Here is a 72,089-nt window from a genome sequence, read left to right as displayed (position 1 = left end):
TGTGCTTTAGTGTAGAGACATCTAAGATCTTCCCCACTTGCTGCCTGTTTTTTTAAGGGTTTTTTTTTTTTTTTGCCTCTCAGTGTTGGATCCTTGTACTATTTGCCTTGTTCCCTCTATAACAATTTGACTATTATCCCCAGCCCTTGATGAACTCCTGTCTTCCAAAATACTGTCTCTTTCCCCCATATAACTCAGTTTGAAGCCCTCCTGATCAAAATCTTGAGACTATTGGCAAAAACGATTCTGCCAACTGGCGTGAAGTGCAAACCATCCCTTTCCAGAAGTCCCCCCTCATGGAATTGCAACCCATGATTCAAGAATCCAAATTGTTCTTGATGGCACCATCTGCGGAGCTAGTTGTTTACATATGCTATTTTCCTCTCCTATCCTGGACAATGCCTTTTAACTGGGAGAAGAGATGAGATAACAACCTGTGCATCCAGCTCTTTCAGCTTCCTACCCAGAGCTCTTTGTCCTGTTTCCATATCATTTGTTCTCTGGGACTGACCTTCTTAGAACAAAGTGGTTGTTTTGTTGCCTTGCTGAACTTCACTGATTCAAAAAGCTCTAGGTCTTTACTTGGTTGCTAGCCAAATTTTCTTCTTCAGAGAAACAGCTTCTCTTTCTTGTTGGGTTAAAAGCATCAGTTTAATAAATGCTCCATTAAAATTGATTAAATGATACAACATTTTATGGCAATCTGTAAAGCTTACAAACAGTAATTAAACCTATGTATAGATTTCCTCAACAATATCTACCTCTTTGAGAACAACAGTAAGTGATAACATCTAATACACTGTTTTAATCAGAGATAAATTATAGCAGTAAGAAGCAGTCACCAAAACTATCATTCTGTATACCAGTATCAGTGAATCCATTCTCATTAGTAGTTTCATTGGCTCATATTTCAAAGCTCAAGATTGGATATATGTAAATATTTGAAGTTTGCAGTGTAAAGGCCAGATGAAGTTGGTGATAAGGAAATATAAACAAATTCAAAAATATTGTAAATGAATTTGTACAGTCACACAAACCTATGTATTACATGTTAATTCATGGGAGACCTTCTACAAGACTATGTACAGATGGTATTAAACATCTGTCAAAATATCTGTAATGTTACTCTGTGTCTCTAAAGTTCTTTTGGCACTACAGAAATGGAAATTGTACATTTGGTGGTATTATTTTCTAGTAAAACAGTATTAGACCATGATTGAAACAGCCATCATGAAAATTGCCAGTCTGGATCTATTTTAAAAATTCATGCACTATATTCTTAAGCAATATAATGGCATCCTACATATTGATTGCTGCATGTATTCTATTAGCTAAAACATGGCAGACAACACACACACACATGCAAGGATACACATATGCCTAAAATCTCAGGATTTTAATTTCTTATGACGTGACTGCTCAAATGTTATTTAATTCTCTCAAGAGTCTTCTTATTCATTGCTGGAATAGACAAAGGCAGCCTGGCTTTGTTCTTTTAGCTATCACAAATATGAACTGACCAGTTGATGAGGCACATTTTAGTTTCACTGTAGACAATGAGGGAATTGAAATTAACTATATTTGGCATACTTTGCATCAAACATTGATAAGAAAGGAGACTGCAGTCAAGAAATAAAAAGACTAGGAATGGGAAGGGCAGACACGAAAGAACTAGACAAGATCCTAAAGAGTAAAGATTGGCTTTGCCACCGGGCGGTATAGAAATAAATATTATTATTAAAGATATGCAACTGAGTACTAAATCATCCAATCCATTGTATTCCCCCTCACCATGTATGGATGTGAGAGGTGAATAGTGAAGAAAGCTGACAGAAAGAAAATCAACTCATTTGAGATGTGGTGCTGGAGAAAGGTACAGAGGATACCATGGACAGCCAAAAAGACAAATCAACAAATCAAATGAACAGATCAAGTCTGAACTTTTCCTGGAAACCAAGATGATAAAATTGAGGCTATCGTACTTTGGCCACATCATGAGAAGTCATGACACATTTTAAAAGATCATAATACTAGGAAAGGTAGAAACATAGAAAGAAAGGAAGACTACACACCAGATGTCTGGATTTAGTTAGGACTCCATGGACCATAATTAACAAGACCTAAGCAGAATAGTGGGAGATGTCTCATCCACAGAGTCACCATGAGTTGAACTTGACTTGAAGGCAGCTAAAAACAACATGGAGTCCATTCAGACTGCTTTTTTTTTCTGTATAATGAAATTGTATATTTGTTTATTTGGTTACTTTGTTTGGTTTGAATGTAATTTTTAAAGGGGGAAAAAGAAATGTAATTAAATTCATTGTGGTTTGCAGTATATGTGGTGCCTGATCAAGGTGCAGAGTTGAAGGAGGAGTAAAAAAATTAATATCTGCCAGAAATCAATTGATCAGGCTATCCCCTCCCCCCAAAAATATACCTAATTGCTTTCAACTTTAAATGTGTGTGTGTGTGTGTGTGTGTATACTGAGTATTCCTATTTTCCAAGTTACCATTTTTATCCAGCTAAAGTAGAGAGACATTAGGACTGGGTTTTTGTGGGTAAGACCTGTTTTAATTGATTGGGACTTATCCTGAGAAGACATGCTTAGAGTGTTGCTGCTAGACTGTAGTTCTAAGTATAATTGTCAGGGCATGGGTGAAACTGAATGCAGTGAAATTTATTTCTGAGAAAATATCTTTAAGCATTGGCAGTCCTTGGTACCTGAAGGCAGAAGCCCAAGCCAAGAAAGAATCTGGAATTTCTGGACTCTACTTATAGACTCTTGCATCTGGCTAGCAATGTTTAAGGGTAGAAGTAAAAAAAAAAGATAGATAAGATGGTGCATCTTTAGGAAATAGACAGTTTCCAGGAAGACTACTTGTACCAAAGCAAAGCAAAACAAAACAAAACAAGAAACAAAACAAAAAACAAAAAAACCCCACAGTATTATGCTTCATTGCAAGCCATGGCTCCTTAGAAAATAATAAATCTCTTATAAAGATGTCGCATGCTGACTTTGTATTTAGCATACTTTGAGCATGCAGTAAAATTTCTGGCCATATCAGATAAGGTGAATCTGCTATCTTTGGCAAAAACACACTCTTTCCCTTTTGTTGGCCAACAGAGTTAATGACATGGTTTCCGGAGCCTACCTTATGCTTGGGTTCTGATGTTCAATGCAGCTCTTGCTTTTATTAGTTTTCAGTATTGGTCCTCATTAGGTATCTAAGTGCCTGTGCAGACCAGCCATTAAGGCTGGCCTGGAGTCGGAGTCGGGATGTGGCGTCCATACGATGCATGCCCTGACTCTGCCCCTATGGCAGCATGATGCTGCACACTGCACTACATGGTGTGTGGCATCACAGCACTCCTCTGGCATTGCATTTAGATGATGCAGTGCCAAAGGAGCATCATAAAGCCATGGCACAGAGGCTACGATACCCTTTCCAGGGTGCAAAAAGGAGTTGCTTTTTGCAGCTCCTTTTTGCACTGCAGAAAGGCCAGATCTGCATTCTGCACTTACACATTTGAATATTTATAAGTATTACATCACTAAATCACTACTATGATACTATGAAATCACTAACAAGAACACACCATGCCAGGAAGTGAAGAAGTTTTGATTGGTTTGGATCTGTTGGGGATAAATCATCTATACCAGATCTGGTAAGTGTGATGCCATGTTGATGTACAGCAACTTCAATCATGCCTCATAATTGACAATGCTAGATACAGCAGATGGAACTTGTAGTCCAAAAGATGTTTAGACTTTCCCCATCCCTGATCGACATGTCCTGAGCTAAAGAGAGAAAAACTTAAAAAGGCAGAATTGCATAAATTATTACAGCCTGATTAAAATGAATGCTATATCCAATAACAGTATAAAATTTTTGAAACAAGAATCCTTTAAATTAGGAGATTAAATGGTTAAGAAATAAACATGAAGGAATGCAAACAAGAACAGCAGATGGGGAGGATGTGAAGCCAATCATATTTAAGTAGCTGAGACCAATTAGAAAGGTATCAGTGAAAGTATAAAACTGCATTCTAAAACAGAAAGCAAAAATTCTAATAAAATGTCATGGTTGACAGCATCTAAGGCCTATGGAATGTCAAGAAGCAGCAAGAGTGTAATGTTACATCCTTAATAAGCAATTTATTAGCAATTCAGGCCAGGAGTATTCTGGTTTGGAAACCAGATTGAAATCTATGTGGAATGGAAAACAGTTGGACATTCCCATTAATTTCTGCAGATACCACATGCTCAGGTAGCTTCTGCACAAATAATAATTGGCAACAGACTACAAACGATGCATCATTACATCCTTAGATTTTAGAAACATAAAGTGGCATTGTGCACTTAAAGTCAAATGATACCTGGAGGGCACAGGATATTCAAATCAGTTCAGAGACTAACTATATCACCATGGTTTAAAAGTGAACATCAGATTGTAGACAAATCATATAGAATTATTCCTTATAATATTTTTTGTAATGTATGATGAACTTGAGAAAGGAGCAAATGTTAAATCAACAAGTCATTTTTAGCAATCAGAAGCGTAGAACAATAATAATCACAATAATTATATGTGATGGTAGTGACAAAACAGGACAAAACAGCAATGAAAATAATAAGCTTAGAGACTGGAGGAATAAGCTTCGCCTTATTAAAAATGTACCAAAATATATATTTAGGATAAATACATAATTTGGGTGAAAATATATTTTATGCTTTCTGAGAAATATGTTTAAAATGTGATTTATGTTTGGATGTGATTTTTTGAGATTTTTTGGAAATAGATTGATATAGAAATGGAACTGAGTAAATTTACCAGTTTACCAATGAATATCTATGAAAGTGACATGGAATGGAAATAAGACTGATCAGTTCACCTTTAGGTACAAAGAGATCTAGAGAAATTGAAACAGAGAAATTTGGAGTGTCTGCTAGAATCTGTTTCACTGTTATACTAACATTCCACGTGAATAAATTGTTATTTTTTATTAGCATGATCAAACAGTCAGACTCACCAGATCATATCTGGCATCTGACTATACAGTGCAGGAAAGACTTTATAATGTGAGGTCTGGATGATCAGCTCCAAGTTGCCAGCCATTATTGCACTACGTCATGTTACTGTGCTTCTAGAATGTGGATGTACATCAAGGAAAATACTGTATTCTCAGAATAGCTCTGAAAAAAATAGGTGATTTTTTAAAAAATATATTATTATTTTCCAAGCTCTGGAGGGGGGGGGGGGGGAGACAGAAATTATAATAAAAAAAAAACCATTAACAACACGTCCATGATATTAACTTTTCCCCAGCATCCACTGTGTAAAGGATGCTTTAGCAAGCAAACTATCATAAAGGCAAAAGCTTGTGGTAATTAAAATATATTTGTTTACCATTAGAAGGACATCAAAGCTAGTTTTGTATCCCTTGGCAAGGAGTTCTAAAAGAAGGAAGCAGATGCTAGAAAGGTCTTTAGTCCAACTTTCTACTTATCATTCAGATATTGGAACAAATACTGTACCTCTCATCATTTTTCCCCCTCATGGCAGTAGCCTCTTCGTGTCTTTGGTCACTATTATTCCTCATCTAACAAAGACCATTTTTCTTCATGATATATCTCTGTTCCTGAAAGGATAAGTCTTCAGAATAAGGTAGATGAAGAGACAGAACCATTCAATTGTCACTAGTGTCAATTCTCAATGGCTGGGGTTGTTAGGAGCATAGAACTGCTTCTCCAGAGATTATGACATGAACCTATGGATTCAAATTATTAGAAAAGTGATTCTACCTAACCTTTAGGAAGAACATCTTTATTGGAAGCTGTTTGACAATGGAATAGACTGTCTCAGAGAGTCACGAAGGGCCTCGACAGACCAGCACTAAAGGCTGGCATTGGGGCAGAGTGGGGTGTGGTGACTGCACGCTGCATGCTCAAATCTGCTCCCATGCCAGCATGACGCTGTGCACTCTACCGTATGGTGGGAGGCATCACAGCACTCCCTTGGCACAGAGGGTATATGCATTGCACCAAAGGAGCACTGAAAAGCTGTGGCACCAGAGGCTCCTTTTTTGTGCCACAGAAAGGCCAGATCAGGGCTGCGGCATGCAGTTGCTGTGGCCTCGATCTTTCTAGGAAAGGGGTGGTGGGATGCAGTTTGTGCAGCCCTGAACTCTCCTTTTCTGGAGAGTCTAAAAGAGGTTGTACAGCCAACTTCCAGGAGTATTTCAGTGGTATATTCCTGTAAGGCAGGGGATTGGAGAAGATGACTCTTGCAGTCCTTTCCAACTCTTTGGTTCCATGAACTGATCAAGCCTCAACCCCAGTAGAGGGATTCATTCATTTTCACCTTTTACCTCTTGCTATGGAAATATGTGATTCTAATTCACTGGGGAAAAGTAAGAGAAAAACACTCATAAGGGACCCTGTTGCAATGAAGAAAAAGTTCTACCCACCCCTGCAATCTGGGGGAGGAGACATTACTTGTTTCCCCATATACAGAAGCTGAGTGCATCTCCCAAGAGTCTTTACAAGCTTCCTTTATTCAATACTCCTTTCTCTAGAATTATGCATCTCTCCCCAGTAATTAATAAAACCTATGTGAACCTGAAAGGTAATGGCCTGACATACTTTTGTCATTTGCGAGTAAAGTGAATTGCTCCTGAAAGTACATAAGCTCTAAAAAAAAAAAAAAAAAAAAAAAGCTTTACAAAGTTATAAAAATTGTTAGCTCAAGATGACCTTGTATTCAAAAAGCCTTTCAGAATATTAAGCACAGGGACCCAAATGGTTTGAGAAATAATGAGCCAGACATTGCTCTTACATTACTTTAAAGGTGATTAGTGCAAGTGGGTATGTTTCAAACTAATGGATAAGGCTAGGCCTGTAATACCAGCAGTGATGGACTGCTTAGCATTGTGCTCAGGTATGTAAATAGCAGTTAAATCATTCAAGAGTAGCTGGCTGGTATCCAGCAAATGGCAAAGACATATCCTGAGACCTTGATTAGAATTCTAATTTCATTACAGGTGCTTCTTTTTGATATATCAGATGTGCTTACTGAATAGTGTCCTGTGTTGAGTATTACTATTAAAAAATTAGACACATTGTTTTACATGATAATATATATATTTGGTGAATACTTTTGGAAATACTATGATATATCTTATTCACTTTATCAGATTAGAAGAGAACAGACTGGTACAACTGGTGACCTATAAGCTTTTATCCCTCCAGCCACTCCTGATGGATGCATGACAGTCCTTTTTTTCTTAGTCCAAATATGGTTTGCTGATTATTTTTAACAAGAATAATTTCTGCTTTTCCTTCTATTTCTCAGTTCTGAATAGTTCCTCCCATCTGTAATAGTGCTTATCATCAGCAAACAAATTAAAACTGAGGGGTGAAACAGGCGGGCAGGAAAAAATGGCATGAAGCTGCCATTCCCCAAGCTGCATTGAAACCTCACCAACTACACTCAAGGCAGCTGGAGTGCATGTGTCATGACCACATGGCCTGGGTAGTGTATAAAACCAAATTTGATCACTTTGGCATGATTGTGTAGGAATTTCAGAATTTTGTGGTGATTGGTGGGCACCCTATTGGTGCCTTTGAGGTGAACGGGATTTCCTTAATTTGGGGTTTGGATGTTGGAAGAGGAATGACCTTTGGATCTGATCTGCACCTGGCCCTTCTCAAATTCCAATTTGTGGGTCTTGGTAGGAGGGGTTTGCCCAGCAGGATTTTTTCCAACTAAATTGACTGACTAGGATTCTGGAAGGGTATCAGGTTCTGTGTACTCATTTCTGCACAGTTGAGATGGTGCATGGAAAGGACCACTGGTTACAACAAAGTATGTATGTATGTATGTATGTATGTATTTTTTTATTTTTTTATTTGGTAAAAGAACCAAACTATTGCCATTCCTTCCAGATGTCTGTTCTCTCTCTCTCTCTCTCTCTCTCTCTCTCTCTCTGTGTTTATCAGGTGAGATGTGGGCCATCTCAGTATCCATGTGGTTCAGAGTTACCACACTGGATGCCTAAATATAATAAAGAGACCAGATTGTGTTTGATCTTAGAAACTAAGCTGGGTCAGCACTGGTTAGCACTTGGGTGGGAGATTGCCAATGAATAGCAGATGCTGAAAGCTATATTCCAGAGAAAGAAACTGACAAAACCATTTCTGTTGATTCCTTGCCAAAGAAATTCCAACAAAATTCATGGAATTGATGAGAGTAACCTGAAGGCACATACACACATCAAGAGCTGGGTGTTCACCCCTGTACAGTTGAGAAGGTGGATGGGAAGGACACTGGCTGCAACAGGGGTTTTTTTTTGGGGGGGGGGTAGCAAAGCATTGCCACTCCTTTTAAATGTATACATCCTATGTCAGAAAAACTGTTTATCTGGTGATATGTGGACCATAGTAGCCACATGGTTCAGAGTTATCACAATAGATGTAAATGTTCTACTACCCTTGCTACTACCCCATCCTATGTGTCCCCCTGAATTATCTGGATTTAATAATTACTAATGTAGGATCTGTTCTCATGGTGTTGTTCTTGTTGGTCTTGTTTACCACACTGCAGTACAAATGTGACAGTCGGACCTATGTAACAAGGGAAAACAAAAACTAGAAAACAACTCTAGGCTTGCATATTCATTGTGCTTGCTCCTGTGGTTTCTAGGCATAATATGTAGGGAACTGAACTGTGGGACGTACTGAAGCAAAATGTTTGCTTATCAGGGTGGAAATGATCTTTGGAGAAATGTGTGCTTCTCCTGGTTGGTTCTCCCTGAGTAATGTCTATTCAAAGATATATCAAGTATAAGGAATTTTTATGATTATCCTGAATATCATTTAGACTTCATCCTAGTGTAATTTTGAAACACTCCAAGGACATTTGAAGGAGAAAGTTGAGGGAAAGTATAGGATTATAGACAAAGTATTTTGTTAGGGAAGCAGGTATGCACAATTCAAGAGAGTTAAAAAGCAAAGTGCTCCAGGAAGAATCATTGGGGAACAGAACTGACAATTCCTTCTTTCCATATGTGGTGTCAATAGGAGCTGAGCTCAACAGATTGTCTCAAGCACCCTCATAGTTGCTGCTTTCCTAATCCACTTAAGAGGATAGTAAAAAGTATGACAGTGGATTTCAAGAGGAAATCATTTCTGAAACATTTGAAAACAAAATATTAGAAAAATATAGTGACTTAGGGGTGAAACAGACCCCCCCCCCCTCACAAAGGAGTGGCTTGCTGCCACCCTTTGAGTGCTGGATTGGGGCTATGGCAACCAAACACCGCGGCTTCAATCGGGCATTTTTCGAGGACAAAAAGAAGTGGCAAAATGCTGCTTCTTTTTGGCTTGGAAAAAGGATACTCATGCCACCACAGTGACACTTTTTGGCACTCCTGTTGGAATGTGGTGTGTGAATGCCACACCAAAGAAGCACCACAATGCCATCTGCAGGAAGCATGATGCAGGCATTGGGGTGGCATTGGGGCGTGTATTGTCTAAATGCCACACCCCCATGCCACCCCAATGCTGGCGCGTACAGCTCTTTAGTAATGAAATTAAAGAAGCAAATAAAAAAATATCATTTGAATTGGCAGTAATATAAAAGAGTGTACAAAATTCACATTAAAACAATAATAGTTCTATATCTCTCTCTTCTGAAATAATATGCAATGAATTTAACAGGAATTACTCCCAGATAAATGTTCAGAATTGCTGCCCAGAAATATATTTTCTTATAAGGTAGGTGGTTATGATAGGCTTTTCTGTAATGTTCTTTAAAATCTATAGCTTTATGAATGGGAAGAAAAACTTTTTTTAAAAAAATGGATAGTTTCTGTATTGACAAAATGTTAGACCTACATTTTGGATATATGAACATAGCAAAATGAGACTTTTGGTGATGTTTTAAAGTAACTTCTCAAGAATATGTAAGAGAAGAAATGCCTATGATATTATATAATTTCTATTCAGTATCACAGTAAGTGGAGTGGTTGGTGGTAATTACAAATGCATTTTAAGACAGAGAAAGTTTGTCATTACTGAGTTTAAATGTTTAACTGTAGCTGTTTAATTTAGACATAAGGAAGACAACAGTGTGAAGTTTAGGGCCATACATTTATTTCATTTGATTTTAAACATCTGTTTTGAAATCTGATGCACTGAGGTATTTACTCTAAATAATTATATGATTTCCACATCACTTTAACAGCCATGGCTCCATTTGATGGACTCCTGGAATTTGTAATTTGTTGAGATATAATTCTCTGGCAGAGATCTCTAGCTGAAGGATTTGCACCAGACAATTCTTAGTACCTCACTAAACTACAAATCCCAGGATTATTTAGGATGGAGCCATGATAGTAAAACTAATATCAAACCTTTCTAACTATATAATATGTATGCACCCCAGACCTTGGTTGGAACAAGTGAATTTGAAGTAAATATAATCATCTTTGACATTAAAAAAAGAACAATGACACAATTGCTTTTTATATTGTTATAATTTTAATATTATAACAAATATTCTAGTCATTCATTTATTTAGTTTAAAATAGCATTTCAGCTATTTTAAGAGGCATTCTGAACATTTTTTCACATTTTCTTCTATTGCCTCTTCAATCATAAATTTCTTCTTTCCAAAAGCAACATAGCATCCATTTGCATAATAACTTCAGTATATTTTATGTAATTTTATATTGCTTTTAGTTAGATGATTTTAACTGTTTTTACATTTTTATTGTAAAGTTTTTAAAATGCATTTATCTGTGAGCTCCCTTGGTTCCCTTTCTGGGAGAAAAGTGGAATACAAAGGAAATAAACAGATAAATGTCTAGCCTTTTTGTGTGCAATGGAAAGAATGGGTACGATGGTAATGAACTGCAAAATTATTAATAAGTCCCACCAGTGTGTTCAGAACACAATGTGGAGATGTATAATGGGTCCTTCTTAGCTCTTGCCCCCAACTGTGAAATGATCTACCCTTGGAGGTTTGATTATTGAATTCTATTTCTCTATTTCTATGATTGTGGCCTAATCATTGCACATTGATTTCATTTAGGCTCCAAGCAAAAATATGGTTGTTTATTTGGGTCTCATTGATTTATTGTGAGATGCTAATGTACTTGGTTTTAAATCTTTTAAACTTGGTTTCACTTGTTAAAATAGATTAAACATATTTAATAGTATCTTTTTTGGTGTAAATTTTCTTAACTTGTTTGCATTGATTTGACTTTTATGTCACCCTGAGAGATTTTGATATAGGATGAGATAGAATTACAAGAATAACTTTTAAAGAGTAACTTTTCAAGCTATGGAATAAACAACCCAATCTCACAGCCTGAATGGGGCCATGAATAGGGAACTGAGATCCCTGAAAAAGGCATGCCTGTTCTATGACTACATTTTCAGGTATATTCAGTATTGAAGGTCTCCATACTTTTAAAAGAGGCTTTTTGTGAATTCCTTTGGCCCGACATGGTTACCTGGGATGTGGAATTCACATGAGAGCTGTGAATAAGTTCTAATACATATTTGATCATGTGTCAGATGAAAACAATAGATTTCATCAGAATGATGATGAGATGCTCAACGTTAAGCCTGTTGTTAAATGAGAAAATCCATAAAATGATGACAATGAAAAATGAAAACTTCTTCCATGGAAAAGATATGAGACAACCCCAGGATGAAGCCAGAATAAAAATAGCAGAAATGTTGTAGAAGAACATGGGTAAATGTCATAGAAAAAGGAGATGGGATACCATTGCATTGTCTGATGGAATTACACATTTTCTACTTTGTGGCTATCACCTCATAGACTTAAATGCCAAAGTTATCAATGTGCATATTCCAAAGAAATGTAGCATTCCAAGCAACCTTACAAATGACATGCCAAACATGTGAGTAAAATCAAAGGCTTTAGTTTACTCAGTTTATAAGTAAACTATTTTCAGACACGTACGTTTGAGAAAATAATCAACACTACATTTCCCCAAAGTGGAGATGGGGTGGTGTTTTTTTCTAACATTTGTTTTGCCATTCACCCATATTATGATTTCTGGCATTGAACATGTTCTGAAAGAAAACATTTTCATACATCAACATTAATTATGCCCAAAGTCAATTTATTATTGTGTTTTACATAAAGGTACTCCCTAAAGAGCTGTTTGCTTATGCAGTATAAAAGGCTTCTTAATAGTCTCAGAGCTATCATAATTGGAGTCACTGTGGGAGTCCTTGAAAATAAGTGTCTACAACAAAACATTCCTTGTTAAGTGTTTAGTAAATATGGCACTGAAATTCTGTCTAACGAAGATTATTGTAATTCGGGCAATGTCCTTGTTATAGTTTCAGTCTTGTTGTAACTCATGTACTAAGCACATGGCACTCCTGCAATGTTTTATTTGCATTTCAATAACTTTATTGTATTTCCCCTTTTTATTTCTATTCTTCCAGGTAGAAAGCAGTTCTGCTAACCTGATGATAGGAAGTTAGATAACACTTATCTTTAATGTGCTGCATAGCTTCTGGTTGAAAAGATATCAGATGAAACAAAGCAGCTAGTTGTAAGAGAAATTATTATTCAGTACTTTCCCCCCATCCAGATGCAGTATTTGTTCAAGACACAATCTTAAAACCATTTTCAAGGATACTGAAGAAATTTGGGCTGAGAATTTTTTTCATGCTATATATATTTATTCAAGATATTCTTGTATTGTAACTTTCGCCCATCATACCCAATAGTGAGGTATCATGGGAATCTCAAAATCACCCAAAATGACCCATATGTTCTCCTTGGAACTTACCTTCCATTTCAGTTCCTTTTTTTGAAAAATCCTCTTCTGGCTCAAAAATGGCATAGAAGTTGGGGGAAATATGACAGAATTGCCTGTCACACTATGTAGTGTGGGTAGGGATGCATTTTTGGTCATCTCTCCTCCCAAAAAGAGAAGAAATGGGAATGAAAATTGTTCCTAGGGATCTCCAAAACAGCTGTAGGAACTGCATGTGACCAGTAGGCTGCATTTTTCCTGCCCTTCCTATACATTTACATTGCTTTTAAAGTTACAGCTTTTAAAGTTATCCTGTTGACTGTATCCTGTACTGACATGTTCAACTATGGGGTGCAATAGAAATATTTAACAAAATAGAATAAAATAAGGCAGGTGCAGATTCCCCCCCCCCTCTCTAATTTTCATATAACTGCAGCTCACTGTCACTTTGTGTGTATCAGAGAAAGGCATTTCACACCTTGCAAAATATGAAACTGTCTCTTAAATGCCTCCTCATAAAACTTCAGTGGCCTTTCCCTTCTCACACAAAAGGTCTAGGCCAAATAATATGGGCAAACAAATTACATTTGTGTTAATTTTCTAAAATCCATCCCACATTATGTACTTACAACAGAAAGGCAGAATCTGCATACAAAACCAGTAGAAGAATGAGAAAATAAAATCATGAATTAATTGTTTCAGGGTTATTTGGTTGGTATTATTTTGTCTGTTTGTTTTCATAGTTTCAGTTCTAAATAGTATTTAGGCATTCTCTTCTACATTATCTATAACACAGTGCTGGAAATCACTTTGACACAGCGTATATATAGACTTCAGCATTAGCAGTTCGTTTCCCTGTTGGTTATAGTCCCATCTGGTGGAATCTTGGGATTTGTAGTTTAGTGAGGTACATAGGTTTCCCTACTAGAGAACTTTAGTCCTTTTCATCTCCAGACTTGTAACAAAAGGAGCAACTATCCATTCAGGTGTAGTATCTCTGTTAGTCTGGCCTACTCTATTCCAATGTAACACCTTTGGATTTCTTAGTCCTTGTGAGCATGTGTTCTCGTATGGTTGTTGATTTTCCCTTTTATAATAAAATTATTTTTGCTTAGAACTGAGCCTCTTGAATTCTTTGGGTCTCTGCACTTTGTATACACAATGATTTAGTCACAAGGCTACATAAACCAACCAGTAAATCCCCCAAAACCTCAAGGGTTACAGTACACAAATCAGACAGCCCAACAGGAGGCATGGAGTAAAGGGGATGAAGGGGGCATTGTAGGGGGGAACTCCATGATTGTGCTTTGCCAGTGTATCACTCACACACTGATGCACCAATGCCTGTGACTGTGTGGGTGATCAAATGGGTGGCCATGCAATGGGATGGCACCTGGATGGATGTAGGAGGTACTTGGAGGTTGCAGGTGGTATGTTTGTGTGACAGTGAACATGTATGATGGGGAGGCACAGAGTGCAGTCAACCCATGCATATTCAGCCTGCTGTGGGAGCAGGGTATGTGGGCAGCATGGTTTCACCCCGCTTTGGGAAAAAGCAGGATCAGCAGCCACTTTGTCCTTCCCACATGTACTGGGCCTGACAAAACAGACATACAATCCCTTCTTACAGATAGATGATTTATTATTTATATTTTATTTTAAGGGTCAAGTTTGTAGTCCAAGTGAAGTTAGGCCATTTTTAGCTCTAAGTGGCTTTGGTAGAATGGAGCATCTGTTTTGGACAGGGACAAGTTCATCACAATCTTTTGTGTTCTGCCATTTGAATTACTACTTATTTATTGTATATGGGACTAACCTTGAAGATGGTTTGGAAAGTTTATTTAAAATAGAACAAGTCATCTAGAGAAATGACTGGAACTCAATGGACAGAGCACATTCTAACAGAGATGAACAAATTCACAGACACGTAGCCTAATTCTTAACTCAAGTCAATGTGCTGGTTTTAACCTTTAAAGTTTTCTTGGGATTAGGGAACCCATGAAGCTGACTTGGTCTACAAGCAACTGTCCAGTTGCTATCACTGATGTGAAAAATTCAGAAGGTGCCTGCTTCTTCCATTATGGCGTAGTAACTGCTGTTTAATGGTTGGTTAATATGTATCAATTATACTTCCGTAATTCAACCAGCATGGTGCAGTGATTTCAGCTCTACGCTAGACCAGGTTTTGAATCTCTACTTGACCACGAAAGCTCACTAGGTAACTTTGGACAAGTCATACTCTCCCAGCCTCACAAACTATCTTCGAACAAATCTTACCAAGAAAACCCTGTGATAGTTCACTTAAGGGTTTGGCATAGGTCAGAAATTAGTTGAAGACACACAACAGTACTATAATTTGCTAAATGTTATATGGTGTTGTGGCTCAGGTTTTCAAAAACTACTATAAATGGACAATGCTCAGCTTGAATACTGACACCTGGACCAACATGTCATTAAGAAATAGCTATCTTCACTAATGACTGATTTCTTGAACTTGAGTCCTGGGAATGGAGAGTTTCACCTACAAGGCTCCCATCAAAACCTTTTTAGAAAAGATTATCTGCCTTTTCAGTTTATTAGGCAAATGAAAACCCATGATGAGGTATTATTCAGATATGGCAGCTCAGGAATACTGATCTCCCCTGGTTCTGCAACTGATGTTTTTTACTTTATAGCTGAAAGTCTTTTTTTTTTTTCTTGCAAGGCCTTTTAGACATTGTGTTTTAGTCATTGCTTAAAACTGATTTTCATCATCTTTCTACTGTTTTCTTTTGTGATTTTTATGTACCAATATTGTTAGTTTTTAATCTGGGTTAGCTATTCCAAGAGATTGGAGAGAAGGTTATAAATACAGTGGTACCTCGGGATACGAATTACCCAGGTTACGAAATTTTCAGGATACGAAAAAAATTAATTTAAAAAAACTGTTTCGGGTTAAGAAAGTTTTTTCGGGTTACGAAAAAACTTTTGGTGCTTTTCGGCGCGATTTCGCACCAAAAAGCGGCTTTTCCCCATTAGCGCCTATGGGGATTCGGCTTGCGAAAGCCTTTCGGGTTACGAAATTGACAGCGGAACGAATTAATTTCGTAACCCGAGGCACCACTGTACTCTAAATCAGGCAAATGCATGCCATTCAAGATGACTGTTTCTACACCTTTTTAAAAATCAATGATTACAAAGTGAAATGGTGGGAGAAGATATGTGAGAATTAAAGGGAAAAAAGCTATGATGTGTGTACACCCTGCATTATGTACAAAATTCAGAAATTAAAAAAGAGAACAATTTGGATTTTTAATGATTTAGTCCTTCTTTAGATTCAAGACCAAATGATAATGTATTCTGAAACCTGGGAAACTGGAACAAAGGCATCCCTAACTGAAAATCAATTAAATGTACACTTGGGTGCTCATGTTTTGAAAGGAAATGTCTGCCTACATTTTTTGTTTAGACATATATTGATTGAATATATTTATTTTCCAGTTCAGTGAAAACAGTTCAAAAACTATCGTAGAACTGTAGAGTGGGAAGTGACCTAAGGATCATTTGTTCAACTCCTGCCAGTGTGGGATTCTACCACTAAAGTGACCCTGTAAGGTGAGAATCCAATCTCTCTTTAAAGTGCTCCAACACAATCCAAGGCAATCTATTCCACTTTCAAATGGCTTACTGGGGATGCAAATTCTCGACTATTTCATCTTTATGTGTGAGAATGACTAACTGAAATAGGTATCTTCATACTGTAAAAGGAAATATTCCTCTACAACATTCTCCCTTTATTTGAACATGTTCACATGTGCAGGAATTATTCTGCAGAGTAATTGTTTTCTTGCATAAAACTCCTGTTTGTTATTATGTGCTTTCAAGTCATTTCTAATTCATGGTGACTTAAGGTAAACCTATCATGGTGTTTCCTTGGCAAGATTTGTTCATAGGGGTTTGTCTTTGCCTTTCTCTGAGACTGTCAGAGTGTGACTTGCCCAAAGTCACTCAATGACTGACAGGGATTCTAACCCTGGACTCCAGTTCTCAAATCACCACACCACACTTGCTGATCACATAATTCCTGTACTCCTTGGCTAATCTGCTTGAATATGGGGAGAAAATTGCACAGAATTATCATTGGTTTATTATTCTTTCTCATAGGGGTTTTTGGCTGTCAGCAAAACTATTTTTCAACCTGGAAATAAATAATTGTGAATATCTCCAGCAAGGAGCATCAAGGATTTCTTTCAAATGTTTAGTGGGATCTGCCATTCCCATAATTTGAATCCACAGGTTCACGTTCTTAGAGTATCTGGAGCAGCAGAAAACAGGCTAACTCCATCTTTCATGTCATAGCATTTCAGATGTTTGAAGGTAGCTATCACCTCTCAGACTTCTTTTCTTCAGGCTAAACATACCATTCTCACTCAACTGTTCCTCAAAGAGTTTGGCATCCATACAACAAGCACTGTCAAACTGCTGCAGGAATGAGAGAGAACTAGTGGATCTGAAGATTTTTTTCCCCCAGCACAAATCCCCAGTGGGAAGTTGGGAGAAGAGGAGAGGGCATTGTGGGGACAATGCATTTGAAGTAATTTTCAGAAGGTGTCACTTACAATGGAATGGCTTCTTCTACTACCTTTTTTTGCAAGCAATAGGAGCACCACTACCTACTTCTTCATACAATACACTATTGAAATAATTGTTTCAAGACCATTGTTGAAGAGAGAAGTTGTAATCTAAAAAAATAAAAAGCCATGGTTGCCATTCACTGAAATGACAAGAGAACAATAGTTTGAGGGGAAAGAGGAGGAGCTTCTTCTGCCAATTTCCTACAAGTTCCAGGCACAATCATAAGTGAGAATTTCCCATACTTTCACACTCTCTATCTGTAGCTTCTAATGTATGAGAGTTTCATACAGCCTTCAGAGAGGTGCTCCATTTGGATCCCATCCTGTTAGTGGGTGCAAGTTAAAAAGCAGCTTCCACAGAGGGGCTGTGCACACCAGCCATAAACCCCAACCTGGGGGAGGAGTTGGGGCATGGCATCCACATGACCCACATGATTCATGCCATGACTCTGCCCCCAGGGTGGCGTGACACCACATGCCACTCCACATGGCTTGCAGCATCACGGCGCTCCTCTGGCGCTGCGTCCATATGACACAGCGCCAAAGGAGTGCCTTAAAGCTGTGGCACTTCAGCTATTGCGCCCTTTTCAGGGCACCAAAAAGACCTGCTTTTTGCAGCTTCTTTTTGCACCCTGGAAAGGCCAGATCAGGACTGCAGCTTGTGGTTGCCATGGCCCTGATCTGGCAAAGCTGAAGGTGGCTGCAGGCCACCCCTAAATCTGTTTTCTACCAATTAAGCTTGAAGCACAACCATCTAAATCAGCCTATACTAGACTCCAAGAATGTATATTTGCCCTATAGATTGCAATGGCACTATCGAACCACCTCTATCTCCTGTCTTAATTTTCATTCAGGGGCCATAAGTATCAAGTACTGCCTCCTAAGAATGAAGTGTATGTATCTTTATCTCTTATGGCAACATTTATCCTCTGCTAACATATGCTATATGGCCAGTGGCTATAACCATTACAGGAACACTTTTAGGAAAGAATCAGTAGCTTTTTCTCTAACTACAACCTTACAGACATTCCCAATAATTTCACTGAATACAAAGGAAGGTTTAAATAAATTTTACCAAAAATTTAAAATGTGGATACAGTATGCACATGCCCTGAATCTAAAGTAAAATGATTGAAAACACAGAAATATACTTACATGTTACAAAATTTTAAGAAAAAAATTATAATACATAACTGAAAATAATACAAAATATATATCCAAAAAATGTACAAAATGTGTCCCACTGAATCCAATAAAGTTTATCGCCGGTGCCTTTCAACCTGTCAGCTATGATAGAAAACAACAACAACTTATTATTACTGTTTGTCTTGAAGTGCTAAATCTCAGGATGAAACTAAATAATATCTTATAATTGGTGCCAGTAGCCATGTCCTCTTCTTTCTTGTTCTAGAGCAGGTAGAGGGGACTTGATATTGGGAATCCACTACAAGGTGGTGGGGTGAAGGGGGTAAGGGATATTTAACTCTTTGCTCTGTGATGTGGTCTGATTCTACATAGGGAACACACCTGATTGTATTCTTTCTTTCTTTCTTTCTTTCTTGCCATTCCCAATTTAAAGCAATTTCACATTCTGCTGTATGGCTGCAGAATTTTCCTCTGCTTATTGGTTCTCAAACTGTGCATACCTGAATGGAATTAAACATCTGATTTGAATTAATAAAGCATCTGATATATCAACATGTGTGATTGTGTCTAGATGTTTAAGATGAATCTCCATGGATACAAAAAACTCTCCTTTCCAAACAGTCACCCTTTGCATATAGGGGTGATGACAAGAGGAACACTCCCTCTTCACATAAATAAATAAAATAAGAAACATGCTAAATAGTGAGTTGCTGGCCCAGACTCTTTTATGGAAGGAAAATTTTGCTTTTGTGCAGTTAGCATTTAACAATAGCATTTACATTTGTATACCATTTTATAGTAAGCTCAGCATTCTCTAAGCAGTTTATAATCTGTAACCCAGTTACTCCCAACCATCTGGGTATTCATTTTAATGACCTTCAAAATGATGGAAGGCTGAGTCAACCTAGGAGCCCTGGGATCAAACTCACAGTGTTGTCAGGACCAGCATTTAAGCACTGTGCCACCAGGGCTTATAAACATTTAACAGTTAAACAGCTGAATAATTATGACACCATGGCACCAACACTGGGGAGAATGTTTTTGGCAAATAAGTCCATCCATGCAGGAGGCATGGGGAAAATGGAGATAGTTGGGAAAGTGTTGCCATTCATAGACACCCCTCACTCTGCATCTGGGATTGAAACCAAAAATCAAAAGATAAACTCTGCCAGATCAATGCAACACCAAAAAACCCTTTCATCTTTTTTGTGTTTATGTGTGTTCCTAAACTCCCAAGCTGATTCTTACATTCCTGGGGAATTTAGATCTTTTCTAAGTGTTGTAGTGTATCTGGTCAATCACAATCAAGCATTCCTATATCCTAAATATCTAAACAATTTGTCCACCTTAGAAATCTTTTCAGGTTTTGCTTGGGATAATCAGATTCTTGGTTTCCTAATGAAACCTCCTAGATCAGTGTTGATGTTAAAGGTATAAATATGCCCCCCAAACTGAAACCTCTTTGTAACAATGAGCAGTGGCAGCTTGCAACTTTGTGTTGTAATCTGCTGCCCCCAAACTTTGATTGCTCAGCCTTTGGTCTGAGTTTCTTTTGTCTGTGCTATCTGCTTCCCAACACTGCTTCTCCAAGCCTTGTGGTTTGTACCAGCTCTGCTTTCCTGCTTTCCATGGAACCAATCCCTAAGGATAGGTAATTGCACCCCTCTCTCAACTCTCTAAGGTCTCTACAGATTGGCAGGAAACAGAGGGGTCTCACCGCCCCTTTCTGCCATGGAAGCAGGCCACGGCAACCATACACCATGGCCTACACACAGAACAAAAAGAAGCACCCAAAAGAGGCATCATAGCCACCATGGTAGAAGGGATGCCATAACTGCCGCGGCATGATATTATGACACCCCTTGTGTGCAGCACTGTTTGGGCATGGCACATGAGGGATATCATTGTGGCGCACCCCGTGTAAATGGTTGCATGCCAAGATGGCACCCCTGTGGAGGAAGAAGGGCTTGGAGCATGTGAACGTTCAGCCCTTCTTCAGCCCTACTCTGCAGTCAGCCTATACTGCCTCTAAGTCTGCTATTTCATTTCTCTCCTCCATTCAGTTAGCTCTATAGCTGGTCACTTGATGAATCATCACTCTCTCACTCTATCTGTGTGGTGTTTATGTTTCTTCCAATAAGCATTTATATAGGCGAGTTACAAACGGCCCTCAAGGGGCCATTTTCCTGCCGCCGCCATTTGCTGTGGAGGGAAGCCCCAGCGGCCAGACTGCGAGGCTTCCCTGCGCAGCAAAAAAGGAGTGCCGAAATGGCGCTCCTTTTGGAAACGCAGAAGTGGCGCTGTGAGGGGCAGAGTGCACCCTCGCGGCATCACTTCCGGCGCGACACGTCTGGACGCACAGCGTCCAATACGTCAAAATGGCAGCACCCATGTGGATAGGTGCCACCATTTATGATGCGCTCCGCGCGTGTTGGGGCTGGGGCGGGTTAGGAAGGGGCGACTCTTCCTAACCCTAACACGCCCCTTCCTAACCCTAACACGCACGGAGTAACCTGCCATAGTTTCCCATGTTTGGAGTCTCCATAGTTATTACCAATATAGCTCGTGCTTAATCCTGCAAAATAACTGTTTCCCTTTCTTACATTGCTAAGTGCTTCTGAAAATAATTACAGTGCTTCTGAAACTAATGAAAGATAGAATGCTTCTTTCCAAGGAGTCTTGGTAACAATATTTTGAAAAACTACTACATTGTAGAAGTACTCTTCCTTTACTCTTTTCATTTTTGGAAACTTCAAAGTCTATTCTTTTTAATGTTTTAAAGTTCTCATTTAAAGTCCTGAAAAATCATAAGATTTTAGTTCTCAGCTTGCCACAGGTGAAGGAGTAAATATGCATGTTCTGGGCTGCAAGCCAGAGTAAATTTCATGTTAGGTGGGAATAAATGATTTGGATGATTTTTTGTTTATTTGTTCCCAAGTTCCTTAGAACACTGCTGTCATTGGAACAAATTCCACAATTGCTCAGGAGCAGCAATTGGAGGGGTGGTGGTGGAGGTGCATTCTTGCAGTTAACGTAAGTATCAATGGTTTGGATCCACTGGAGGTCTACGTAAGGCACAAGTCAATTAGATTGCCTGCCAGTCTTGCCAGATATGCCTTGTCTTTTTATTCCTTCTGACAAAAGAAGTGGCTAAAAGGACATCAGAACAAGTGTCTGGACCAAGGGCTAAGTTACTTTGCATACACCCATATACTTGTTCAGTAAATTACCTATATCTTGTATGTCCCTTTTAAAGTCTTGTGTCATTCCATATAGACTGTTCCTTTGATTTTTACCCTGTTGTGTTTCTTCTTTCATCTCCTTTTAGAAAGCATACATTTGATACCTTTTCTCTTTTGTTTTCTAATAAATAGCTAAGGAAGCACTCAAAAACCAGATACTTGTAATACCCCTCACCCCCTGCTGCCAATATTTAAGTATAAGTACATTGGTCCCATACAGACAGGCCAAAATAAGGCTGCTACGGGTCACTTTGAGGTATGCTGTTTAAATTATGAATGTGTCCTAAGAGTCCGGAAGCCATGCCAAAGCCACGCTCCAGCCCTTAGGACTAGAGTGTGGCTTCGACATGGGTTCCGGGCTCTTAGGACACATGCATCATTTAAACAGCATACCTCAAAGTGACCCAAAGTAGCTTTATTTTGGCCTGTTTGAATGGGTCTGGGACAATTTCACTTCCATTTGTGTGGAATAACTATTAAGATATTTGGATAACTACTCAGATAGTTATCCAAGTATCTTAAAAGTTAGTGATTCCACGCAGAGAAATGTATGGCAGAAGAATGCCATATGTTTCAAGACTTGGCTTGTGCTGCATGATTGAAGAGTTTTTCCCCCTTAAAAAACAAATAAAATGTTAAACATGTTAGTTCATTTTGAGTAATGGCAAATTAAAGTTATTCCTATCTGCCTGTCCAGTTCCCTGGACTCATTTGTTTTCAGTTTATCCAGTCACTTCAATTATTAAGGTGGATGATACTTCGATTTGATTTATTTTCATAAGAATTTTCCAAAATCCAAATTTCTTCAGGCTACTGACAGCCTAAGCAAATGCTCCTATGTAGTTATTCCCCTGGATCCAGCAAGAAAGGGAAGTAGGAGGCCAAGTGAGTCTCTATGGAGTGGTCCTTCACCAACTGGATGATGGGCTATTCCATTTACATGGGGGTGGTCATGTCGGGGATGCTTTGATTGAGAGTTCCTGTGTGGCAGGGGTTGGACTGGATAGTCCTTGTTGTCTCTTCCAACTCTACGATTCTATAATTCTATGATGTCCTATCCTGAGAGGTGCTGGCACCTCAATAATCACAAGATCTATGTCCTCAAGGCACAGGATATTGCTGGGGAGGTGGTGCCCATCACATATGAAGCTGCTTTCTGCAAGTGCGTATCACCAAGCAGCAATGCCAGGTAAGACTTCATCAACAACCCAATCTGGCTTGTTGAGATGGGGCCACACATTAGTACAAAAGGGGGGAAAGGATCCTCACAGGCTGATGTGTTGGGAATTCAATTTGGGGGACTGTGTGAAGGCACAGTGCAACTTTGAGCATTGTTGTCAGCTTTGCTGGGGTTCCCATGCCAAGCTGGCATGTTCACGGCCAGATGGCACACAGCAGCCCTTTCACTCGGGACTCCCTAGCCTAGTAGCCTCCAGAAAGAAGGAGGAAGCATCAGTCTCCAGAACTGGAAGGTTGGGGGTCGAAAAGGAGCTGGCTGAGGCTGCCAACAACCCCCTTCAGTCTCGGATCCACCCCTGTACATCCTCCTGCATTGCTGCCATTCCTCACACATTACCCAGACAAAATGGCTGCTACATTCTTGGTGGCAGGTTTCATTCAGTTTCAGGATCTCCGCTGTGGGCCCACAGGTGGCCTCTGATGCTCCCAACCTCAATTTTCCCTTAGATATGCCACAAGTCTTCAAAAACAAGATTGTGAAAGAGTGTGAGGCAGGCAGGTTGGCAGGCCCCTTTGCTTCCCTCCCTTTCCCAACTTACAGAAGTCCATGCTCCCTAGGTATGGTGCCCAAGAAATCACGAGGCAAATTTCACCTCATACACCACCTTTTCTACCTCCAGGGTCATCTGTCAATGACACCATCCCCCCCAGAGCTGTGCTTAGTGCATTATGCTTCCTTTGACCATGCTGTCCTGCTTGTGCAGGCATGTGGTTGGGGTGCCCTCCTGGCCAAATGTGACATCCAGTTGACATTCCAACCACTGCTGCTACACCCTGATAATGTCTGCTGATTGAGCGTCAAGTTCAAAGGTTACTGGTACTTTGACAAGGCCATGCCCATGGGCTGCTGTGTCAGCTGTCACCTTTGGGACCTTCAGTTTCTTCCTAGAGTGGGAAGTGAAAAACCATGCCATGTCCCCCTTGGTGACACATTAGCTTGATGACTTCCTTTTCATCTGGGAGGCTGGGGAAAGGACTGTGCCAGACTTTTGGGCATTTTACAGATGTTGTCTGCTGAGCTTGGGGTCCCACTAGAGGCTGAAAAGACTGACGGCCCCACCACCTCCCTCACTTACCTTGGAATCCAGCTGAATTCAGTAGCCGGTGTCTCTCACCTGCCTGACAAAAAGCTACGCTCCCTCCTCTTCATGATACAGATCACCCTGTCCATGATACAGCTCAGTGGCCTGTTGAAACACCTCAATTTTGCATCCAGGATGATTTACCTGGGAAGAACCTTCTGCACCTGGCTCACCAGGGTGACAGCAGGGGTCAGGGCAATGCACACCTCATCCACCTCACCAAGGGTATAAAGGAGGACCTCAAATTGTGGGAGTAATTCCTCAGAGACTTCAATGGGTTGTCTCTGTAGCAACACCCTTGGGACCTGGGGCAAGGTCTTCAGGTACACTCAGATGCAACTGAGAGCCTGGGTTTGGAGGTTTTCTTCAACATGTTCCCCCATCTTGGTAGCCATCCACATTTGGAGTTCTCCCCCCATCTTGGTAGCTGTCCACATCTGGAGTTCTTCCCCATCTTGGTAGCCATCCATGTCTGGAAATATATCTTTGGCGCTTTCCAGACCACCCAAAAGGGCGGTCTGTAAAGCACCCTCATTTGCTGTGCGGAGGAGCCTCAGTGGCCAAACCACACAACTCCTCCATGCAGCAAAAAGAAGCCACAAAAAGTGGCTTCTTTTTGCGGCACAGTAATGACACCGCAAGGCACCAACGGCCCACTTGCAGCATCATTACCGTGCCGCGACGTGCGGATGCTAAGCATCCGCTACATCAAGATGGTGGCACCCATGTAGAATGGGCACTGCCATTTTGTACGTGCTCGGCACGTAATAGAGTTGGGGGCATCCAGAAAGGATGCCCCTTTCTAACCCTAGTACGTGCCACCCATGTACTTTTGGCCCCTGCGGACCAGCCTTTGTTTCTGGTGTGATAACCAAGCTGTGGTCAGTGTCCTCAACCATTAAACCTCCAGGTCCAAGTGGGTCATGCTGCTGGTCTGCCATTTTGTTCTGTTGTGCCTCTGCAACAACACCACATTCAAGGCCTGTTGTGTGCCAGTCCTAGAGAATGAAATTGCAGATTCTCTTTCTCATTTTCAGGAGGCCAAGTTCTGGCAGCTGACACCCAAGACAGATACCTTGCTATCCCCTTTCCCAAGGGAACTGTGGGAGGTTGGAAACTTGCTGTAATGCAGAGAGTCCTGTCTTCACTGGCCCTCAGAGCATACAAGAAGGCTGTTTCCAAGCTTTTTACCTTTTTGGGGTCATCAGGCATCGGGGTACACTGGTTAATAATAATAATAAAATTTATTTATATACCGCTATTCCATTCGATCACAACGGTGTACAACAATTGCAATAACGATACAATACAAGATAAAAATTGCAATAGATAATTAAAACTTACAAAACAGTGCACAGTATACATAAAATCAACATTAAACCAAGCCAGCAATATACTCGAAGATGTTAATCATATGGGGGGTGGCCACACTTATCACGGAACATCAGGGAAGGCTTGATGAAACAAAAAGGTCTTCAGTCTCTTTTTAAAGAGATCCAGGGAGGTGGCGGTGCGGAGCTCCTCGGGAAGGGTGTTCCAGATCCCAGGGGCAGAGATGGAAAATGCCCTTTGAGAGGTTGACCTATATCTTGTAGAAAGGATCCTCAATAAACTCTTCCCAGATGACCTGCGGGGTGGATTATATGGGGAGAGGCAGTCCTCCAAGTACCCTGGGCCCAAGCCATTTAGGGCTTTATAGGTTATAACCAACATCTTGTATTGTGCCCGGAAGCGAACAGGCGGCCAATGGAGATCATACAAAATTGGTGTTATATGGTCGGCCCTGGAGCGTCCAGTAACCAGCCTAGCTGCCATATTCTGTATTAACTGAAGCTTCCGGGTTTGGTACAAGGGTTGCCCCATGCAGAGCGCATTACAGAAATCCAACCGAGAGGTTACCAGGGCATGTATCATTGTTTCAAGGTCCCCCCGGCCTAGGTAGGGTCGCAGCTGGCATATCAGCCGAAGCTGATAGCAGGTGCTTCTGACCGTCGCATCCACCTGAGAAGTCAGCTGGAGCGACGAGTCCAAAAGCACCCCCAGACTGCGAACTGAGTCCTTCAGGGGGAGCATGACCCCATTCAGAACAGGTGGACAAACATCGCCCCCCCCCCCCCCAGGCTGGGAGAACCTATCACTAGCACTTCCGTTTTCTCTGGATTCAAACTGAGTTTGTTTTTCCTCTTCCAGCCCATTACCGACTCCAAGCAGGCATTTAGAGGAGAGATGCCATTCCTAGTCACTGCATCAGCCGGAGACACAGAGAAACATATTTGGGTGTCATCAGTGTACTGATAACACTGCACCCCGTGTCTCCGGATGATCTCTCCCAGCGGTTTCATGTAAATGTTGAATAGCATGGGGGACAGAATGGCTCCTTGAGGGACACCAGATGTAAGCGCCCTCTTATCGGAGCAGATGTCCCCCAGCTGCACCATCTAGAATCTACCCGAGAGGTAGGAACGGAACCACTGGAGCGCAGTGCCCCCGATACCTAACTCCCTCAGGGGTTCCAGAAGGATACCATGGTCAATGGTATTGAAAGCCGCTGAAATGTCCAAAAGCACTAACAGGGACACGCTTCCCCCGTCCATGCCCAGACGGAGATCATCGACTAAGGCGACCATGGCAGTCTCAACTCCATAGCCCGCCCAGAAGCCGGTTTGAAATGGGTCTAGAAAATCTGTTTCTTCCAAGATCCCCTGAAGCTGGAAAGCAACCGCTCTCTCAATCACCTTCCCCAGAAAAGGCAGCAGCAAAACAGGCCGATAATTATTCTGAATCGGGGGTCCAGGGAGGACTTTTTTAGCAAAGGTTTTACTATTGCTGATTTTAAACTTGATGGAAAATGTCCCTCCCTGAAAGATGAATTAATTATACGGCGTAGCATAGAAGTCACCGCCGTTCCCCCCCTGGGCTGCCAGCCATGAAGGACAGGGATCAAAAGAGCATGTTGTCTTCCTAACACTATGAAGAATCTTGTCCACTTCCTCGGTACTCACAAACTCAAAGTGATCCAGTTTAATAGAGTCCACGGAATCCCTGGATACCTGTTGAGATCAGCCCTTAGATGAGAGATTTTATCCACGAAGAAGTTGTTAAATTCGTCACAGCGGGCTTTAGAAGGATCTAGAATAGGGTTCGGGGGGGGCAGTTGTGTCAGCTCCCTCACCACCCTGAACAGCTCTGCCGGATGCGACTCTGCAGACGCAATACGTGCATCATAGAATGAATGCTTTGCTGCACTTATTGCCACTCCGTAAGCCTTCAAAAGAGACTCAAGGAGTGTCTTGTCGGCTAAGTGCTGGTGTCTTCGCCAGTTGTGCTCTAGTCGTTGCACGGCCCGCTTCCTTTCCCTGAGATCTTCCGTGTACCAGGGTTGCTTACTGGAAGCAGGCCGGAAAGGACGCTTGGGAGCGATACTGTGTATAGCCCTGGAGAGATCCGTATCCCAGATGTTAGTCAGGGCATCAACAGAGTCAGTGTCAGTTCCAACCATATATCCCTCTAGGGCTTCTTGGAACCTTTTGGGTTCCATCAGCCTTCAAGGGTGGACCATCCTAATAGGTCCCCCCCCCGGGGGGGGGGCTTAGGGTAGAAGCCTTGATTCAAGCCTCGATCAGGAAGTGGTCTGGTCCTGCACCATTTTACAATTCCTTGTATGGTTGAGAGAATCTGGCATTGCTCCCCACATCATGTCAGTCACCTTGGCTGGTATTTCCTTCTTTTCCAAGGCCAGGGGGTTCCGCAATCCTTGTGCTTCCTTCTTAGTCAGGAGGGTCCTGGAGGGATGGAGGAAACGTCTAATAGGCTGGGAGATGGGAGAAAGCCCATTTGTTTCAACCTGCACCTCAGGCTCTCCCTGCAGCTTGAATGGGTCTGCCACTCCAGAGACAATGCACACCTTTTCAGAACAGCCTTTGTCACCGCCTTCTTTGGAACGCTGCAGGTGGGTGAGCTGGTCCCTTCTTCCAAAATGGACAAATCCAAGTATGCTCTTCAGAAGGGGATGTCTCTGTGGTTCACAGGTCCAAGTGTGACCAATTGAGGAAAGGGTCCACCATTGTACTGAGAAGGCTCCATGGCTGCCTTCTGTGCCCTGTCCAGACCTTATTCAGATACCCCATCCTCACACACAGGCCCTCTGTTTGCACATGATGATGGGACTCTGCTAACCTGTTCCAATTCGTGTCGGCTCTTTGGATGGCTTTCCAATGGGCTGGGCTGCCAGAAGAGGACTTTGTTGGGCACTCATTCCAGATAAGGGCCACCACCATCGTGGTTGGTTGTGGTCTGCCCATGGACTTTAAGAATAGACAAGTGGAAGTTCAGTACATTTGCTGGTTATGTCCATCTGGGCCTGGAACTTTGCTCAAGATAACTGTGAGGACTGTGGAGGGAAAGAATGGGGATAATACAATCTCACGGAGGTTGGTGGAAAACAGCCCCCCTAGGGTAGGAGCCACCCTTTTGTGGCAGTAGCATGGACCATGAATCTGTGTGTCGGGGGGGGGGGTGCTTTTCTGTACTGCAAAGCACAGGATCAGAAGTCCCAAGGGCACCCAGGGATGCTGGAACTGGTGAGGTGTTGCCATTGTAGGGGCAACTCCTGAACAGCATTGCCCTGTGACAAAGGGCAAAGATGTGAACTTGCAATCAGTTGGTTACTCCTTCTGTCATCCTGAAGCCTGGCCATTACCAGGCCTTTGGGTCCATTGGACAACAGGTGGGTTGGATCCAGGCCCATGCACTGAGACCAACCCTATCTGTCAATTGTATTCAATAAAGTTGTGGCCTTTTCCTGCCAATTGTGTGTTCTGGTATCATTCATTGCAACATCTCCCTTCCCATGCAATCTTCCGTTTCCTACTTTTTTCATATTTCTAGGTAAACTAGGTAAAGGCCTGCATCACTCACATCCAGGGTACCTGAAGGACTGTATTTTTGCATAACAGCTTGTCCAAACTGAAAGATTTCCAAGGGAAGCACTTCTCTCAGTCTCATCACCTGCACAAGCATGTTTGGTGGGAACACAGCAGAAGACCTTCTCCATGGCTGTCCATTCATATGGGAAATGTCTTTGTAGGGCAGCCAGGCTTGCTCTGTTCTTGAAGTCTTACCACAATCAAGTGAACAAACTTCTATTTCAGTAGGTATTTCAGCAGCTAGTTGTTTTATGTAATGGGTTTTCTGTTTTGAGTGCTGTACTGCTTTTAGTCTATGCTTTTACATTAGTGTTTTATATCATTTAATTCTAGTCAGCTTAACATTAGTTTAACCTTATCTTTCTGTATATTTCTAGCTACGCTTGGTTTTACTTGTATGTCTATTTATTCTGTAGGTCACCTTGAATCCCAAACCAGGATATAAATAAAGTGATTGGTTGTTTGATTGATTCATATTTATTTTCCTTAAGCCAGCCTCCTTAGGTAATCCTTGTTTTTTAGAGAAAGAGAGAGAGAATCATCTCCTTCTCTTATATCCTGATAAATGATGGCTTTTTAAAAATATTCTCATTTCACACATCAAGGAAGTGAAATTAATAGACATCTTGTCTGTTAAGCCTCATCTGTGAATCCGGAGTCTAAATGTCTCATAGACTGGAGTCATCCTATCCTTCTGATTCTTTTGAAATTGAAAACAATATTTCACACTCAAATAATATCTCAGTTGGAGAAGTCGTTGCCCTGGGGCCACCACAATCCTGAACATTTTGCAGAATTTATTGCAAACACCAGAAGATGCTTTCAGGTTGTTTCCGGCTGTTTCTGTTACTCAAACGCATGTCGTTTGCATTTGGCTTGCTAAATTTCTGCCTTAGTTAATATTTAATTGTTCGTACATGTTCCCTTACTACAAAGAGGATAGTTCCCCGATTCTGCTGTCAGCTCCCAACTTAGTAAAGCCTTTGATGTTGATATATTTTGGTTCTCATTTCCCATTAGAGAATTCTACTTGCTCCCTTGGGGTCATTCTCAGGGAAATGTTCCAGTCAGTCAGCATGGAAAATAATCAGAGTTCTAGTAATTCACATTTCAAACATTTTGTTTAGATAGTGTCCTGAGGCTTCTGCCACTACTTAATTTTCTGGTGCTGTATCCCTCTCTCCTGTCCTTCTTCCCATGATGTCATATGGTAAGCATCTATTTAATTTTCATATAAACATTGACAGTCAAATTTGTGCTCCTTCAGGTGGATTATTCAAATGGAAAACCACCACAGGGGGCTAGAAGACAGCTCAGTTTCCCCATTACACTAGATACCAGAGCTCCTTACCTGTTCTGAAAGAGAGGAAAATTCCCAACCCTCTTGACAAAGGGGGTGGGTGAGTTTTAAACATTATCTTGCCTAAGAGCTCAGCATTTTGGGGAAGTCTTTAGATCAGTGCACATACTACTCAGTGCTTTCTAGCTCATTAGATGATGTAGGACTTTAGCTTCTAGTAATCCTACCCAGCAATCTCTCAATGGTGAGAGATACTGGGTTTTGCAGTCCAGCCCCATGATACCTATTCTGGATGTAGTGGCAAAATTAGCCTGTCCAGTGTGGGCTATTAACTGGTATTTTAAAACTTGTAAGGGCTGTTGTGTCTGTAAAAAGCTCATGTTTTCAGGTTTGGCCCTCCTTTCTTGATCTTAAACAACATTGGGTACACTGAATAACTCAGCAATCTGGAGAATCAAAGAAAAGATATTTGGCCCTTTGTGAAAGTGGGTAAGATCCTCTTCCAGCTGAAGGTGCAAAGGAAAACGGTTCCACAAACATGAATCCCGATCCCGAAAGGCTATCAGCCTTAACAGAGCTGTACACATTGGTGGAACCACCAATAATCCTTTGTCTGAAGATCTTAAATTTCTAGATGGTAGATACCATGCTGCCAGATACTGGGGGAGGCATGGAACCTTAAATACTAAGACAAAATCTTTGTAATAAACCCTGGCCCAAACTGGTAGCCAGTGGAGGTATCTACGAGGGGAAGAGACATGTAAATATTTAGGGAGATTTAAGACAACCTGAACAGCACTGTTTTGGATTAAAACCAGAGGAGTAAGAGAGCAGGAACAGAAACCTGCCAGTAGGCTATTACAATAATCCAGGCATGAAACAACAGAGGCCTGGACAAGCAAATGGGCAGTCTCAGCTGTCCAAAACCTACAGATCCTATGGATGTTCAAAATTACATGCCTTAGCAGTTGCCCCAATAAAGGGGTATAGGGACAAATTACCATCCAGCAGGACTCCAAGATTTCTGGAGACCAAAACGGGCAAGTGTGCAACCCTCTAAACACAGCAAAGGGCATGAATGTGGGGGTCCTGGCCAATCAGGCTGAAACACCAGGATCTCAGTTTTATCCATATTCAGTTTAAGACAGCGAGTGGTCATCCACAGAGAGAGACACTCAAAAGGAAGTCCATGACTGACTTCCATGCAGTAGCATCAATTGCTTCAAAGCTCTGGAATGTCTGAGTGTCTTCTGTGTAGATGTGATATTGGAAAGCCACCTCTGAAATAAGAAATCCAAGGAGGATCGTATATAATGAAAAAAGAAGAGGAAACAATATTGATAATTGGGGCATACAATCTATACATATGTTATATACAATCTATACACACAAAGTTGGATCCAGTCCAGTCCTACTTAGGTGTTTAGCAAACACGATGAACAGAGAAACATCTGTCTTGAGTTCCATCAATCTATTCAGGTAGGAATATTATATCTGAACAAGATGAAGGAACTCCCCATAGGAATGCAAAGTCTACATTTTCCGAATGCAACAGAAGATCTCCTTTTCATGCCCACCACTCTGAACATGGTGATGGCAATGGAATTGATGATGGCAGGGCTACCATGCTCTTCTTTCTCTGCCTTGAGTAAACTCATCTAGCATATGACTAAACATGGATACTAATGCTGCACTTTTTAATACACATGTTGTGTGCTTTCAAGTTGTTTTCAACTTATGATAAAGCTAAGCTGAAACTATTGCTGGGTTTTCTTGGCAAGATTGTTCAGAGAGGAGGTTTGCCTTCACCTTCCTCTGAGACTTTGATCCAAAACACACTGCAGAAATAATCCAGTTTGAGACTGCTTTAACTGCCCTGGCTCAGTGATAAGGGATCCTGGGAATTGTAGTTTATATTTGCACCAGAGCTCTCTGACAGAGAAGGCTAAATGTCTCACAAAACTACAGTTCCCAGAATTCCCTATCATTGAGCCAAGGCATTTAAAGCAGTCTCAAACTATTATTTCTGCTGTGTGCTTTGGACCTATGTGACTTGCCCAAGGCCATTAGGGGTTTTCATGGATGACCAGGGATTCAAAACTGATATCCAGAGTCATAGTTCAATGCTCAAGCCACTACACTATGCTGGATCTCTTGGGAATACAATTGCAGAGTAGAATTTACTTTTAAGTAGTCACACCTAGATTGGCATAATATTCAATGCATTTGACAAAAAACAAATCTACTTGAAAGCCTGGATCCTTGTACAAAAGCTAATTTTTCATCTGTTGCATCCTTCCCTTCTGAATATATTTTCATCCCCCCTTCAATATTTGTGGCTCTTCTGAAGTCAGTAACTGAGCTCCTGTCAAAATCAACAGAATCAGGAGGGTGTCCTAGGGTTTTGCTATTCATAACATTCCTCCTTTTCCTCTTTAATCAGCAGCAATTCTTCACAAGAACACCTAATCTGTAACCCCCAATAGCTGCTGCTTATGGAGTAGAGGGCTCTAGTCTCTATGAAGGATTTGTCTCTGTGTCATATTCTCAGAAGTATCCTCATTTTTTTTATTCTGTAAATTACCATAATTGTATGTCTTACAGTTGTAATATTTTCATGCTAATGTTGTAATTTTCCCTTTCCTTCTTTGGTTGGTTAACTGAATTGGCTTTAAGGTCTTTTGAAGCCTTTCCTTTTAAGTATGCCTGGGAAAATTTTTCTCCTTTAGGTGCAGAAAGCAGGTGGCAGTGAAAGCACTTTCCATGACAAATGTCGACACAGTTGTCATACCTAGTAGGTGCTCTAAGTGGAAACCTAAAGTTTAAAGGCCAGAAAGCCAGTCAGTAATAATAATAATAATAATAATAATAATAATAATAATAATAGACTTCCCTGTTTATACATTTGAGGTAAGCTGTTTTTCCATAAAGTTCACAATTAATACAAATGTAGCTCTCGATTTTATTGACTCTTAGGCTATAGCTTAAGGGAATTTATTTAGTGGATTTGTCAAAATCATGTTCTATGATGTAGTTGCTTGCAGGAAATCTGAAGCAAATTAATTATATTGACTTAATTTTGATAAGTGAAATACAGTAATTTTCTTTTTTTTAAATGTCCAAAGTACTGCTTGGAGGTGGTATTTAACTCAGATAAACAAAGCCAAATCTTCCAGTACCGTGGTTTTAAAAGTTTATAGTTTTGAAGGCAACTGATGGCCACATCTGTACGGTCTGGATTTCAAATATAAATTTGACTTTAGATACTGCTCAACCCCCCCCCCCCCAAAAAAAAAAATACATGCTATACAATGTCTGGTAGTCTCAATAATATCAATGTTTATATTGTCAGAACAATTTGGAACAGTATTGTACAGTTGGCAACATATACAGCAAAGGTCTGGGATTCAGCTAACAATTTTGGATGGAGATGCATTGGCAAAGTTGTGGGAGAACCTGATACAGCACATGGCAAAAGACATATTCCAACAGCAGCCAATACTATATTTTTCATATGTTTGTTCATTATACTTTTTCCCACAGCAAGTGTTGAGAGAGATTTTGGCAATGAAGTCACCAACAGTCAACTGTTTAATACCTTATTTGAAGTCTTTTCTCTTTTACTTATTGCTTTAAATACTGCTTTCATTTGGCAGTTGAAAATAAAAACACAATCACTAAAAAATAAAATACACGGCAATGTCAAAATAAATACAACACACATTGAAAGAGAAGTCTTGTTTTATTGTTGCTTGCCTTTGTCTTCCCCAGAGACTGAGGGAATATGATTTCTCCAAGATCACCCAATGGATTTTCATGGCTAAATGAAGATTCAAGCCCTGATCTCCACAGTTATAATCCAATTACATACTAACAACTTGGAGTGGGGCACACCCAGTTGCTGAGCACTGCATGCTCAAACCACTACATCACACTGACTCACATAATTTTAAATTCTCTTGCTTTAAACTAGCTGCATAGTTTATATTCTTTTGGCATAGAATAACATTCCCATTATTTAGGGCCTATACAGATGGGCAGCATCCAGATGCCCCTGTACTGGCCAGATCAGTGCCGCAGCAGCTGCACGCAGCGGCACCAATCTGCTCCCTATAAGGAGCCAAAAGAAGCCATCCCAAGCAGCTTCCTGGAAGGGGTGTCATTAGTGCCATAGTGTGGCATCATTACACCCCTTCCATGGTGCATCGTTTGGGGTAGTACCACGTGTGTATCATCATGGTGTGCCCCGTGTGGACAGGCACACACCAAAATGGTGCACAGGTGGTGCAGTGAGGGCTCACCCCATGCACGCCAGTAAGTTATTGTATTCATGCTTAATTATATAAATCTGCATGGTAAATCCCTAAATCTAAAGTTAGGATTGCCCATAACCATTGTATTTAACTTCACTATGTATAGCTGTGAGAGCTTGATGGTGAAGAGAGCTGACAGGGAGAAAATGAACTAATTGGAGAAGGGTTTTGCAGATACTGTGGACTGCTGAAAAGGTAAACAAATGCATCCAAGAACAAATCAAGCCTGATCTCTCCCTAGAAGCCAAAATGACTAAATTGGGACTGTCATACTTTGGCCATATCATGAGAAGGCATGACTCAGTAGAAAAAACAATAATGCTTGGTAAGGCAAAAAGCAGTAGGAAAAGAAAAAGACAACATTGAGATGAATCAGGCTTTGAATTATAGCTCTCAGAATGCTCCAGTCAGCATGGTCAGGTATAGCCCCCACCCCCCCAAAAAACAAATAAGTTGGACTAGGAGTATTGTTCAGAAAAATAACCACCCCAGATTCTCAAAAAAATGCACATGATTTTCAGGGCAGAGGAAAACAGACCTAACATTCCAGTTATGACACAAGTACAAACAAGCTTTGAAGTAGAAACTGGAGAATCTTCATGAGCATGAAGTTTTTTCTGATTCATTCATCTCTTGTGGAGACTAGGCTTTCTCAGCCTGGCACTTTATAGATAGCTTGGACTAAAATTCCCATCACATCCTAGCCAGCATGATCCCTGATGACAATGATAGAAGCTGTAGTGTACATACATGTGACAGGTGCAAATGGCTAATGTTGATAATATGTGCCTAAATCTGGGCATATGGAAGATGCTACAGGAAGGGCACAGTTTGATGGCCTCCAGAATTAGATTTCATTGACTTGGTGTGAGGACTGTTAGGATATAGCTGGGGGGTGGGTGGGTGGGGGTATCAGACTTTGGTGTACACTCTGGCATCCTTTGGGGTTGGGATATAGAACCTCCTCCATCAGCTGAGAGGCTTGGGAGGCAGGGAAATAGCCTCTTCTTAGGACTCACTGGAGGGGTTGTTCTCTCCTGTAAACTCTATGTATTTGGGGGGGGGGGGGAGTGCCCTGGGCTTACCTTCCAGTAAAAAATGAACCAGGGAACAATGCATGATAATGGATTGCCTTCAGGGTCAGGTGTTTTACCCAAGGGAAGGCTGAGGAAGTGGTCACAGGCCTCAGCTGGATCCACATCAGGTTACCCCCCCCCCCAGTTGCTTATCTCCAAGTTTAGTTTAGGTTTAGTTTAAGTTTTAGAACAAATAAATTGGCCTTTGTTTAACTCAATGCAAGGGCGTAGCCAAAAGGGGTGTCCGTGGGGTCTGGACTCCCCCCTTCTGTTAGATACAATGAATGGTGTGCACTGCTGTGCTACCGCACCCAAGCCCCATTATAATGGTGGCACTTAGTCTGGAGCCCCCCCTTCCCAAAATCCTGGCTACATCCCTGCCCAATGTCTTCTGTAGAGTCTCGTTATTTTGTAGTTAGTCATAAGACCTCAGGATGGGTAACTGTATTGTAGATTAATAGATCAATAGTCTAACTCTAAATAAGACATCTTCCTATGAGAATGAGCATAGGGTTGTTCTATGAAATTTTTTAAGGCTCTCAAATATCACTGAAAGAAAAATCCCAGTGCACTCTCTTTTGGACTGGTAGTTTGTCAGAACCTTAGATCCTTACTACATGTAGAAGATCTGTAAAAACCTCAGTTCCTACGTCTAATGCAAAGTTTCTGTTGAAAACACTATTGTTTCTGATGAATGCCTAAATATTAAGAGTGTTGTATGAAAACTCTAAATATTGATAGTAGGCTGCATCACTAACCTTGTCCCTGGGAAAACCCAGCTACCTACTCTGTTCAGTACTTAGAGTCTCCTTGCTACTAATTCATGATAAGAAGCTGAAACAAATCAGTTTCTTAGCAAGACTCAACTGACAGCGAGACAGACTATTATCATGTGTGCTTGAGGGTGCTAAACTGTGGTGCAGTTAATGTAGTAGATGCATTTGTGGATCATATGTGGTAACTTTAATTGAAACATCTGCACTGCTATGAGATTCAGTAGGTTATAGTAGTCAATATCTTTCATTATATTCTCAAACTTGTCAAAATAAGATGATAGATATTATAGCATGACCTTATGTTTTCGACATTTGATAATAAAAACCTAAGTGTGGTATAGTGGTTTGACCACTGGACTATGACCCTGGAGACCAGAGTTTGTTCTCACTTGGCCATGGAAACCTACCAGTTGACCCTGGGAGAGCCAAACACTCTCGACCCAAGAAAACCTCTTAGGCTTAGGGTTGTCATAAGTAGGAAATTACCAGAAAGCACAACAACAATAAAGGCATAAATGAAGCCTGCTAAAAATATAAGTCTTCTTTGAACTTGATTTCAAATAAACATGTATAGAATTCCAGACTAAATACATTTTTAAAAAGTGAACCAGGCAGACTAAATACATTTTAAAAATTAACAACACATGAAGCAAGTGGAATAATTATACTGGTGAGAAAATTAGGTGTACTGAAACGAACAGCATACATTTCACTTCATAGAGTAAACTTTCACTTCCTAAAAAGGGGCTTCATAGAGTACAGTAAGGAAATTTGGTCCTCCAGATGTTTTTAGACTACAATCCCCAGCATTCCTCACCCAATGACAGCTGATGGTTTCCATGTCAATGGGGTGATGACTCTGTTCTAGATTTTAGCCTAAACTTTATTGACTCCATCTAAGTTGAGGGATCCTATCCTTCAGATAGTTGCAACAATATGGATAGTTCCTTTAAAGTTTGGCCTAATATCCAGAAAGGATTTGCTGCCCCACTCACATGACCACTATCAGCTGCCTGAGGTGAACAAGGTTAACTGGTGTAGCTGTTCATCATGTGGGTCACAATTTTTCCAGTCCAGCACTGGAAGGCATCTTTTGTGTTGAACACATTCACTTATCAGCTAAGCAGAATACATTCATGAAAACCCTTTGATGAGTTTTAAAGTACTCTCATCACAAGAATGATTGACAGTTTGAAATAGAATCCTACAACACATACATGCATGGATCTTTCCCCTTTCACTTAAGTAGCATGAACACTTCTCTCATCCTGTGGTTCTCTCTTGCATGCTGAACCTTATGCTTTGTCTCCACTTGTAGCAAAATAATCTTCTCAATGTTTACAGGATAACATGGCAGACAGGCGCTGCCACATGAGACTCCTTGAACTAGTTTATCTTAGCCAGACTCTTGGGAGAATGCATTTGTATTTTGAACAAAGTCATTATGCATTGACTTTTTTGAACATTGTTGCTTTTAATAACTTATTCATGCTGACAGTATTCCACTTCTTTTTGATATTCTAACCCATTCATTTACTTACACTAAGAGGGTTTCTTTTAAGAAAGAAAGAAAGAACCCATCCCCATCACTTCTGGAATTAAGTCTTGCCTCTGGCAAAACCCTCACTGCCTACCACCTGCTCTCTTAACTGGTCACAGCTGCTAAGCAGCTGCTTTTACAATTCTATTTTTGTCTCTATAGTAACCAGGCAAAAGTACCCATTGCCTAACAGAGAAGGAAACATCAGCAGGACACCTTCTTTTTCTTTGCCATTTCCATTGGTATTGATGGTTTCACTTCATTGCTTCACCTGTAGAAAAGACCACAAAAATGTTTGGTACTGCTAATTTGGACTTTATCAGGGATATCTATGTATAAATCAAATGCAACTGAAGAAAATGGCAATGTTTCTTTAAATTGTCTTTGTTTTGGTCTTTAGGGTTAGAACTCTTTAAACACTTCTACTCAATAACTGATAGCTTGGGTGTTAATTTGTAGAAGCTTAGATACAGAATATATTTATGGTGATTTTCTGTTTGCTTTCCTGCCTCACATTAACCTCCACTCAATTTCTTCTTCCCCCTCTCCTCCATTAAACCATATTTTGGATATAAGCAATTAAATTTTATGTAAATCTACTTTTATTTGTTTCAAAAGAAATCTAAGCTTATTTGCTTTTCTCTGCTACACTCTGCGTAAGTGGACATGGTACTAGTTATTATTTATCTTTCACATTTCTAAACATTTAGGGAAAGGATACATTACCACTTCTAGAGTGGTAATGTACAAATGAAATGAACAGATATAGGATGGGTGAAACCTGGCTGACGAGACTAGGTGTGAAAGGAATCTGGGAGTCCAAGTAGACTACAAATTGAACATGAGTCAACAGTGTGATGCGGCAGCTAACAAGGCCAATGCGATTTTAGGCTATAGTGTCTAGATCAAGGGAAGTAATAGTGCCACTCTATTCTCCTTTGTTCAGGCCACACCTGGAACACTGTGTCCAGTTCTGGGCACCACAATTCAAAAAGGACATTGAGAAGTTGGAGCATGTCCAAAGGAGGGCGGCCAAAATGGTGAAGGTTCTGGAAATCATGTCCTATGAGGAATGACTTAGGGAGCTGAGGATGTTTAGCCTGGAGAAGAGAAGCTTAAGAGGTGATACGATAGCCCTGTTTAAATACATGAAGGGATGTCATATTGAAGGAACATTAGAAGGAACTTCCTGACAGTAAGGGCTGTTCAGCAGTGGAACACACTCCCTCAGAGTGTAGTGGAGTCTCCTTCCTTAGAGGTCTTTAAACAGAAGCTGGATGGCAGTCTGTCAGGGATGCTTTGATTGAGAGTTCCTGGATGGCCCTTGCCATCTCTTCCAATTCTATGATTCTATGGCGGGTTCCAGACCACCAAAAAGTACGTGCTCGGCACGTACTAGGGTTAGGAAGGGGCGTCCTTTCTGGACACCCCTAACCCTAGTATATGCCAAGCACGTACAAAATGGCTGTGCCCATTCTACATGGGTGCCGCCATTTTGACGTAGCGGACGTTTAGCATCCACACATTGCAGCGCAGAACTGACGCCGCAAGATGCCGCATTTCTGCGCCGCAAAAAGAACTCGCTTTTTGCAGGTTCTTTATGCTGCATCAGGGAATCGCGTGGTTTGTCCACTGCAGTTCCCTGATGCAGCAAACACCGGCGCCAGCAGACCACCCTTTTGGGCGGTCTGTAAAGCAACTATGATACTCTTTTCAGGTGACAACTATCCTAATTTGACAACTCAGTAAGATTACAAATAAAACACTTTCAGAAGTCATTAGAACATGTTTTGCAGTATGTGGTTGGGGTAGTATGGCTTCTATTTCATTCAAGAATGTTTTAACAAGGGATGGACTATATGGATATACTGATATGGGGGGGGGGGAGCACTTAGTATTTTTCCCCATGTAGTTTCCTCTTTTCATGTTTGAACTCCATGCATACATTACATTCACATTAATTCAAGGATTTTATTACTCTTTGTCTCCCAGTACCCACATGGCAAAAAGAAAAAAAGAAAAAAAGAAATGGTTTCTACTTGAATGTTATTTTATATATAGAAATGTTCTTCATAATGGTCATACTTCTCATTAATGTGCATCTCTTTTTTTTCATCATCCCTCTTTCCTCCCTTTGTTACTAGTGGAACTGTTTTATCTCCTTCATTGATTTGCTCCTTTTCTTCCATTTATCCTGAGACAATGGGTGGTGCATTTGGGAGACAACTAAACAGAAATCATGTTCTCTTTTTGTCACTTTAAGTGTCTGTGAGCAGTTCTTTCCCATCTCCATTGGCTATCTCTTGCAGGCTGAAGTAGGCTGGAAGTAGGACAATTCATATTCACTCCACTTGAAGTGGTTTGGCAACCATGCATCTACTATGTTTCTGGCAAGCATTTTAAAAGAAGTTTTGAGTCACACATAAATGTGGCTGTTCAGAGAAGAAATCATACATATGACTGAAGGACAATTTTTTCAGGGTAGCATATTCTGAATAGCAAAACTAAAAGAGAATGCATTTACTGACTGACTACTTCACATTTCTAATCCCTAAATTATCTCTCACTATTCATTTTATTTTGAGGACTTTCTGGTGTTTATCACACTGAGCTTTTTGAGCTTTTTGCAGCTCAGATCCGATGTGACTGCAGGTCCAACGATGTGAATTCACGTCATAATGTGAATGTGTTATCACATGCAATTCCTTTCTATGGGCTCTCCTTCCATAGCGCTTCCGCAATGATTCCAAAGTGACTCCTCATTTTGATGAATTCAGAAACAAGAGAATTCACCAAAATCTGCTTCTAAGCTCTCTTTGATTTCACTTTGAATTGGTCTGGTGTGGAAGATTACTCCGATGTTGCCCCCCTTGGCCCCCTGTGTCCTGCTCCTTCATCCCCCTCCACCTCCTTCACCCCATCTCGTCCTCTCTGCCACCCTGCCACCCATTCCATCATCCCCTGCCTGCTCCTTCATCCTGATCCTGGCCCCAGTGACCCCCTGCAACCTATTCCATCATTCCCTGACTGCTCCTTCATCCCGATCCTGGCCCCAGGGACCCCCTGCGACCTATCCCATCATCCCCTGACTGCTCCTTCATCCCAGTGAAAGATGACAGCTAAGTAGGGGGAAGGGAAGGAGGACAGCATCCAGAGCACTACTGAGCATGCACAAGGGTGCCAATTTGAATCATTGAACCCTCCGGTGTGGTAATACAATGTGCACTCACCATGCTTTCCTTGAATCTGCATCATGTGACTTGTCTGGAATTGAACTGACTCCACTTCCCCCTCAATTTGGAAGGGCAATGGAAAGGCAACCAGGTGTGATAAAACACCATGTTTTAACGTGAATTCACATTGCTAGACAGGAGTGACTCCAGATCTGGTGTGAAAAAGCATCACATTTTGCATTGCTAGAACAGGAGTGACTGTGGATCTGAGTTGCAAACCCTCCATGTGTGATAAGGCCCTATGACTCATTGTCTCCCAGTAAACCCCCAAACCAGGAAAAGCCTCTGCCTACATGGAAATCTCTCCATATGAGCTTAACTCATAGGATAGAATCATAGAATGACAGAGTTGGAAGAGATCACAAGGGCCATCCAGTCCAAACCCATGCCATGCAGGAACTCCCAATCAAAGCACTCCTGACAGGTGGGCATCCAGCCTCTGTTTAAAGATGGCCCAAGAAGGAGACTCTGCCACTCTCTTAGGGAGTGTGTTCCATGGCCAAACAGCCTCTTACTGTCAGGAGATTCCTCCTAATGTTTAGGTGGAATCTTTTTTCTATAGCTTGCATACATTGTTCCAGGTTCTATGGAGCTGCAGAAAACAAGCTTGCTCCAGCACCAATAAGACACCCCTTCAAATACTTAAACAGGGCTATCATATCACCTCTTAACCTTCTCTTCTCCACATTAAAAATAGCCAGCACCCTAAATCTCCCCTCATAAGGCATTTCCAGACCCTTCACCATTTTGGTCACCCTCCTTGGATATGCTCCAGCTTGTCAACATAATTTTGGAATTGTGGTACCCAGAACTAGACACAGCACTCCAGGTGAGGCCTGACCAAAGCAGAATACAGTGACATTATTACTTCTATTGATGCAGCTAGAATCACATTGGCCTTTTTATCTGCCGCACACACTGTTGGCTCATATTCAAGTGGTGGTCTGCTAGGACTCCAAGATCCCTTTTACATGTAGTCTTGTTAAGCCAGATATCCCCCATCCTATATCTGCACATTTCATTTTTTATGCCTAACTGCAGTACATTACATTTCTCCCTGTTGAAATTCATGTTGTTCATTTTGGCCCAGTTCTCTAGTCTATTAAGGTCATTTTGAATTTTGATCCTGTCCTCTGGGGTATTACTCTTCCTAATTTGGTGTTGTATGCAAATTTGATAAGCATGCCCTCTATTCCTTCACCCAATGGGATGAAGCAGATGAGGCAGAAGGAGTTGCCTTGGGCCTGCCATGGAAACCTGACAACCAGACACTGTGGTCCCAAGGGTGTCCAATGGCATGGTTCTGAATGAGCTGTGAAAAGGAGCAGTAAGAAACTACTCCTTTTGCATCCAGTTTTGGGAGTATTCAGTGGCCCTCATGCAGTCTCGGCATGGCCTCTGCGCAATCCAAGGGCGTGGATCATGTGCACCTCCTGCCCCTGGATCAATCCAATGGCAGCCCTTTTGGGTCATCAGTTTGAGGCCCATGCCAATGATAAAGCTGTTGAATAGCACTGAGTCCAGAACAGAACCCTGTGGCACCCCACTGGTCACTTCTCTCCAACGTGAAAAGGAGCCATTGCTAAGCACCCTTTGGGTTCAGCTGGTCAACCAATTACAGATTCACTTAACAGTTGCATTGTCTAGTCCACATTTTACCAGCTTGTTTCAAAGAATGTCATGGGGAACTTTGTCAAAGGCCTTACTGAAATCGAGATATGTTATATCCACAGCATTTCCTTCATCTACCAAGTTGGTAATTTTATCAGAAGAAGAAGGAGGAGGAGGAGGAGGAGGAGGAGGAGGAGGAGGAGAGAGAGAGAGATCAGATTAGTCTGGCATGATTTGTTTCTCTAAAACCCATGTGACTTTTTGTGATTATGGAGTTGCCTTCAAAATGTTCACAGACTCTGCTCTAGACTAACTGCACGGTAATTGTCGGGATCCTCTAATATTCATATTTATTTATTATAGTGTGTAATAGGATAAGCAAATTCTACCTGGCTATATCCACATGGTATTGCAATTTGTGAAAGGGATGGAATATTTTCACCAGAAATTATGTAACTACTTGTTTACATTTTGATGGCTACTAATCCTTTCCACCCACCAGGTGGGAAAAAATAAATCCAGTATCACAAAGAATTTGATTGGATCCCACCTGTTAAAAAGTGGAGAAATCTGGTGCCAATGGAATCCATAGGGCAGATTGCCAGTCATCCATTAGATTCTGTCTTTCTGGATTTCAAATACCAGTAGAATCTATGGTGGATTTTGTCAGAAAGTCTTTAGTTTCCACATCTTTGGAATAGGGAATATCTAACACCAGTAAAATTCATTGCAGGGTTTGCTGCCATTCATAGCACTGAGGTCATCACATTTTCCTGCTGCATTTAGCAATGTTTTTAAAAGTATTCCTAACTTGAAGGGTTTGACACTCTTTTAACTCTGACTCTATCCTGTGAAACCTGGGATTTGTTGTTTGGTGAGGCAATTGAGCTCTCTGACACATTAGGATGAATGCTCCACTGAACTACAAATCTCAGGATTCCACAGGAAAAAGTCATGATAGTTAAAGTGGTATCAAAGTGCTTTATTTCTGCCATGTGGAGACTAGGTTTGAGAAGGCTGACAACCTGAAATAAGAGGATATCAAACAATACCACTTTAATTGCAGTTCCTTTAAATTAAAAAAGGAGCGAGGTATGTGGATAATGCCATGATACAGATAGTCAGTACATGGTACTAGACCAATAGTGAGAATACAGTGTCTGCTCTAGCTTCTTGACAGGTAGTTCCTCTGAGACTTCCCTCTGATAGTAATCTTAGCTCATTAGAGACAGATGACAGTTTGTCCACTATCAAAAACAAAGCATGCTGTACATAGGTTGGAAAGGCATTTAAAACATGAAGTCCCTAAAATGCTCCAGTGATAAAAGAGAAATGAGATGAGTAAAGGTGAATTTTTGAAACAATAACAACAAAAATACCAAATGTGGTATCCTGTTGTGAAGATACAAAATAAATAAAATTAGTTCTCTTGATTGAGTCTAAGTTATCAAAAAAATGTCCAGCTATACACAGATGGCATTTAGCTATAAAAGAGATTAATATTTTGTAATATCCTACTGAGACTAAAAGAAAGAGGGAGGGGGGGTTGGCTTTGTTTTTACAGACATTTCAGTACATGGTATTGAAAATGTTTCTTTTGTTGGGAGTCAAAATGTATTATTCTCATTTTGCCAAATAGGATACAAACATAACTATCAAGGGATGTGCTGTGCTGACAGGCTTTGAGGTGGAAGATTAGTTTTGAATGAGTAAAACTTCAAGTAATTTGCTGGTTCTTTCAATCAAAAGTGGGACAGATGTTTTATAAATAGTGTGCTCCACTGCATAATAAGTTATTTTAAAAGTCTGCAGTAAGGTCAAACCAAAACCCATTCTAGTGGCAACTGGCAGGTGGCAACAATTAAAGTATAAATTAAATCCCAAAGTTGTTTTTTTCCAGAAGACAAAGATGGCTCTGATTTAAATTTAGCTGATGAATGGACTAATTCATAATGGCCACTTGGCCTCAAAAAGAAGCAAGCTCAAGTTGTTATTAAAAGTAAACAAAACACACATTTCCCTCCTTTTATTCTGTACCCCTCAAATATATATATAAAAAAGTTTGCTTCAATGATTTGTCAACAGGTATAGGGATGGAAAGCATACAGGTGATGATTGTGGCCAAGGTCCAAAGAACTGTGAAACTAGGTGTGTGAACCCAAGGGGCCTTGAATATGTCTTTCTTGAACTGTAGTGCCTCATGTCACAGGGGACACTCACTGCTGTTACCTCTCAGAGGAGGTTCTAAAAGAAATTTGAGATCAAGAATTCAAATAAAAAGTCACAAGCTGTCTATGAGTCTAAGCCAGGGTGGAGAAAGTATGACTTAGTGGCCACATATGCCTTCCAGGGCTATTTTATGTGTCCCCCCGGACTCCTGGGATTTTAAAAAAAACACTCCTTAATTGTCATGATTCCATCTTATGGAATCAACAGTTTTGTTGTTTGCTAGGGAGTTCTAGTGGACTTTTCTTGGCCAAAGAGATTTAGCAGACAATTCCTAAGTATCTCATCAAACTACTAATCTAAGATTCCATAGGGCAGAACCTATTAAATTGTGTGGTTTGGATTAAGGATATAAAAATATTCGAAAATATTTGAAAAAATGATCACAATATATTTTTCATGTATCAAGTAACCCTGCATGGAAATATTGTTTTCTGCATAGAAAATTCTGTTTTCTATGTAAAACAACCATATATGAATTTTTCACAGAATAAATCCCAAATTATTAATAGGCTTCACAAACTGTATGGCTTTTAAAATCTGTCTTGCAATAGGAAGGAAATTGCTGAAATTACTCTTTGCTTCCTTCAAAAAGAAAATAATTGATAAATAACTTGTGTAGTATAGCTACAGTTTTAGTATAAATGTAAGGTTAGGTAGGTACTTTACAGTATGGCAAATAAGAAAAACAAAACAAAAAGATATGCTGATGATTCCAAGATATTTGGGATGCTTAAAAGAAAAGGCAAAAATAGATTGTGACGAACTCCAGACTAGTTGTAGTGCAATAAACTGGTAAATACACTTCAGAGTCAGACAAAACTTGTAACTTCATATCATATATACTGACGTGAATTACCTGGTGGTAGATGACCAGGATGCTAGAGTAGTGTTGCATAACCCAGTGAAAGCATTCACCAGTACAAACCAGGCAAATATTATCATTAAGAAAGGAACTGTGCATCCACAGTTGGAATACTAGATAGAGATCTGATCAGCATATCTGAAAGAAGTTATTGCAGAGCTACAAAAGGCATGGAATAGGCAAACTAAAATGATGAGAACTCACAAAAGAGGAAAACTTACAGAGCTGGCACTATTTGGTTCAGAAAAAAGGAGACATCAGAGACATGTATAAATATGAGTGACAGATGTCAGTATAGAAGGCTGTATTGATTGACTAACTAAATTAATGGAGGACGAGATCAGTATCTATAAGTGATAATATAGGGGCTATACAAACAGCCCTGAAGGGGCGGCCTCCAGCCTTCATTTCTTCAGCTGGATCGGGCCCACAGCAACCTCACACCGCGGCCCTGATCTGGCCTTTCAAGAGTGCCATAGCCATGGCGGCGCAGCTATATGGTGCCCCTTTGGCATTGCATCATTTGGACACAGCACCAGAGGAGTGCCATGATGCCGTGCATGGTCTGGAGTGGCGAGCAGTGTCAGGGCACCCTGGGGGGTGATGGAGTTGAGTGTGTGTCATCAGAAGGCTATGCCCCGTCTCTGCCCCCAGGCCAGTCTTTCAGACCGGTCTGGACAGGGCCATAGTTAAATTGGCTCCAAAGCTTTGGAATTTTACTTCTTAGTTATTTTTTGACTGAACTTCTTTATTTATCAAGAATGTTTTTAGTTACTTTTTTTTTTGGGGGGGGGGGCAAAAAGTTTATATTTGAATGGCAACGTTCAGAATTCCCCTATCACTGGCTGTGCTTGCTGGGCGATTTTGGGAGTAATAATCAAAAATAGATTTCCCAAGCTCTGACTACATCAAGGATCAGAGACACAAGGACTCTCCTTACTGTGAAAAATGACTGGTGTCCACCTTCCAAACCTATGATGTAGGTTTGCAAGACAGCCTTTGTAGATCAAAGGGATACCACCATTCACATGTTGTTAATAATAATGTTTATTCTACAGTTGTGATAATACTGGTTTAGAGAGAAGAGTAATCCCCTTTTATACAGCTTTATTTAAACCATTTAAAAACCAGATCAGGTTATTTCCAAGCTGTCTAGAGCTTAGATAAGGTCAGTCTTCAGACTAAGAACAAGTACTAAATAAACACCAGTTTCCAACAGAGCATATCTCATGGAGGATACCTCCAGGAATTCAGGGCTCAATCAAACAGACCAAAATAAAGCTGCTTCTGGTCATTCTGGAAGTATGTGATTTAAATGGCACACACATCTTAAGAGGCCATAAGCTGCCCCAAAGCCATGCTTCAGTCCTTAGGACTAGAGTATGGCTTTGGTGTGACTTCTGGCCTCTTAGGACGCATGCATCATTTAAACAGCATACATCCAAAGTGGCCTGAAGCAGCTTTATTTTGGTCTGTCTGTTTGGGCCCTTTGTCATGGAAGAATGAAGTCCTTTTTGCCACTTGGACAATGAAAAAAGATTCCCCCATTCCAGAAACAACAAGCATTTATCTGAAACTCCAGAGAGTTCTAAAACTCAAGAGACTGGCTAAATGTGATTGGGATGCCCTACCCATGATTCCAGAAGCCACATTATTATGGGGAAGTGAAGTGGGGACACTCAACCTGGGGTATGTAGAAAAGTTAATATTTATGTCTGGAGCTGGCTTGTTATGTCTGGCAATGTATTCCTTTCAAATAAATAAGTGGCATGGGGAGAGAAAATGAGCATGTCATAAATATCATTGATGGAAAAGACAAGTGGGAGTGTTCTTATTGAGGGTTACCCATAGGCATCTCATTGGCCAATGCGAGAAAAGAATGCTAAATAAGTATTCCTTTGGAAACATCTTCTGGGGTGTGTGTGTGTGTGTGTGTGTGTGTTAGGAGATGTTTAAGGCAGAAAAACCTCCATATTAAAAGTCCTGCTTAGGCATCTTCCAGCCAAAATGTCTCATTTATTTCAAGAGGAGAGTTCAGCATATGGTTGAATCCCTCCTATTGATATCAGTGGGATTTAAAAGTGCTTAACTTTGTTTGCAGTGTTCACAATGCACAATTTCACACAGTATCATTAATGGACACAAACATTAAATACAGGCAATATGGATGTCTCCAGGATGCTGTGATCCCTCAGGCTATTCTGGTTGCTTCCACAGTTCATACTGTATCATCACCCCAGCTGAGTGCTACATCCAAGCTGTAAGGTCCCAGTTCAGCAAATACAAATATCTAATTCACTCTCTGATCTCTGCAGTTCAAACATCAGAGGAGGATCAAAACAATAAAAATGGTATGGAGAATAGCATACAATGGAAGAAAACTAAATACAGAATAGAGGGTGAAAAGAATGCTAGCATATAATGAATGCTCAGAAACAAAAATGGGAATGTGATTGACAAGGCAATACAGAAAAACAGAGAACAAAGAACACAGTAAGGAGAAGAGAAAGTTGGAAATAAGGAATACAAAACAAGAAAAAGGATAGGAGGAGAAGAAGATAAACTATAATAAATATGGATCCAAGGAAACAGAGAAATACTGGATAAGCAGCAAAATTAGAATCTTTCACTTAACTGAAGTATGTCATTATACCACAACAGAGTTCAATTGCTTAGTATTAACATTTTTTTAAAACAAGTGAAAAGGACAACTTCTAACCATTGTTTATGATCCTGATTTATTCAGATAAACCACAATTAAAACAAAGGGCCCAAACAGACACGCCAAAATAAAGCTGATTAGGGTCACTTTGGAGGTATTCTGTTTAAATGATGCATGCATCCTAAGAGGCCAGAAGATGCGCCAAAGCTGGTCCTAAGGACTGGGGCGTGGCTTTGGCACAGCTTCTGGCTTCTTAGGATGCATGCATCATTTAAACAGCATACCTCCAAAATGATCCGAAGCAGCTTTATTTTGACCTGTCTGTTTGGGTCCTAATGGCACTTCCCAGTTTGGCTATCCAAACCATAGTTAGTTGAATATGGGAGTGGATAGTTCTGATCTTCTGATAGCCATGGTAGATAAGGAGTGAGGTGTCAGATTGTGCACATAATGCACTAAACCTATAATTAAACATTGTCTCTGAACCAGGACCTTGTGTACAATAATGGATGCAGTGCTGGAGAATATAACACAAGTGTGCTTTCTTGGAAGCAAAATCTACTTGCTCAAATAGGACTAATTAGATGTGGCACTCAGCTGTGATGATGATAGAACATGTACTATAGAAGCCCTGTCCTCAAACAGAATGGGTAGCTGGGTAATTCAGTATCAATATCCAAGAAGCTGTATTCCCAAATCCTAATATGGTCTACCTGGGAAAGCCAATTCTCTATGCCTTATTGCAGGGATTAATTTCCAGAAAACCTATGTGAGGTTGCAATTCTTACTATCTTCACATATTGAAACCTTGTCTTTTCTGTGTATTCTTTTGCTCAATCCTGTGATTCAGGTGCTTTATTGTATTGGAATTATTGTAGCCAAGGCTAAATTAATATAAATGGAAGAACTGCACAATACTTCTGCCTCCACATCCTATCCCTTCCTCTGTTTTTTTCCAGCTTGGACTGTAAGCTCCTTGAGCAGAACTTACTCTCTTACATTCAATTGTACATTGAATGTACACTGTACTTCAGTGGTTCTAAATAAATAAATATTGATAATGAAACATTGGGGAAACTATTTCTATAATGGCAAATGCAGCAACCTAATGTGAATGTACTCCATAGGACTATTAGGTCACCTCCTCTCTTCCAGCAGCTTTTGTAACAATACATTAAAAAATGGACAGGCTGAGCAGTTGAGAAACAAGTCTATACATAGGTACTATTGGTTTGTTGCATTACTTCTATATAGACTGTTCCTAGCATTGTGGTTCAAAAGACATTCTTCAGCTAGCCCATCTTTCCTGAACCTTTGCAGAGTTTATGTGTTAAAAACCAAACAAATCTAAGAAATACTAGATAAATATAGCCAAGTTATTGATAGAAAAGAACACAAAAATTAACTTTTTCATGTCTAGCATGAATTCAGTGATGTTTTTCAGAGATTCTTAACTCAATAATCTTACAGGCACTTATAGAAAGGCGGAACTATGATAATAATTTCCTAAATGTCTAACATCTAATTTCTTTCTTGTGTGGTGTGGGATACCACACCATGGCCAATAAGATTCCTTTGACAGTCCATCTGGCTTCCAAATGGGAAGTGTGAAAGGGAATATAATCTTATACTTCGATCAGCAAAATGTGCTGGGCCAACTCCTGTTCTAAGAGACAGTTCAATGCGTACAAAGGAGAAAGTAACAAAGGGTGGAATCCTATAAAGAACAGTAGATCTGTAAGGACCTTTGTCAAACTGCTTCTTGATGTCAAACTGCTTCTTGGGAAATAAGAAAAAATGTAGATGGTGTTGAAGTTCAAGCCATGAAGTTGATTGCAAGGGCTACATATCAAATTAAATAATTATGAAGCAATTACTCCCTCAACTTGCTCAACTTCAGACTAAATCAGTATCTGGTTATTCAACATTTTTTAAACAAACATTAATGATTATCAAAATGGCTACAGAAGAAGTGTGAATAGTTAATGCAATAATCAGAGACAGACCCAAACTGGAAGAAACAGCAGCAACAAAAACAAGCTTTATTCCAGAAGTTATCATATATCTCATGCTTTAAAATTCAGCTTTCACCGTTAGGAATCCCTAGCTGTACTCCTGAGTGATGTTTTGGGGATGTGAATGTAAGTCAAGTCTAGTTGAAATGGTCAGCTATGGCTAATATAATGTATCACTCAGGGTGTGAAAAACCCATTCATCTCAATGGAAAAAGTACTTTATTTACATGTTGATTGCTGACCTGTTTATACTAATTCCAGATTTAAATTTGCATTACTGTAACCTTGAGAAACAGTCTGAAGAGTAATAAGAACCACAGACTCAAAAACGTGTCAAATGTGTTTAGTAATTGGAACTTTAAAAAAAGGTGAAAATCTATGTGCCTGAAATTAATAAAAATATAATCAAAGCAAAGCAATCAAAGAAATATACTGTGCATTTGAAACAAGCAAAATAATACGGAATTATTATTTTTTGTGTATATGTTTATATCCTGTCTTTCACTCAGCATGGGACCCTATAAAGGTACAATAATAGGGCATTATTGATTAAATAACAAAATGAACATCCAAGCAAATGAAGGAACGTATTTATTGTTAATAATAATAATGATATGTTTTATTTATATCCCACCCAATCACTGGGAATCCGGGCGGCTTACAACAGTAGGGAAATACAAAGCAATAGCAATTAACAATAACAATAAATATAAAATAATAAACAAATATAACATAGCAATACATACAAAAACATAATAATAATAATAATAATAATAATAATAATAATAATAATATCGTAACAATTGAATAATGACAAAAGCCTAACACTAATGATTACATTCAAATCAATAATTATCACAAAGAACTCCCCATTTCTAACCTCCCACTCCAAAAAATAACAAACAGATGCCAATAAACAATGAAATAATAAAGGAAATACAGCATAACAAGTTACAACATTACCGTTAAGGAATTACAATAAAAGATTACAATCTAACACTCGGAAAAAGAGGGAGACTAAAAATTAGCAAAAAGAAATGTTCTTCTTAGTATTGCCCGAGGCTTTATGGGCCAACACCCAAGCTGAGTTAGTCCAGGGCTGGAGGAGGGGGCAAGATTTAAAGAGGCCTCCCTCGCTCAGTCCTCCATTCTCCTCCTGGCAGTCCATGGCTGGGAATGGGAGCCCAAGGCTTTATGGGCTGACACCCAAGCTGAGGTGGTCCAGGGCTAGAGGAGGCGGCAAGATGTTAAAGGGGCCTCCTTCACTCAGTCCTCCATTCTCCTCCTGGCAGTTCATGTTGTCGTTGTTGTTATCCACCTTCGAGTTGATCTCGACACATGGAGACCTTGTGGATGAGACACCTCCAAGGCCCCATTCTCACTGTTGCATTTGGCCTGGGTAGATCTGGACAGATCCGGTAATCCCCATACCGAATCTCCTTGGAAAGAAATTCCACTACCTTTATCCCAATCAGTGTAATTTATCCCACAGATGTTCACACTCACCAAAGCAGTGGTTTAAGATAGAGCCTCCTTGTTGTCCATCAAATGATGTCAGTAGTGTCGTGTCATGCAGCCATTCATCAACAGCTTGAGTGCTTCCCCCGTTTTTAAAAATCTAATGGCAAGGTTAGCATATTCTGTCAAATTGTCAATTGTCTCCGTTTTGTCTCTGTTTTGCTCCCAAATCAGGCTTCCTTTCCATGGGATTTCTCCTCCATTTTGCTCCCAAATCAGGCTCCTGATATTTCTTTCCTTTGCCTCCGCTTCCAGCCCGATGCCCATGTCTCCGCCTTTGCAGCCCAATGCCCATGCTTCCCCCTTTGCCTCCACTTCCAGCTCAATGCCCATGTCTCCCCCTTTGTATCCCAATGCCTATGTCTCCTTCCTTTGCCTTTACTTCCAGCCCGATGCCCATGTCTCCTCCTTTGCAGCCCAATGCCCATGTTTCCTTTTCCTCCATTCACATAATCTGTCAAAAATGTCTCTTGTGAACGGTGCAAGAGGGGAGGCATGTTCCGCCCACTGCCCATCCTCTGACCTTGATCCCTCCCCTTAAATGACCCAGTCATGACTGGGGCCAAGTTCACATTGGCCTTGCCCCAGTTATTCAAAAAAGACATGAGGAAATCCCTGGTTTCAAATATCCCACACTGAAGGGGATTTGCCATGGATCGGGTGTGCAAGCCCCTGATCCTGATGTGAAAAAAATGACACCAGTGGGAACTTCCCATGTTTAATCTGGGTTAGAAACCAGGGTATATGGTGGTGTGAATGGCCCCCAAGACTCCTTATCCTCCATTGATCTGCTTAGGTCCTGCAAATTCAAACTCATGACCTCCTTAATAGATTCCATCCATCATGCAGCCATCCTTGCTTTCTGCTTCCCTCCACCTTTCCTAGCATTATTCTTTTTTTCCAGTGAGTCATGCCTTCTCATGATGTGGCCAAAGTACAACAGCCTCAATTTAGTAATCTTGGCTTCCAGAGAGATTTCTGGTTTGATTGTTTGTTTGACTTCTTGGTTGTCCATGGTAACCTCAGCACTCTTCTCCAGCACAACATCTCAAATGATTAATTTTCTTCCTATGCACTATTTATAAGACTAACTAAAAGTATTGCTAGTTTTTCTTTCTGACCAAGGCCATCCATCTATCCATCCATCCATTGGTGGAGTGAAGCAGTAATCTCAGATGACAGAGAAGCAAATTGTGCCATCACCACTCTCCACTTGAGAGCCCTTCTTCCTACTGTTACTGTTTCAAAGAATCTTGATCTATGAAATCAGACAGGCCTCAAATGCTTCCCTGTGAGAAATTATTAGAACTAGGCATTGTAGATGAGCCAGCAAGGTGTAGTGGTTTGAACATCAGACTACAAGTCTGGAGATCAGTGTTCAACTTTCTGGTGTGTCATGGAAACCCAGTAGATGACACTGGGTGAGTCACACATTCTCAGCCACAGAACACCATAGAATCATACAGTAGGAAGAAAACACGGGGCAATCTAGTTCAATCCCCTGCCATGCCAGAATACACAATCAAAGCATTCCCAACAGATGGCCATCCAGCTTCTGTTTAAAAAATTCCAAAAGATACTTCACCACTGTCAAACAGCTCTTACTGGCAGGTGTAATCTCTTTTCTTGTAGTTTGAATCCCTTGGTCCATGGTCTAGTCTCTGGAGTAGTAGAAAACAAAAGCTTGTTCCATCCTAAATATGACATCTCTTCAAATATTTAAACAGGGCTATCGTGTCACCTTTTAACTTTCTCTTCCCCAAGCTAAACATATCCAGCTCACACCATTGTGTGAGGAGATGGATTGTAATACTAGCACTGACAGTTTGTCTGGACACTTCATGCAAATACCTAGCTCTGAAATATCCCTAGAGGTTATCCAGCTCTGTGTATGTTGGATGCTGAAGACATCCAATAGGAGCAGTAAGGGAAGATTAAGCAAGAAAAAGAGAGAAATGGGTAAACAGGTCATAGTATGCTTGGAGGAAAGGATGGTGAGTGATGGTGACAGGGAAAAAGCAATCAAACTTTCTGCCCTAGGTAGGAGAAGAACTTGAAATTTTCTTCTAGTTCTCCATCCCCCCCTCCCTTTCTCTCTCTCCATGTGGGCAGTTTGACACAAAATGTACAAATGGAAAAAATAGTGCAGTTTGAAAAATGTGTAAATGGAAAAATGGAAGGGAAATGGACATGTTAAGTCTTTATGAAGCATTAAAACAGCAGTGTTTATCAGGGAATCTTGGTGAAAACTGGGGAAAACAGATTAGGAGAGGTACTCATTTTGATAGTACAAGTTTGTCATTGAACTGGATTTGACACTGATACCTGAGCAACTGGATTGTCCTGTTAGCTAATGAATTTGGACAGATACATAAATGAACAGTTCCTCTACAATAGACCAGGACTATTGTGATGCAGTCAACAAAGGCAATACAGTTCTAGGTTGCACCAATAGGAGTATAGTGTCTAGATTAAAGAAAGCAATAGTACCACTCTATTCTGCTTCAGATCAAAGGAAGTAATTATACCACTCACCCAGAATATTGGGTCTAGTTCTGGGAACCATTGTTTAAGAAAGATACTTACAAGCTGGAATGTGCACAGAGAAGGGCAAGCGAGATGATCAAAGCCTTGAAAGTCAAGCCTTGGGTATGCTTATCTTAGAGAAGGGAAGACTGAGAGGTAGCATGATGGCCATCTTAAATATTTGAAAGAATGTCATATAGAAGATAGATGGAGGGGTGAAGCAGAAGGCCCTGTAGAAGCAGCCTCTTGCCGCTCTGGCTGCAGTTGGACTGGGACCGCAGTGACTGCACACAATCCCAAGTCGCACCAGTCAGGAGCTAATTTAAACCAACTCTTTCTTGGGCTTGCTTTTTGACCCTTAGTGTGGCCTTGGTGTGGCTCCCAGCCACTTTAGGACTGCATTGCCACATCCCCAAAGTGGCCAGAAGCCACTTTTTTGGCCCATGTGTTTCAGACCAAAGATTGCTTTTTGCTCCCCCATAGACTAGAACACAAACCAGTAGATTCAAATGAGAAGAAAAGAGATTCCATCTAAACCTTAGAAAGAACATCTTTAATGTAAGACCCATTCAGCAGTGGAATAGACTGCCTCAGAGGGTGGTGAGCTCTCCCTCATTGGAGGCCTGCAGTCTTCAAAGGTTGTATGGGTATCTTTTAGAAGTGTTTAATAGTATATTCCTGCATGTCGGGGTGTTGGGCTAGCTAGTCTTTGAAACCAATTTCAACTCTACAAGTCTACTGATCCCTACAGGGTGTCCTTCAGGGTATAATAAAGAACCAAAGCATGCTTTGTGTTTGTCTGTATTTTTATTTTAGTGTGGGAGTATATGTGCAGATGGAATGTCTTTTTTAAACAACACTTAAGCTGTTCCATCGTGTGTAACTATTTTAAAAGAAAGGCATAGAAGTTGATGAGTCCAAAGGGTTCTCTAATTCTAGCAGAGTCAACTGAAAGACAGAATAAGAAAGAGGGGAAAAATGGGGTGAAGTTCAGTAAAGCTACATTTCACGGAAAGATGTTGTGTCCTACTCCTAGTCCAAATACTATTCCTTATACTGAACAATCTGATCTATATGTCCATTTAAACTTGAGCACAGATATTTTCCTTTCTCCATAGTCCATCTACATAGTCAAAATTCTCAATATACACAATCTTTGTGATTGGGTCACTTGGTTCCTTAATAGGAATACACAATAATAAATCAATAGTGCACTGTTGTCTCATAAGAGATTTGTTCAAAACTTAAAAATTGCACACACTGTGAATCCTTTGGTTTCTGTGTTGCATGAAACAATCTAATTATTCACTAATTTCATTCTCAAACTAACTGAAGCCATTTTAATTTAATAATAATAGTAATTTAAGACAATGTAAGGTGTTAGAAAATTGCGTGTTTTGAAAATAATTCACAGTTGAAATTCTGTACAAAAATTGTACTTTTTTTGTGACGAGAATAAAGGGTGTGCAGGAAATAGCATTATATGTACAGACAATCTTGTTTCCTGCCCAGAAAATAATGCAAAGGTTCCATCTTTTCTCCTTTCCCTTTCCCTTTCCTTTTCCCCTTCCTTCCTTCCTTCCTTCCTTCCTTCCTTCCTTCCTTGCTTGCTTGCTTGCTTGCTTTTTTGCACAGAAAACATTATTTTTCTGTGCAGGAAACAGCATTATGTCTGTCCAAAAATGTTTCTTCCACACAAAGAAAGTTGTTTTATGCTCCCCCAAAAGAAAACCCACTGCATTTTACAAACAATAAGTTCATATTCCAGTATCCTCCTCATCAGAATTTCCTGACATATGATAAAGACAGTTTTAAAATCTTTTCAAATATTATTTCCATCATCACAGTCTCTCTCTTCCTCTCTAGCAGGATGTGTTTCTTGTGTTCTCCTTTCTATGCAATAAAATTTTACCCATGCCATCACCTCAGGGACATAGTAGTACTGGTTTGCATCAGTTTGCAAAGGGATTGTGTAGTGCCTTTAAGAACTTGGGGTGGAACAGATGGGCAGGATAAATTGGCTCAAACCTACTTTTTCCCAAAGTGGTTCAATGCCCTGCTGTCAGATCTGGCAGCTCCCAAGGCAGCCCGAATGCACACAGCTTAATGGCATGGTGTGATATAAAGCCATGCTGCTGGGTATTTTTCTTGTTGCCTCCTCATATGTGTTTGTCACACAAACACATTGCAGCAACTGCCTGCTGCTTAGATGCCATCCCATCAGAAGGCTGCCCCATTGACCACTTGTGATCCTCCACCGGTACAGGACATCAGAGCATTGGTGTGCCCAGTAAAATACTGGCAAGGCATGATCATGGAGGACCCCCCCACCCTTACAGGCTCTCTTAATCCACCTTCACCCCATGCCCCCTCTTGGACTGTTTGGTTTGTGTATGTTGTAATTACATACATTGGAAGTGTCACACTTTTACTTTTTTGCATTGTCGTCCTGATTGCTTCAGCCTGCTGGCTCTGTCCTTTGTTAACGCACACCTTCACTGGTGTATTTACATGAAGTTTTAGGGTTAGGGTTAGGGTTAGGATAGATCACTCCTTTAGAACTGCAGCTGCAAAGGTGCACATTTTCTGGGCTAAATCGGAATATTCTAGGTTCTTTTTGCCCTGATTTTTAGCCCCAGAGCATGGCTTCAATCTGGTTTCCATTCACTTTAGAGGCATGTGTCATCTAAATGCCCCACCTTGAAAGCAGTTTGAAATAGCTTTATTTGGCCTATGTGTTTCACCTCTCAGTGAGAGAAATAACTTGATAGCATAGGTTTTCATAGACTTAAGTCTACTTGAATAGCTTCATGGAGTGAAGTGCCTAGGAACAGACCTTTAAAGCCATTAATGAGATGATTGCCTGAATGTTAATTGACTGGTGTTTGTGGATATATTCCAATTATTCTGTTTCTCTTTCCAATATTCCTTTGTAGGTTTTTTGTTTGCTTGCTCAAAGACTGCTGTTTTGACATCCAAGATGGAATGCCCAGGAAGAGTGAAGCATTTTGCAACTGGATTTTGTATCCTCCCATTCCTAATGTCTGCTTTATTTCCATTTAACCTAATGTAGAGACTGGCCTGCTTGCCCAATGTAGAGTGCTTATGGGCATTTCTGACATAGGATGACAAATATCACATTAGAGGATGGGCAAGTGAAAGTGTCTCTGATATTGTGCGTGATGGGATTAGGTCCTGTGATGATATTTCCCAAATATATATGTGGGCAGAGTTGACATCTAGATTTGTGACAAAATCTTGTACCCATCTCCTCATCCTTTGTGTTCTCCTGAAACTAAGCAAATGTTTGAGATTGGGAAGCTATCTATCTGTAGGCAAGTAAAGGCCTGCCACCAAGAGCCCTTGAGATAATTATACAGAATGTGTTTGTAATTCATTGATGATATGTCTAAATGGTCTCAGTTGTGAGCTGTATGTGAAAACTACTGGAGTTCTCTCCTGACTTCAGTCTGTTCTGTATCAGATTAATCCTGATACATTTAAAAATGTTTTGAAAATAATTAATTTATTATTATTTTTTACTTCATATGGTGGATTCTCTAGCTTGAGGAATGTTTGTTATAATTCCTTGGATTTGATGTCCCTGTCTTGTGAGTGTGAGCAAATGTCATTGTACTGGAGAGCTTGCAAACTATGTTAAATACAAACTGTGCATCTGGCAGTGTGCTCAAGGTGGAAACTGGAGGTATGTAAGTATGTGTAATGGTCAGTGGGTTTGCAATATAGTGTGGTTCTTAGAGGTTGTTTAGCTGTGCAGTTGTGTCCACAAAGTGAATGTGCCCTCTTGATAGTTCCTGGATGAGATAGATGATAGTGTAGAACATGGCAAACATAGCCCCCAAACCCCACAAAAACTATAATGTAGAAGTTGTTGGAATTCTTCTCCATGAGTCCAAATTATGAAGATATCATCAATGTATTTCAGGTAGATGAGACTTCTGGGTGCTGGAGTTGAGGAATCATTGGTCCAAAACACAGTGCGGAAAATCCAGTTTGAGACCATTTTAACTGCCCTGGCTTAATGCTAGTGAATCTTGGGAATCATACTGTATTGTAGCATCATAGCTCTCTAACAGAGGCCAAATGTCTCAGAAAACTAGTTCCCAAAGTTCCCTAGCATTAAGCCAGGGCAGTTAGTGGTCTTAAACTGGGTTATTTTTGCAGTGTGTTTTGGACCATTTTTCCATGTCATGAAAATGTTGGCATATTGTGCTGCTATGTGTATGCCCATGGCAGTACTTGAAGGTCTATGTTGTTATTAAAAGTGAAGTAGTTGTTTGTGAGAACAAAGTGCTAGACTTTGGTAGCTGGGTCTGCTGTGGCCTCATCTGCAATGATGCTCCAGACAGTTTACAGTCCATCCTTTTGTGAGATATATGTATATAGGTATCCCACATTAATAGTGGCTAAGATGGTATTCCCTTAGTTGTTGTGGATGGACTGTAACCTTTGAAGGAAATTGCAAGTATCCTTCACATAGCTAGGAGTGTTGGTGGCATATGGTCTAAGGATATTGCCCATATATCCAGAGGCACCAACTGTGAGTGTTCTAGTGCTTGAGGTGATGGCCCATTCTCATGCTACCAATGTCTTTCTCTCAGTCTCAAAGGTGCTACATGACTCTTTCAATAGATGTTGTTAGCTTTCGTAGGTGTTTTCACATAGCTGTTAATTATCCTTCTTCACCATGAATCCTCTGCAGATCACTGAATATTAGGGTTTCAGACGTGTGATCTCTAGATCAGTAGAAATGTAATTGCATGTAGCTACATTTCAATCTGGATATTATTAACAGTAATTGTATTATTACTTCAGCAGATTCACATGTCCAAATAATGATGTAGCTACCAGGCTTGAGATTAAAATTGGTATCATCATTTAATTGCTAGGGAACAAGTAGCAAATTTTAACAAAACATTAAATTCCATCAGTCTGCCTGCAAGCGGCAGAGGAGGAGGAGGCTCCTGGGGTGTTGGCTGGACTGGAGGCCTTCAAACCTCTGTTTTTGCCTCTCTCCTTCCCCCTCCCATTCCATCGGTCTACCTGTGAGCTCTGGAAGGCGAGGAGGCACTGTACACCTGCTTCTGCCTTTCCCTCCCTCCACCTACCCACCTGTATCTCCATAGAAGTCCACTGAAAGACGGGGGGGGGGGGCGTGGAAAGTGTGTTTGGCCTTCTATGAACTTTGAACTGCTAAAACTGTCCCTTTTTATTGTAATTATGACAAAGTGTGATAAGTTATTTGGATTTTGGTTCTTTATTATTATAATTATTAACCTTTATTTATGAAGCGCTGTAAATTTACACAGTGCTGTACATACAATCTTTTTAATTGGACAGTTCCCTGCCCTAAGGCTTACAATCTAAAAAGACATGACACAAAAGGAGAAGGGAGTGGTTGTGGGGAAGGGGATGAGGGCCAGCAGTTCTTATCTACCTCCGAGGCCTGGATCAGGGGAGATGAACTGGAGGGAGGACATAGCAATACAGGAAATGATTCAATAAAACAGGCAACAAAGGAACATCAAATAGCAAGTGACAATTATGCAATGCCTGGGAACACTTCTCTGAACAGGATGGTCTTCAACTCCGTTTTGAAGCTCGTTAAAGAAGTGATGTTGTATTTGGTATAATTTTTTCTTCTTCCTTTTTCTTCTTCTGGGTACTCTGTTATGTTGGTATTTAATTTGTTAATATTGTTTTTATTTGAACCTGTGTTGAGGGACTGGGAAAGGCATTATTTATGAACTTCATTAATTTGTAATGCTTTTATATTTTCATTTGATTGCTATTGTATTTATATTGTTTATTGAATTTATTTTGTTTAAGTATTGGTCAGGGGATTGAGAAGAAATTATTTGTATTTTATTGTATTTTCTGTATTTTATTTTCTTACTGCTGTTAGCTGTCCAGATTCCCCATGATTGGGCGGGATACAAATAAATCGATATTATTATTATTATTATTATTATTATTATTATTATTAAAGGGTTGAATATTTGTTTGTTTATTTATTTTACTTCAAAGATCAATGACCAATGACTTTCTCAACTGTAGTACTTTGTTTATGGAATGTCCTCCTTATAGGAGTCAAAAATCACTGTCATTCCTTTTATTTCAGTCCCAAATATAAACCTTAGTCTTCATCCAAGCTTTCAGTACCTATTGAGATCATAGCTTAATCTCCAGTCACTCAGGGCCTGAAACGACAGGCCAAAATAAAGTTGCTTCCGGTCACATTGGAGATATGCTGTTTAAATGATGCATGCATCCTAAGAGGCCAGAAGTTGTGCCAAAGTCACGCTCCAGTCCTAAGCTTCTGGACTCTTAGGATGCATTTAAACAGCATACCTCCAATGTGACCTGAAGCAGCTTTATTTTGGCCTGTCTGTTTGGGCCCTCAGTTAGCTGAATTCAGTTAGCTTTATTTCATATGTTTAAAATGTTTAAACTAGTTGCAGAGATTTGATTTGTCTTAGATTCTTCTAAAGTGATGATACTGAAGGTGCCTGATCGGGTAGGTTAGAAAAATATAAATAAATAAATAAAAGGTGTTCAGTCAAGGGGAAGGGACATATATAGAAAGGGCCTGTAAATGTATGATTACTTGGGGATAATGGCTGAAATGTCTACTCTTGAATGCTCTTGCTTTTTCAGTGCAAGGACAACACTAATATTTCCTTGTCTCCATTCTTTTCACATCACATCACACCTGACTTAGTTCATTTCTTTTCTCTGTTTCACGGACAGACTATTTTCAGTGATTCTTTGTTATGGCTCTGTATCCAAGGTTCACCCAACCATCCTGAAACTATATTTTTTGTCATAGAACCATAGAGTTGGAAGAGACCACAAGGACTATCCAGTCCAACCCCCTGCCATGCAGGAAATCTCAGTCAAAGTATCCCCGACAGCTGTTTAAAGACCTCCAAGGAAGGAGACTCCACTACACTCCAAGGGAGCAGGGCAGTCATATCAAGCAGACATATCTCCATGAGTGCACTAACAATGGTCTCATCTTTATGGTCATACAACAGATATTTTTTTTTGTTTTGTTTTTTTCTGGGGGAAAACCTTTCCAACTGACTTGTTACATTGGTCTTTTCCCATGTATTCCTAGAACAATGATTAGAGTAACTCACAGATAAATAACATTCTCTTTCTATGCTGGCTTGTCCTCTTATTGGGCTAACACTACCCTCTAATTAAAGAGGAAGGGTTTAGCTTTTCAGATCTTCTTGCATACCATGAAGTATCTATCTGCTAACTTGTATTAATGTTTCGACAAATCAATTTAAAATAAATAATTTACCATGGTCATCATCATGGCGGTGCCCATGTGGAGAGGATGCCACCATGATGATGATGCCTGTATGGACTAGGGTTGCGGAGCATGCGGTTGCCGTGTGCTTAATATTAAAGACATTAATTGAGGCCAACCAGGTATTCAAACCACCACACACACTTATGTGTTTTCACACTGTTCCATAGAAATAAAAGTGGAACATTATCTTGGTACCTTCTTTGTGAGTTTTCATAAAGAAATGACTACTGCTCCTAGAAATAGAATGGTGGGACATTAACACATTTGTGCAACTCCATTCTCTCAGCTACAACAAATTTAATAGAGCTATTGAAACATTCCTTTTTTTTTCACATTACTTTATAAATTTGGGGTTGCCCTTGGTTTTTAGCTGATGTGTATCTCATAGGTTTTCTACACAGGTCTTGACTTTACCCTTCGTGCACATGCAGTTTTCTTTTAAAAGCAAACTCATGTTACATTGAAAATGACAGAAACCAGACAGACAGACCATTAATTTACTATTATTATTTACCATTGTTACCTTTATTATTCAAATAATGTTTGATTAAATCTTACCCATTGAGTAGTTCTATGGTTTCACTAGGGTGAGGTGGTCATGGCCACTGCACAAAAAAGAAGGGGGTGGTGGTGGCCTATTACATCAATCGAGCAGTTGCCCTCCTGACAACACAAATGGAAGTGTGGTGATGTTATGTCACTGAGGTGAAGGAACAACTATTTTCACATAATAGTGTAAAGTGTTATCAGTGCAACAGCACTACAAGCATCCACACATATATACTTCCATAATTGCAGCGAGATTGGCGTTTATTCAAGATTGTCTCTCATGAATGAGATTTAGCACATGACAGCAATTGGATAACAATGGATCAACAGTGATGTCGTGCAGTGGAGTGTATTATGAGTTGTTGCAATCCTGTTTCAGTACTGTCTTCAGAACTTCGTGCAATAATCTCCTTAGACTACTTTAGGGGAAAGCTGTGATAATGTACCTTCAAGTAATCTGTCAGCTCGTGATAAATCCATGTATGTCATAATTTTCTTAGGCAAGGAATACTCAGATGATTTGCCAATGCCTTCTCCTGATTCTTTGCTGGTAGCATCTAATACTACTTGGCAGTCTCCCATCCAAGACCTAACCTTGACTGAACCTGTTTAGCTTCCCAGATCAGATGGGATTGGCTGTCTTCAGGATATTTAAGCCTGGCTGCTGATGTTGCTGATGTATAAATCTGATCTTCCCTGTTAATTAGCCATCATAGATAAAGGTGATGAGACTTGAAGTCAAACTACTCCAATGAAGCAATTCTTTTAATCCTAATGTGATTGTAGAATCTGATCTGGGAACATCTACCTGGCAATATTCTTGGAGACCAGGATTTGGTTCCCCACTTGGCCATGAAACCCACTGGGTGACGTTGGGAAACTACTTGAAGTTACACAACAACAACAACAACAACAACAACATTTTTGATATACAGAATTATCTTCCATGGTTTGACCCAAAAGGTTTTGTATAACATGCCCTCATATTGCTTTTCTTGTTTTCATGGTAATTTCATTAAAGGGGCAACAGTAGCCATGAAATGGCTACAATGATATTCATTAACAATTAACACATTTTTTCTCCCTCCCTTATTGTCTGTCCTTCTAATAGCAAGCTCCCTTGAACTTCACATATAACTTCCTTCAGCCAAAAAAGAAATAGTTCTTAAGTCTGTGAGCATCTTTTGGTCCAAGTCTGGGGATGGAATTCATCCTACATTATCAGAGAGAGGCAGGCTCTCTCTTCCGGTAACAAGCTATCCTTCCTTTATGTCAATGCTGTTTGTTCTCAAATCTTGTTTGATTTATGGCAATTATAAAGAAAGCCTATCATGGGATTTTCTTGGCAAAGTCACCCAGTGGGTTTCAAACCCTGGTCTCCCAGTGTCTTAGTACAGAGCTCAAACCTCTAAACCATACTGGCTCTCTTTTTAAAGTTAATCCTATGACACCAAATTAGGGGGAATAGCTAATACCCCAGAGGACAGGATCAAGATTCAAAATGACCTGAATAGACTAGAAAGCTGGGCCAAAGCTAACAAAATGAAATTCAACACAGAGAAATGTAAGCTATTGCACTTAGGGCGGAAAAATAAAATGCACAGATATAGGATGGGTGACACCTGGCTGAATGAAACTACGTGTGAAAGGGATCTAGGAGTCCAAGTAGACCACAAGTTGAACATGAGTGAACAGTGTGATGCGGCAGCTAAAAAGGCCAATGCTATTTTAGGCTGCATCAATAGAAGTATAGTGTCTAGATCAAGAGAAGTAATAGTGCCACTGTATTCTGCTTTGGTCAGGCCCCACCTAGAATATTGTGTCCAGTTCTGGGCACCACAATTCAGAAAGGAAATTGAGAAACTGGAGCATGTCCAAAGGAGGGTGACAAAAATGGTGAAGGGTCTGGAAATCATGCCCTATGAGGAACGACTTAGGGAGCTGGGGATGTCTAGCCTGGAGAAAAGAAGGTTAAGAGGTGATATGATAGCCCTGTTTAAATATTAGAAAGGATGTCATATTGAGGAGGGAGCAAGCTTGTTTTCTGCTGCTCCAGAGAACAGGACCCGGAACAATGGATGCAAGCTACAGGAAAAGAGATTCCACCTGAACATTAGGAGGAACTTCCTGACAGTAAGGGCTGTTCGACAGTGGAATGCACTTCCTCGGAAGGTGATAGAGTCTCCTTCCTTGGAGGCCTTTAAACAGAGGCTGGATGGCCATCTGTCAGGGATGCTTTGATTTGGATTTCCTGCATGGCAGGGGGTTGGACTGGATGGCCCTAGTGGTCTCTTCCAACTCTACGATTCTATGATTCTATGATTCTAAAATTACTATAGGATTTCAATCCACGGATGACATTGTTGGATGGAGATTGAGCACATCCAGCTTTACATCTGGTAGTGCAGTGCCCCACATGTGCTACTAAATGTACTAGAATTATTCTCCTCTCTAATAATAATAATAATAATAATAATAATAATAATAATAATTCTGGATGTATTTATTACTTCTAAAAATTCAGAAAAAAGGTTTCTTCTCATGCTTAAAAAACCCAGTAGTATTAAAATAAGTCTGCAGATGCTCCCAGACAATATAATGAATATAATTTTAACATGCATATTTCTGGTGTTCTGGTGAGCTGTGAAAGTGACACTTTCCCCCTGTCTTTTCACAAAGAAGAGAATTGTTTAAAAATGAGCTTAAAATGTGGGGTGCCTTGAGAAATATAGTCTACATAAGATTCTTCTGGCCAGGGGTAAGCCCAAGAAGTGACAGATACACTAGTAGAGCAGAACAACTTTTTCTCCTGCCTTTGGCACTGATTGCATGAATCTACAGTTTGGCGTTCAGGCGATAATGACTCTCTAGAAAATTGGTAGCAACCAGAAGTACAAGTTTGGAGTTGAGCAGTGGAGTGTCCAAGGAGATCTTTGACACAATATAAAGATGCTGATTCTGTATTTTAGCCAAATTCTTTTACTTCTCCCCCTGCCCCTTCAATGCAATCCAAATACAGAAACTTGATAAATTGGATTTTTGGTGTTCATTTATCCATTCAACTTCTTTCTTCCCCAGTTGGGTAAAAAGAAAAAGTTCTGCTTTAAAAGAAAACTATAAACAATTACTTTAAAGCATCATGTTGCCTTAGAAACATTTAGGACTGTTGCAAACCAATAAAAGCTTTTCATTTAGTCATAGTTGTATTATAAATTTCATCCAAGGAGCTCAGGGAATGGAGCATATACAATTGCCCCATTTCATCAACATAACACTGCTCAGTCTTTGACTGTGTCTGCACTGGGGCAGATACTCTGGGGCAGACTAAAATATTCTGGATCTGCAGCTGCCCTGCCTTGCCTCCATTACCTATCCCCTTTGTCCCCACTCTGAAGCAGCTGCTTACATAGATATACTACTGGGCTGCTTAACATGTCCAGCAGCACTTGGGTCACTTGCTTCTGAGGACAGAATGAGGTGCCCAGTGATGGTCACATGGTTGGGTGTCTTGTTCTGACCTCATAATGGGTGGTCTGTAGTGGATACACTGGGTGGCCCAGCAGGATACCAGTGATGACAACCACAGTGGTGTGTGAAAGAAAATCCAAAGGAACACATATATTATTCTATTATATTTTGACACTATTATACCCTGGTTCTGGTGCAGAATGTACTGGATGTTATCCAGACTGCTCACACCAGAACTGGGTTTTGGGATGTACTGTAGTTTTGTGAGACATTTTGCCTTCTTTATCAGATAGCTCTGGTGCCACAATAAACTACAATTCCCAGGATTCCCTAGCACTGAGCCAGGGCAGTTAAAGCAGTCTCAAACTGAATTATTTCTCCTGTGTCTTTTATGATTAGGCCCGAAACAGATGGGCTGAATAGATAGGCAGGACGCCATGCTGGCACTGTTCACTGTGGCAACCACAGTCCTGATCCAAGCCACCACTGTCGTCCTGAACTGGGCTGCCAGAAGGAGCAGATTCTATCCGCTTCTTCTTGGCCTGGTTCTTTCCGGATGGCACTGGCTCTGCACGGGTTTCAGGAGCATTCAGGGCATGCATCATCTGAGTACTGTGCCCTGAAAATGGCCAGAATCCATGTCATTTGGCCCGTGTATTTCGGGCCTAAATCGAGTATTTATGTAGGAACAGTTAGCGTGGTATAGTGGCTTGAATGCAGGGGTAGGAATCTGGTAAATCAAGAGTCAAATACCTGCTGAGCTGTGGAAACTCATTTGGTGACTTTGGACTAATCTATCAGCATTAAAGGGGGGGGAAATGACAAATCTACTGTGAATAAATTTTGTCAAGAAAATCCTAGGATAGGGTGAAGGATCAGAGACATCATGACACAGGATATTAATTGCTGGAAGCAGTACCAAGAGGAGGAAATTGCCTTCATAGCCTGCTGTGAAACTTCCAAAAGAGATCTTTTCAGCCATCCATTGTGGGAAACAGGACAGTGGACTAGGTACAGAAAAAAATTATAGTTTTGGAGGTTTATGGGAAATGTATTCCAAAACGTAGTTATACTTTTTGCAAGTTATACACCAGATGACTAATGGATGGGATCCAGCAGTGTTTTCTTTGTGTTTAAATCAAAAGGAAACAGACAAGAAAATTGGCATGCACACATTAAAACACATAAAGTGATATTAAAATAAGTAAAACTGGGGCCCAAAATAGATGGGCGAAATCAACCTGTTTCTGGCCATATTTGGGGCATCATGTTTAGATGACACACACCCAGGGGCAGTTAGAAACCACATCGAAGCTGTATTATTTTTACGAAGAACCAGGCCAAAAAAGAATGAACAAAAACTGCTCTTTTGCCGGCTGAGTTGAAAACCATGGCAGTGGCCTGGATTGGGCCAAGCATGCACAGTTGCTGCAGCCCTAGCATGAACAATGCCAGTGCGGCTCCACTGTGTTTTTTTCAGCCAGTCTATTTGAGGCCACTACAAGATAATTCAGGGTCTTGTGTATATCAAGTAAAAAGATGAAAAATGTAGAAAAACTGTCATATCAGAGTTTATTACTGCCTGTGTTACTGAATCACATAGTTTTACAGGTTTAAAAAACCCCACAGAAATCAAAGCACTAGCTGTTACAGAATGCCAAACACATGATCCATTCTACTACCAGCAGTTTCATATCCACCTCTCAGCATTGTTCAACTAAATATGTAAGTTATAAAGTAGCGGGTAGCATGTTGTTACAATTGGAATATCACAATTTTGTTATTTTGTTAATACTCAACTTTAATAAAATAAAATAAATAAAATATCTTACATAGTTGGCCCTCTGTACTGATGGATTCTGCATCCATAGATTCAGCCATCCACAACTAGAAAGTATTCCACCCCCCACTCCCTGTCACAAAAAAGGAAACCTTTATTTTGCCAGTTTATATACGGGATACCATTTCTTTATGTCATTGCATATAATGGAAACTGGGTCCATTATAGCATGGATTTTGACATCCACAGGAGGTCATGGAAGCAAGCCTGAGCAGATATTGAGGGCTCATTATTGCTTAAGTAACATTTATCAATTTCTATAATGTTTACTTTGGTATCCTTCTGAGTCAACCTCAAAACAAACAGAACTAAAACAGAACCAGTCCTTTAAAAAAAAAAAGCATTTCTGCCATTTCTTTTTTCACCAGGTCTTCAAAATGGCTAAAACACTCACACAGAGAGAGAGAGAGAATGAAAGAGAGAGATTTAAAACCTATCTATGAAAAAACATGATAAGGCATTAAACTAATCACTTTTTGTGAATTTTGACTTCCAGGAATAAGGAGACACATTTGTAGGATTTTCTGTTTCATGTAGCCAAATAATTTGGTTGGCTGTGTAAATCATGCACCTCAAATTAGGTAGATGTGGAATGCAATTTGCTGCTCTTCCCCAAGAAGCAAAATTGTCTTGGGCCAGACCCACTGAAGCCACACAACAACTTGGTAAAATATAGACTGGATAGGAGAAAAACTGCCTGAGGGCAAATGCAGACTGATTGAAACATCCCAGATTTTGTTCCTGTTCTTTCCTATTTTATACTGAGTTATTTCTTTTAAGAAAAGGATGACAACTTTATTAAGCAGTATTTCAAACTCAGACTTTAAGAGTTAATCACTGTTTGTTGAATCTGTTCAGTTCAGTTTCTTCCACATCCATTTTGTTCAAAATCACAAATACAGGTTGAGTATCCCTTAAATCCAAAATACTCCAAAATTACCCACATGTCTGCCGATAGAGTTACATCCTTTGCATTGTAATAGTTCTGTGTACACAAACTTTGTTAGATAAAGAAAATTCTTTTAAAAATATTTTTATAGAATTACCTTCAAGCTATGCATACAAGATTTTTATGAAAGAAAAAATGAGTTTTGTGTTTAGATTTGGGTCCCATCTCCACGATATTTCATTATGTTTATGAAAGGATTGCATTTTTTTAAAAAAAATCCAATATATGTCTTGTCCCAAGCATTTTGGATAAGTGGTACTCAACATATCAGTCAATTTCACCCCAAATATGAATCAGGTTTTTTTTTTAATTTTAGAATTCTGCAACAATAAAAGTTAAATGGTTTTTTCACCCAACCATAGCTGCACTTAGCCATTTAGCTATCTCATGCTGTATTAGCCATTTTTAAAATGCAATTCACTCCCCTTATAATTGCCAAAATCTGACCATATCTCTCTACTGCCAAGATCCTGGTCCATGCCCTAGTGATCTCACGACTTGATTACTGTAATGTCCTCCTGGCTGGGCTTCCTCTTTCTCACCTCCGTCCTTTAATCTCTGTTCAGCATTCAGCTGCACGCATTATCACTTCCACCCACCGCTCTGACCACATCTCTCCTGTGTTGGCATCCCTTCACTGGCTCCCCCTCCCTTTCCGCATTCAGTATAAGCTCCTGCTGTCCACGTTTAAAGCCCTCCATGGACTGGCCCCTCCCTATTTATCAGACCTTATTTCCCCTCACCTTCCCACCAGGGCCCTCTGTTCTGGTAGTCAAGGGTTCCTGTCCCAGCCCAGGATTTCCTCTGCCCCATCCCGGATTCGCCCCTTTTCACTTGCTGCCCCTCACTCCTGGAACCTCCTTCCCCCACAAGCAAGAGCCATCACTTCTTTCACCAGCTTTAAAACGGAGTTGAAAACCATCCTGTTCAGAGAAGCCTTCCCAGGCATTGCATAATTGTTGCTTGCTATTTGGTGTTCTTTTGTTGTCTGTTTATCAAACCATTTCCTGTATTGCTATGTACTGTATATGCATTATCCTACTTGAGAGTATGTATTTTCCCTGGGAAATGATTAACCATCCATTAAGAACCCAAGCCCTCCCTCCAGTCCATCTGCCTTGGTCCAGGCCTTGGAGGTAGAGAGGAACTGCTGGACCTCTTACCCTTTCCCTCCACCACTCCCTTCTCCTTCTGTGTCATGTCTTTTTAGATTGTAAGCCCGAGGGCAGGGAACCGTCTAACTAAAAAGATCATATGTACAGCGCTGTGTAAATTTACAGTGCTTCATAAATAAAGGTTAATAATTATAATAATAATAATAATAATAATAATAATAGAGAGATGCTACCAACTTTGCCACTATCTTCCTTGTTCCTCAAAGTATATGCCTAGTATAGAAGAATAATAAAGCTAAGGCAATTAGGTGAACATTATAACTGTTGTAAGACATTTGCAAATATTCAAACAATATTCAAACAAAGCATTCAGAGAAGCTCAACCCCTTGTGGATACAGTGCAAGCAATAGGGGTAGTTCAGTGCCCCTTGTTTTTTACCTAGATACTTTTGTTCTTTACAATAATAATATCATGTTTGAACAGATGATTATAGATTGCTTAGACTTGGTCTTCTGCAAGAACAATAATATGGGAATATCGTCTGTAATAGAAGGTGGGCAAATTTTTTTTTAATATGTGGAAGGCTTTAATCCAGACAAAAACAAGGGGAACAATTACACAACATGTTATTCCAGGCATCGCAGCCCGTTTGAATATTACAGAAGAGAGTTTAGATCAACAAATAGAGAAAGCATTCCGAATTAACTCAAGGTACGCAAAAGAGAATAAATTAGAAAGAGATATTGTAATATGCTTTACAAATGCGAGACTAAGAAACAAACTCTGTCAGCAGTGTGCGGCAGAAAAATTAATGATAGACGACAAAGAGGTGGAAATCTATAAGGATTTGCCAGACCAAATTCGGAAAATGAGACAAGAATATAAATTCCTGACAGAAGTATTAATAAAGGAACAGATAAGATTTAAATGGGAAAAGACTGAGGGAGTAACATTTATGTATAATCAAAAAAGACAAAGGATTTGCACTTTAGAAAAGGCTAGAGAGTTCTGTAGGAAAAATTTGGATAAGAAAAAATGCCCCCAAGAAGAACATGTAAAGAAAAAAAGTGCTAAAACATCAGAAGGAGAATCTAAAAAAAAGAAAAAGGAAACCAAAGAAACAAAGAGTAGGGAAGAAAGCCTTAAAGAAAATATAGAGGAAGAAGAAGAGACATAAAGATGGGGTTTAAAATTGGTTCCCTAACTGTGAGGGGATTAAATAAAACACAAAAGAGGAGATTAGTACATCAATACTTAGAGAAAAATAGATGTGATATATGGTGCATACAAGAAACTAAAATTCGAGAGAATGAAATAAGAACATTAAAAAATCCCAAACTTGGACAATTATTTTTCTCATCAGACAAAAATAAAAGAAGGAGGGGTGTGGCAATATATGTGAATAATAAGTACGAAGCTAAAGAACTATGTAAAGATGAAGATGGCAGATTTGTTTTAATACAATTGGAAATCCAAAACCAAAAACTAGATGTAATTTGTATATATGCCCCACTTGAAAAAAAAGACATCTTTTTTGAAAAAATAAATAATGCTTTAGAAAAAACAAATGGAGACAGAATTATTATGGTGGGAGATTATAATGGGGTAACTAAACCAAAGAGAGACAGAAAATCCAGTAAAAAGATTAAAGATAATCAAGGAAAGCTACCAACTAGCTTCTTTGAAACAATGAAAGAATATAATTTAACAGATGTATGGACACATTTATACAAAGAAAAAGAAGGATATACTTATTTTTCAGACATGCATCACTCAGCATCAAGACTGGATATGTTCCTAACAACACATAAAATATTACCAATAATAAGAAAAATGGAAATATCACCCCGAATAGTATCAGATCATAATGCAATAGAAATAGAGATGAATTTAGGTAATAAACGGACAGAATGGAGATGGAGACTAAATGAGGATTTGGTAAGGGATAAAGAATATGTAGAAAACTTGAAAAATTAAATTAAATTGATCTTAAGGGAGAACACGACTCCGGAGGTACAAAGTAAAACCATTTGGGATACTTGCAAAACTGTCCTAAGGGGCTGTTTGATAAAGAGAGCAGCAGAACAAAAAAGAGAAAATAAAATAAAG

Source organism: Sceloporus occidentalis, unplaced genomic scaffold (assembly GCF_023333645.1).
Source record: "Sceloporus occidentalis isolate IW3139 unplaced genomic scaffold, rSceOcc1.0.p SCAF_2, whole genome shotgun sequence".
Taxonomy (NCBI): Eukaryota; Metazoa; Chordata; class Lepidosauria; order Squamata; family Phrynosomatidae; genus Sceloporus; species Sceloporus occidentalis.
The sequence above is the reverse complement of the archived record's forward strand: the minus strand, read 5'-3'. Positions refer to the sequence as shown.